Consider the following 72089-nt stretch of genomic DNA (forward strand, 5'->3'; position numbering starts at 1 on the left):
CCATCATTTCAGCCACAAATCAACCCATTTTCAGCCCATGTGTGTGTGTTTTTCCTTTGCATTTGCACACACATATTCTTCATTATTTTAGCCAACAATTCACCCATTTTCTGCCCATGTCAAACTGTCCATGCCATGCCTTTCTCTTTGTGTGTGTGTTGTCCATGTTTCTTCCATGTGCCTTGTTCATCTTCTAGTTGTGCATTTCCACTTGCTCCAAAGCCAAATGAGTGCAATCATAACCCCATTTGCTGCTGAGTTTTGATGACAAAGCAAAACACAAAACAAGTGCCTTTACTTTCTCACTTTATTAGCCAAATCTGCTTAGCCCTTTTCTGAACCTTTCAGTGTTACAATGCCCATAACTTCTTCTAGAAAAATGATATTAACAATCCGTAAATTTCTCCAGAAAATAGACATCCGTAGCTTTCCAAGCATATAAGGTTCATTCTCTCATTCATTCTGAGTTGTTCGTGACATGCTTCCAAAGTCAGCTAATCTGCATAGGCAGTTTTGACGAATTTGTTACTTAATAACTCACTTGTGCTACTTTTCTTTTCTTTGCTTGATAAATCACACAAAACACAAAAACATAGTAAATAGCTCAAAAATATAAGGAACTAACTAAGAAAAGACAAGTGAATTTTATGTAAAATATATATAAATATGAGCTTATCAGGGACGGGTGGGAAGGATTTTTGGGTTTTGGGATTTTAGGGATGCAGGTTGCAGGGAGAGAGAAGAGTGAAAGGCAAGAGAAAGAGAGGAGAGAGAACTCAGATAAGGGGATCTGGGTTTTTGGGGAGGGGGGACACGGGTCGATGGGTTTTTTTTGGTTTTTTGTTTTTTTTGTTTTTTTTTTAATTTTTAATATTTAATTTATTTTTTTTAAATATTTAATCAAATTTTTAATAAAAAATGGGTCCCGTCTCTGGCCACGTCAGCATTTAACAGAAAAAGTAACTGAAAAACTTACGGAGGTCTGACGTTGGCACAAATTCGTAAGATGAGGTATGACATTGTCAATTTTAAAAGATGAGGTATAAAAGTGTCGTAACACCAATAGTTGAGGTAGTTTTTTGTACTTTACCCAAAATTATAATATGCTAGACTGAGTAGTCAAGCCTACTAGTCAACTAAGATAGATTTGTTAGTTAACAAATCAATGATTCAATCACCAATTTCAATTCCCAAAAACTATCCTAGTTAGCTACGCTACAGTTCATTGCAAGTTATTAATATGTCAAGTGAGCATGACTATGAGTACACACCATTTAAATGTTTAAGAGATATATGTATTATGTGCATGTATGTGAAATGTGTGACACAAATAAATGACTTTGAACACAAGATGTTTTCGACCGGAAAAATCCACCTCTAGGTCAAAGGGCTGAGATTTGACCATTAGTAGAAAGTTGTCAGGAAGCCTATGTGGATAACTCTTAATTTGCGTGCCGAGCCAACTGGAAATCAACAATTAATTCTGACTAGACAGCAAGATTAAAATTTAAGTTCTTTTCATAAAATTTTAAGCCCTTTCATTAAACTAAAATATTAAATTAATGTCCTCTTGCCTCCATAAACAATAATAAAAATTTAATGGTAAACATTGATATGCACAAAGCCTCATTAAGGCTAAGGCAGGGTTCCGATGTCCTGCACACAATCACTCTCCCACCAGACCTAGGCAGTGATGCACAGTACCTAAAGTCACAATTCTAGTTTTAAAATTGTTCGAGTAGTTTTACATAGTTTCAGACATATCTTGTTTGTTATAGCTCTGGATTGAGTTTGGTCTATGGTCATGTCTCCGTAAAAGCGAGTACTATTCAAAAATAGTAAAATAAGATGGGAAAAGTGAAAGGAAAATTAAGGTCCACGTGGAAGGCTTGCGTGATATCTCAATGGTATTTTGATAATTTCACTACTACTACAAATAAATTACAACAAATCTTGGGACGGGGATGTCACAATGATGGTAGACAATGGAAGTGCGGTCAACTACCTCAGCTCTCAGTAATTCAGAAGATGGGCCTGGAAAGCACAATCATACGTCGAGCGAAGGTACTCACCGGATTTAACGGACACACCTTGACTGCCATCGGCAACATTACACTTGACGTGAGAACATTGTTTGGGTTAATATTTGAACATTGGGCTGCAAATGTGAAGAAGGCTAGAGATGCCAATTAAAAGAAGACTTGCCCAATGCCCAGCACCAGGCCCAGAAACAAATTGGCGCCTCTCCATTAATGCATAGACCATGTGTCCATGATTTAAATGTCAAGTGATGGAGATTAACTCACAATTAGCCAAAAAACACTTTTTAGTGGCAATACAAGTAAAAAGATGATGAGTCACTACCCTCCAAATGCATTCGGACAAGAGCAAGGTCACATCAGTCGGGCTAATTGGCCTATAAAAGGAGGAAGAGGCCCCAGAGACAAGGACACTCAACCAAACAAACATACATACAAACTTTGCCCTCAAGCTAGATTTGCATCCAAAAGCTAAAATCTACCCAGATTTAGTCATTTTTAGCGACAAGCTATCTTTCTCTCTAGTTTAAAAGCTCTGATATTCCCTCAATGGTGTAGTATCGATTCCCTTATGTTAATTGGTTTACCATCCATCCCTTTGTAGCATATAAACCCCTATAATCACAAAGAGAAGTGATTGCAAGAAGTTCAACCTTGACAGACAAGGTGATATCTTACCCGAAGCTCTTTGTTTGTTTTCTGAATTTGTAGATCTATTACGTAATGTATTTTCCAGTATGTATTCAAGTCATATCCACCTATTTTCCTACTTTAAGAGTCTCATTTACATCTGGATCTAGTTAGTTTAATAGATAGGCTATCATTAAAATCAATCAAGAACCAAGCAAACAGTTAAATGATTGGAAATGTGCCCTAAAACCAATCATATGATGATACTTTACGGACATGTCACATGTTAAACTAATCTAGTTTAATATCAAGGGCAAAGATTATTGTTTTAAGCCGTCTCATATAAATGTTACATGCTTAAACGATTAGTCCAAGGAATATGTAATTAGGAGAATGTAATTTAAACAAGTTAGATTTATGAGACCATTCTCTTTCGTATACATATCCTAAACGTTCCTGATCATAGGATTGCCAATTGGGCATTGACAATCCGTTAAGATCAGTACATGCTATGTCTTCTCTTAGGGAGAGTGACTAGTCTCGAGTCATTGGTGTGATTGACACCAAGACAAGCACGTAGGTGCTCAATAGAGAATGAGTTCACTGAACACGATCAACGAAGAGTTCTCATATTCATGTCACATGAGAACTTATGGTTGGGATAATGCAAAGTAGTCCTTTGACCTGAGGCATCATAGTTATCTTGTGGTTAGGTACTTGATCTTTGATTATGTCAAAGTCACCCCATCCGCGGGTGTCCACGGCATCGTCGGGGTTAAGCCACTTAGCCATGGAGGCAAGTGAATGCGTAACAAGGGATCTCTAACCTTCAAACCGTTTGGGGGAGAATACTCTATGATATGATTAAGAATCTCTGGCCAGAGTATGAATGAGATTTAGGAAGTCGTTCCAAATCACATTCAAGGTAATCATATAAGCACACGAATCACATTGGATAGTAGACATGAATAAACTATCAAACCAAACAATGTGGTCAAGAGTATTGTATTAGAGAAAGACCGTATTGCATTTGTAATCCTAAACTGAATAGGTTCTCCACCTCTTCTGATTAGCTTGGGTAACCATGATATGCTGCTAGGTGTCACTCATGGTTTGTGGAAGCCCTAAACGTGTATAATTACTAAAGGGAGAATTGAAAGTAAGTTTCAATTCACAATCGATTTGAAATGGTTTTAATCGCCCACTGCCTCGCTAAAAGGAACCTAATGGATCGTACACCGTGTAAGGTGGAGATTGAAGAAACAATGGAGATGAGTAAGAATAATTAAATGGTTTAATTATTTATGGCAAGGATTAATTAATATGTTAATTAATCAAACGAATAAGTTCGTTAAAGACCTCGGGATAGTTTTGGGCCTCAAGGCCCAATGGGCTTCGAACGTCAAGCCCATTGACTTAAGTTGTATGACAACTTAATGACAAATAATTCACAAAGGCCTTAAAAGCCCAATGAAACCCTATGGCCGGCCATTTTGTTAAAGGAGTGGGTTTTGGACTTATTTACAAGTTTGCCACTCCAATGAATTAAGGTATAAATATGACTTTATAGCCAAAATTCATTTAGGGTTTTCTTTTGGGGAAAGGATGAGAACATAAGTTCTCCTTTCTCTCTAAAGTGGCCGGCCTCCTTGGAGAGTTTAGCTAGCAATCCTACTACTCCAAGGTCACTCATTTCTTCTCCAATCTGACCTTGGTGAAGAGACTTAGAGGTTCTCAATTTTGGGAACTTGGAAAACCATTTCATCCATCCAAATCCATAGATCTAAGATGGAAGGAATGAAGGCCCTCTCTTTGGGTGATTAGCCTTTGCTTATGCAAAGAGGAATCTACAAAGGTATAATTTCTCAACTAACAAATGTTGTTTTAAGTTGAGTCAAGGTTCACCAATCTACTAGGCTTTGAATTTCATGGTTAACGTTTTGTTTTTGAGTGCATGCAAGCATGATTCCGCCTTTTAATTGTTAATTGCATGCTATAGATGTTGCTCAAATGAACATGTTTTTCACAAAATTTCCTTCATAAATGACTTAGAGAGGATCTGAGCTCCCTTCATACGAACATACAAGACTATGAACTAAAAGTCCTTGGTCATAAGGCAAGAAAAATAATTTAATGTGGACTTCACCCATCCACGACAATCCTTTGATAACAAGAAGTCTGAGTAACTTAGAGCGCATGTAATCGACTAAACACACTCTTGTTCTACATCTACTATACTGAGATAGTAGTGGCACGCCTAGCACTCAGTTAGTTATCAATGACCTGGTGGAGGCGAAGCAATATGAACATGAGTCTACAAAAGACTTTTTGATGAGGTTCAGAAGGACAAAGATGAGGTGCCAATTATGATAGGAACATATTTTCGTATTATTGTAGGTCCAATTGGTAAAGATGACAATAAATGGCTAAATGGAGCAATTTGGAGCAGTTTTGGACTTGGATTGGATAGCATGCGTGTGGAGCAGTGGGGCTAAACGTTTTTGGTGTTTTACATGTGCTAAATATGTGCTAAAATATGGAGGAATCAAATTTGGAAGCTTGGAAGACAAGGAAAGACATAATCTTATCTTACCTTATCCAAACATTATCCCACTTTATCCAACATTATCTCATATTATTTCCAGCTGCAAAAGGAGTCATTATCCTATTCTAAATACTTCCCATGTGATTCTAGGAGTCATAATCCATTCAAACACCCTAATCTTTTTTCTCCTTGGTTACTGCCAAACCCTATCCTATATATATGTATTTCTGCCACAGTAATTGGGGGGAGAAAACTTGGTGCGGCATGTTCTATTCCAAATTGGTGCTACAACCTACAAGAGAAAAAGGAGAAGGATTGTGTCACATCTTGTCATTCAACCATTGGAGATTTCAGAGTTCTTTCTATCCTTGATTAGTTTTCATATTTATTTTAGTTTTCTTTTCAATTATGATGAACATGTGTAACTAAATTTCTTTTTAGCTAGAGGTGAATTCGAAGCCATGATCATATGTTTTATATGAATTGATTACATCCAGTTATTGTTTCGTAAAACATGAAAGCGATTTACTTATCTGTTTTATAGAGAACTTATTCTTGTATGTTTATTAAGGATGCATACTTAGTTTGCATGCTGGGATTTGATGCTAGAATATAAGGGAATTTCACCTAATCATTATGAACTTATATTTATAAGCAGTAAAAGTCACTAGTCATGATTGAGTTAAGTAAATCCATGGCAGGAGTATCATGTTTTTCATAATTACGAATTCCTTGTCAATGTTTATGATTTTCACCTTTGATATGTGTCTCTATCATGCTTTTCATAGTTAGGGAACTTGAGAAGGATAATTTGGTTGCGTCGCTGAGTCCAATTCAATGAACTTAGGAAAGTCTGAGAATTAATTAATGCAGTCACAATTAATTTGTGGCATTGTCATTCATGATTTATAAGAAGAATAACTAGAAATCAATTTGTATGCATATGTTTCATATGTGGGGAAGAATCCTCTAGCCATCCTCTCACCCATATCTCATTCACAATTTAATCTTGCTGCCATTTAATTTTGTTTTAATAAATTCATCCAAAATTCCCCCAATCAATGTTTAGATGTTAGTTTAACTTAGTTCTTAGTTTTACAAGTTTAATTTGTGTTTATTAGAATCCCTTCTAATCCCCGAAAAACGATTCCTACTTACTCATACTAAGATTGCATAATTTATAGGGTTTAAATTGTGTGTGAGTTTCTACCACATCAAATTTTGGCATCGTTGCCGGGGATTAGTAAAATTGCTAATCCCTCTATTTTTTGTTTATTTTTCTTTTGATATTTGATTTAGTTTTATTTCTTTGATTTCAGGTACTAGAGAAGCAAGACATGACAATTTCTAATCTTCAAGCTTAAATGGCGAATCTTACTTCTCTTTTGTCGTAGTATATTGAAAGGACTGCAATGCAAAGCGTGGCTACATTTGGTGTGTCCTCTAGGCAAGGATATCAAACTAATCAACATCCTCAATTAATTGAGAATGGGGGTTGGATAGTGTCAATGCTTGGGGTTATCAAGGCCATAATCAATCAAGGAACGACTTGTTTTCCATCATTTACAACCCAGGTGGGAGAGATCATTCAAATTTTATATGGAGGGAACCTCAACAAGTTCAACAAGAAAGATATTGGTAGCAACCTGAGGAGTTCTATTCAAGACCTATGTAGCCACCACAATCTTCCCCACAACAATCCCAACCAAATTCAGGTTCGTCAATGGATTATGATAAAAAAATTCAAGCACTAACTGCTTTGACCCAAGATTTACAGAATCAAGTCAAAGAGATGGGCGAAGTGAAGAATCAAATTGGGCAGATGGCAGAATTCGTGGGACAATTTAGAGAACAAGGCAAACTTCCCAGTTCAACCATTGTCAATCTAAAGGGAGGTTTTGAAACTGCTACGGCTGTTACCTTGAGAAGTGGTAAAGAGATTGGAACCAATCCAAAAACGTCCAAACAAAGCCAAAAAGAGGACGAACAACTGCTGTTTGAAGAAGAAGAGGTGGACAAGGCCATGCCAAGAGAAGAACAATCCTTGCCGCAGCCTTCTAAGGCTCTTATGCCACCCAATTTAGGTAAGGTTGGTTCAAATTCAATTCCTTCTAACCCTATTCTACCCAATGTGCCTTTCCCTCGTAGGTTTATGCAATCTAAGAAAGAAGAGAATGAAAAAGACATCTTAGAAACCTTCAGGAAGGTACAAGTCAATATCCCGCTTCTGGATGCAAGAAAGCAAGTTTCGAAGTATGCTAAATTTTTTAAGAAGCTTTGTACAATAAAGAAACAGATTCCTGAGAAGGAGGTGGTACATGTAAGTGAAAATGTCTTTGCAGTTTTGCAAAGAAAGCTGTCACCTAAATGCAAAGATTTAGGTAGTTTTACTATCCCTTGTGTTATTCGTAATACAAGGTTTAAACATGCTATGCTAGATTTAGGTGCTTCCATTAATGTCATGCCAAATTCTGTTTATGCATCTATGAATCTAGGAGAGCTTAAAAATGATGGTGTCATTAGTCAATTGGCTAATCGATTTAATGCATATCCAAAAGGAGTTTTGGAAGATGTTTTGGTGCTGGTAGGCCATTTGATTTTTCTAGCAGATTTTTATATGCTTGAGATGGAAGATTCATCCCACTCTACACCATTGCCAATCTTACTTGGAAGACCTTTCATGACAAACCAAGATTGATGTGTCCAAGGGAGCATTAACTATGGAGTTTCATGGTGATGTGATTAATTTTAATGTTTCTGAATCTGTTAAAGTATCCTAATGATGTTCGTTCTTGTTTTTCCATTAAAGTGATTAAGAATATAGGGCTGGAACATTCAACACCTATCAAGAAGGATGTATTTAAAACCACCATTGAAAAGGGAATTGGAGTGGATCACACAAGACAAGTCACTGCTCTCACACCAAATCTGGTTGAGTGCAACATTCCTAAAACTTTCAAAGTAGTCTTTGTCCTTAAGTTCTTGTTGTAGAACATAGGTAAGCCACCTCCTTAAATTTCAATTTCGTTTTCTACTAACATGTTGTTGATTTCAATGATTTAGGCACCCACTCTAGAATTTAAACCATTACCAGATCATTTCAAGTATCACCTTCCATTCGAAGATCAACTCTATGCCACTAGCCCTAGTGAGGATTAATTGGAAGTGTCGTCCGACTAGAAGAAGTTAAAGCAAGCGCTTCTTGGGAGGCAACCCATGTGTTCAAGTAAAGAGACAATGGAATTTCTGGCTCCTGCAACCAGATTTGCTTTTCTTTTACCCTTCTTTTTATTGTTTTTACTTTGCCATGATTGCCTTGTTTGCTAGTTATCTTTTATTGCTTTCTTGTCTAAGTTTATTTCTGAAACATTGAGGACAATGTTTGGTTTAAGTGTTGGGGAGGTAAACATAATGCTTTTCATGACTTATTTTCGAATTTCACCACCTATCATTACTAACGTTGTTATTCACTGTTTTAAAGTGCTTTCTTGTGTGTAATATAAAAAAGTTTGAAAAAAAATCGAAAAAGCTTGAGAAAAGACCAAAAATAGTCGTTTTTGTTGGTTGTTTGTGTCTTAGGGTGCCTTCCAACACAATGATGAGGATTTGGTTTTTAATTGCATGATTGTTAAAGAAAGTTACAAACATGGGTGGAAGTTTGATATGCTCTTTGGTTAATACTTAGTTGTAGTTGTCATTTATGAATTCACATGCAAACACAAAGAAAAAATCAGTTTTTGTGACATGCTTGAAGGAAGAAACTCAAACTAACGCTACAACCCTGTGAGGCTTGAGCCTATTCTTTGTTTGGAGAGTTATTAATCTGTGATATTCTTGCTTTCTAAAGTCGTTGCATGATCTCATTATTTCTTTGCTTGGTTGCTACTTGGAATGTTTTTTCATCATTTTAGTTCCAAATACAATAACTTATGCCCGTTTCATTCAAAGCTTAAAATTGATTGCATAACAAAGAAAAGAAAAAGTGGTTTAGTTACCACCAGAGCCAAAAAGCCTTCTCCCTTGCATATGTATTGTAGGTTTAACCCCTTTGAGCCTTATTTAGCCTATTTTCTTTGTTAGCCTGCATTATCCCTACCTAACATAGGAACATCCATACCCTTGTTCTTAAAGAATAGTGAAGCATGACTTGTTGGGAATTCCTTTTGATCTACGATCTGCAGAGAAAAAAGTATGGGGGAAGGATTTGTTCTTTTGAATCCTAGGAAGTGTAGTGCATTTCAAAAAAAAATAAATAAATAAATAAAGTAAAATAAAATAAAAAAAAGAGAAAAACGTTGAAAAAGAAATAGAAAAGAAGAAGAAGAAAAAAGTTGAGAAAAGAAAAAAAAGAGGTTGAAAAAAAGTGAGAATGAGTTCATAAGTGTTGGTTGTTGAAGAAGGGTCCAAAAATGTAAATCTGACCCTAAAGTTGTACGAATCTTTGCCCTGTGTTTAAAGTTGGGTGCTGCAATCAAAAGTTGAATTCTAAGTGTTGATTTCATTACTTTGCTTACTATCACTTTAAGAATCTTTGTTTATCCTTGATCTTTCTTTGTTAACCAATACCTTAAACCCATTACAACCCTTAGACTTTTATCTTGATTGTTATGTTGTTCAATATGTGGAGTTTGAAATTGGTACGAGTATATGGAATCCCTGGTTCTTGCTTCTAAGTAGTGGCATTCTGTTCATGAGATCATATACATGTTTGTATTAATAATTCCAGAAAGTGCCTTCTTTGTTATAACATATGTGAGTGCTAGTCTATATATTTACATCAATCTTCTCACATATACTTAGTATAAGGAGTTTCGTCAGAAAATATGTGTGAAAATAGAGAGTATATTTGGTGAGGAATTGAGTGAAATCTTTAAGGCATGTTACTACTTTCAAATGTTGTTTTAATTGATTAAATGCGAGCTAGCGAGTGGTTACTATGGTTAAGTATAAGCTTAAGAGTAAGGATGGCTAAAATCTATGTGAGTAGTGATTTTTAATATGTCGTGTTTCATTGGAAATCCTTGAGGCGATTGTTTGAAGGTTTAGGTTTTGTTTTGTTTTCTTTGTTTTGCTTAGGGATTAGCAAAAGCTAAGTGTGGGGGAATTTGATAGGAGCATATTTATGTGACCTTTTTATCTTATTTCTTTGCATTTACTTGGTTAATTTCCATATATTATCATAATTTAAGTTATTTTCCTATTATTGTAGGTCCAATTGGTAAAGATGACAATCAATGGCTAAATGGAGCAATTTGGAGCAGTTTTGGACTTGGATTGGAGAGCATGCATGTGGAGCAGTGGGGATGGACATTTTTGGTGTTTTACACGTGCTAAGTATGTGCTAAAATATGGAGGAATCAAATTTGGAAGCTTGGAAGACAAGGAAAGACATAATCTTATCTTACCTTATCCAAACATTATCCCACTTTATCCAGCATTATCACATATTATTTCCAGCTACAAAAGGAGTCTTTATCCTATTCTAAATACTTCTCATTTGATTCTAGGAGTCATAATCCATTCAAACACCCTAATCTTTTTTCTCCTTGGTTTCTGCCGAACCTGATAAGAGCATATTTATGCGACTGAGTTAGCTTGTTCTCATGCATTTTCATGTGTTTGTAGGTCCATAAGCCTTATAAAGCAATAAGATGCATTTTGGTGCATTTTGGAGCAGTTTTGGGCTTGGAATGGATAGCACATGCATGGAGCAAGGTGGATGGACAAAATTGAAAACTAAAGAGGCTAGGAATGTGTTAAAGAGAAAGAAGAATTAGTGTAAAAAGGACAAAGAGCTCAGCCACAAAGGGGTGTCACTCCACCATTCACCTTTCCATCATTGCCGTGCACCACCATTGCACTCCCTTTGGATTCCTATGCCGTGCATCATCATCCATGTTCCCTCCATTGACTCATTTGTTGCATCATTCCACTTCCTTTCCTTTCTCTACCATGTGCACAATATCCTTTCACCTCCTTGCACTCATTGATTCACCACTTACTCACCTTTCCACCAATGCCATGCATAATAACCCTTGTCCCCTTCATGCACCAGATTTCTTACACTCATTTCATGCACCATTACACTTATTACACTTCATTGCCGTGCACCACCCTTGTCTCCTTCATTATTTCTGATTTCATGCATCAATACATTGAATCATTACACTAAATTGCTGCACACTCCTTGTTCCCTTCACCCATCAGATTTCATACAACTTTTAGCTCCACTACATGCACTCATTGATGCACAATCCACCACCGTTGGAATCCCATGTCATGCATCATGACATTTGCTACACCTTTGACTCATTTCTACATCATTCCACCTCCCTTTCCTTTCTATACCATGTGCACAATTATTCATGTTCCCTAGCTGCAATACCACTCCATTTTACCCCCCATGCTTTGCATCATCACTTCACTTTCACCTTTGAATCATTTCAATACAACTCCTTGCACTCATTGCTGCAACACCACTCCATTTTACCCCCCATGCTTTGCATCAATACTTCATTTTCATCCTTGAATCATTGCACACACCACCAATTCACCTTCTTTGCCGTGCACTTCCTCTATAAAAGGAAGTGTGTATGGCAGCCATATAGTGAGTTTTTGCTTGATCATTCATCCCCATTTCAATACAACCTTCATCAAAACACATCCATTCCTCCATACAAACAAACCTTCAAACACTCACCAACACCTTGTGCCATAGCAAAGGAAGGGAAGGAAAGTGCTTGGACATGCTTGCTGTCCAACTTGGATCGTTGGAGCGTTTAGGTGTTTTCTTTCTTTTCATTTTGTTGTAAATATGAGTGGCTAAACCCCTCTTGGCTAGGGGTGATTTCAAAGCAATGATTATGTGTGCAATATAATTTGATAAATTCCAGTTATGAAATCTTGAATCGTGAATGCAATTGCCTTAACTATTTGATTGATAACTTATGTGTGCAATATAATATGAGTGGCTAAACCCCTCTTGGCTAGGGGTGATTTCAAAACAGTTATGAAATCAAGTTATTTGCATACATATCTGTCTAGTTTTTCATATTTGTTTGTTTGTTTCAACTTCATCCAAATCAAAAACCCCCTTTTAGTTTCTTGTTTCAAAGTGTTTCAAATCTGTTTTAGTTTGTGTTTTTAAGTGTTTTGATTCAAGTAAAAGTCAATTTTCATCCAAAGTCATTCTTAGTGTCTAGTTTAAGTTTATTTGATTGTTTTAAGCTATTTTGAGTATTTTAAGCTTGCTTTGAGTCTTGCGAGTCTTGTTAAGTGTTTTTAAGTTTAGTTTTATGTTTTTAAGTCAGTTTAGAGGTTATTGGCAAGCCCTCCTAATCCCCGGTCCTGAACGATCCCTACTTATACTTGTACTACAATTGTCAAAAGAGGGTTAAATTTGTGTGTTAAGATAATTTTCGCATCAAGTTTTTGGCGCCGTTGCCGAGGATTAGCAACTTTGCTAATCCCTTGTTATTTCTTTTTGTTTATTTTCATGTGTTTTTGTTCCTAGTTGCTGATTTTACTTGTTTTCTTGTTTTAAGTGGTTTATTACTCGAAGTTCTCAACCTGTTCATAAGCATATCTTTGACTTTAACGACGATTTTGAACGAACTTTGAGATGAGCAAGGAATCAACAAGATCCCCAACCATCTCAACCTACACCAGATCTTGAAGAAGACAAAGTAGAAGAGCAAGAGGAGGCCACGACAAGGACTTTTGAAGAAGTCCAAGATATGGCAATAGACAATTGAACAATCAAGGAGCTTTCCGTTTCGGGATTGGACAATGCTCTGCCTTTATGCATCCAATATCCAAGGGCGGCCCAAAACAAGACCGACGTGTTCGAATTAAAGTCCATTTTATTGCATCATATTCCTAAGTTCCATGGGTTGCCATGGAAGATCCTAATAAACATTTGAAGGAGTTCGAGGTTGTTTGTTCGAGCATGACCCCTGTGAATGTTTATGGGAGCATAATGAAAATGAAGGCTTTTCCCTTTTCTCTCTTGGAAAAGGCTAAAGATTGGTTGTATGAGCTAGCCCCCAGAACTGTCACATCATTGAACGCCAAATGCTAGACGCCTCAGCGGGAGGAGCTTTGGTGGACAAAACACCCATGGCTGCCAAGACCTTAATTGCTAATTGAGCATTGAATGCTTAACAATATGTAGGCGTTGGTCAAAGAGACAACCCACGGCAGCAACAAGTTAATGAGGTAAGTGTTATTTTCGAACTTTAAAATCAAATGGCTAATCTTACTACTCTTCTTTCACAGGTGCTTGAAAAACCAAAAGAACAAAGTGTAGCTGCTTGTGGCTTATGCTCAATGAATGGACATCTCATAGATAAGTTCCCTTAATTGATCGAGAACGGAGGGTGGGAATCTGCCAACGCCGTGGGTTTTAGGAGTCAAAACCAACCAAGGAATGATCCGTTCTCGAATACATACAATCCAGGTTGGAGAGATCATCCAAATTTCAAATGGAGGGAGCCCCAACAAACCCAACAACAAAGTGCATTCATACAGCAACCTCTGGGATTCTATCAAAGGTCGTATGCACCCGCACAACCCCAAACACAACCTGCCCAAAATAACTCAGGTTCATCTTTTGATAATGCTCAAGTTATTCAGTTACTAACTACGTTGGCAAAGGGTCAGGAAAATCAAGCCAAAGATATGCATAATGACGCCAAGGAAGTGCAAAATCAAGCTCGAAAGGTGACTGAATTGAAGAGACAAATGGGAAAAATGGCTGAGTTCATAAGGCAATTTAGTAGAGAACAAGGTAAGTTACCTAGTTCGACGGATATGAATCCAAAGGGAGGCTTCGAATCTGCCAAAGCCAGCACCTTGCGAAGTGGAAAAGAAGTTGGATCTGATCCCAGCCCATCTAAATCCAATCAAAAGGAGGACGAAAAGATGCAATCTGAGGAGAAGGAACAAGGTCAACCCTCGGCAAGGATTGAGCAATCTTTGCCGCAACTACCTACACACCCTAATTCTGTTAACCTTTCTAAAGAACAGAGAACAGAGAACGAAGAATAAAAGAGAAAACTATCGAAGATAAGAAGAGAGAAAGAATGAGATTTTTCATATATGTTTTGTTAACCATCAATGGCTGTTTACATTTGGTTTTATAGAGCTAGATTGGTAAGTTCAATTACACTAATACCCTCTAACAACTCTTAACCAATCTTATCCTTATAACAACCTAACAACACATTTCAACTACCTCTAACAACACTATCAAGAGATCAGCCATGTCATCACTAATGACTATGGTTAATACTCCCCCCTCAAGCTAAGCAGCCATAACTGAGATTGCTTGACCGACATCTGCAAACACTTTTAAAGCTTTGAACTAGTTGTAGTAGCTGGAGAGAGAGCACCAAGATTGAGATTATGACAATGTTTGCTGAAAATTGGACTATGGAGGCCTTTAGTGAAAACATCAGCAACCTGTTCTTCAGTAGGAATGTACTGCACTGTGATATCTCCTTTCTGTACCCGTTCCCGTACAAAATGATAATCTGTGTCAAGGTGTTTGATTTTAGAGTGAAACACTGGATTCGAACACAGTGCAAGTGTTGACAGATTATCACAATGTAAATGTGGTGGAACTGGAAGAAATTGAAGAAGGTCTTTGAGTAAAGAACGAATCCAAAACACATCAGCTGCACAATGAGCTAATGCCTTATACTCGGGCTCTGTAGAACTTCTAGATATAGTAGATTGTCGTTTAGACTGCCATGAAATTGGATTAGCACCAATATAAACCACATAACCTGTTATAGACCGACGAGTATTGATGTCAGCCGCCCAATCCGAATCAGAGTAAGCTGAAATGATAAAGTCAGGTGACTTTGTATACTGTAAACCATAATGTATTGTACCCTTCAAATACCGCAGGATTCTTTTGACTAAATGCATATGAAGGTCAGATGGTTGAGTCATATACTGACACACAACATTAACAGCATGAGCTATATCGGGTCGTGTGAAAGTCAGGTACTGAAGAGCCCCCACGATGCTTCTGTAATGTGTGGGATTAGCCATGGGAGTTCCGTCAGATATGAGAACTTGAGAATGAGGTTTGGAAGGAGTTGAAGTAGGTTTGCAAGACTCCATACCCGCTATCTTTAATAAGTCGGTGGTATACTTGGATTGATTGACAAATATAGACCCATCCATTTGATACTGAATCTGAAGACCTAAAAAATATGTCAACTGCCCCCTATCTTTCAAGTCAAATACTTCTGCAAGTTGAGAGATAACAGATTGGACCTTTGTTGTACTTGACCCTGTCAATATTATGTCATCAACGTATAAGAGCATGATAACCACATCACCATCATCTGCTTTTACAAATAAACTTGTGTCAGCCATTGATGTTTTAAATCCCAAAGAAGGTAAGAAGCTAGTAAACTTTGAATTCCAAGCTCGTGGAGCTTGTTTAAGCCCATAAAAAGATTTTACAAGTCGGCAAACATGTGTTGGGTGTTTGGGATCCACAAAACCTTATGGTTGTGTCATATAGACCTCTTCCTCCAATTCTCCATGTAAAAATGCATTTTTCACGTCTAAATGTCTTAAACTCCAATTGTTTTGAACAGCCAGTGCAAGAATCAGCCGCACTGTAGTATGTCGAACTACTGGACTGAAAGTCTCGGAATAATCCAAACCCTGTTCTTGACTATAACCTTGAGCAACCAACCTCGCTTTATACCTTGCAACTGTCCCATCCGGATTTCTTTTAACCTTATAGACCCATTTACTACCAATACTAGCCCGTTGAGCAGGAGGTGGAACTAATCGCCAAGTTCCTTGAACTCGTAATGCATCAAACTCTTCTTGCATGGCATTCTGCCATTGCACCATTGTAGAAGCTGCCCTAAAATTCTTAGGTTCTGTCACTTCAGTTACATCAGCAATAAAAGAGAATCCACCACTTATACAATTGAAGTCTGTAGAATCACACGAATCATTGAAATTTAATGATTGTAACTCTGGGAATGCAACAACAAACGATGAGTAATCCTTTCTTGGAATGACTCATGTCTTCAACCGAGTTTGAATACTATCATGTATATGTGGAGAGGTAATAGGAGAATGAGATGGAGAAATAGGAAGAATTACCTGGAGTTGTGCAGAGTCAAGGACAGGAAGCAAAGAAGGTGTATCATGTGAGGAGGAAAGAGTATAGCCTATGACAGGAGTTGATCCTTGAATCTGATCACTGATATCTTGATGAACTGTAGGTGGAGATTCAGCAGAATTAAGATGTGTGCTAGTAGATTCCTCAGTATGGACAGAAACACTACCAGGTTGACTATATGAAAACACTGAATGAGAATAGTCACTTGGAGTATCGACATTTGTATGATGATCCCTTTGTAGTGGAATCGGAACTGGAATAATAAGTGGCCTAATCGCAGGAGAATGTACATCCATAACAGAAGAAGAAGCATCATGCCTTTTAGAATCTTAACTGTAGGGAAAAACCATTTCATCAAATAAAACATGCCTTGAAATAACACATTTCCTAGTTTTAGGATTAAGGCAAATGACCCCTTTATATCCCAATGAATATCCCAAGAAAACACATCACTCAGACCGGGATTGAAGTTTATTGTTGTTATATGGACGCAACCATGGATATATAGCAGTACCAAAAATCCGCAGAGACTTCAAATCAGGTGGTTTAGTATACAACACTTGATAAGGAGATTCAAAGGACAAAGATTTACAAACCATCCTATTTATCAGAAAGACGGAGTGTGCACATGCATAATGCCAGAATTCAGTAGATAATCCAGCAGCAATGAGCAAAGTAATACCTGTATCCATTACATGCCTGTGTTTCCTTTCAACTAAACCATTTTGCTGTGGTGTGTATGGACAAGCAATCATGTGTTCTATCCCTTTTGAATCAAGAAACCCTTTAAAAGCAAAACTGGTGTATTCACCTCCTCCATCAGTTTGTAAACATTTAATTGCAGTGCCAAACTGAGTATGAACAAAATTATAGAACCTCATAAACACAGCAAGTATATCAGATTTATTACACAAGGGAAAGATCCAAGTATACTTTGTATATTCATCGACAAATAGTACATAGTATCTATGCCCTTCAAGGGATTTTACAGGAGATGGTCCCCAAATATCTGAGTGAACCTTTTGAAATGGCTTAGAACACTTATCATTTCTAATTGAAAATGGAACTCTTGACATTTTTCCTTTTATACACTGAGAACATATACTATGTGTACTATCAGTATCTATACTAATATTTGCCTTTTTCAACATAACAACCAATATGTCATGTGTGGGATGACCCAATCTCTGATGCCACAGATTTGACTTGACCAATTTTCCCAAGAAAGCTGAACACTGCACTGTAGACTGTACTCCTCTCGCTCTTTTCAGAACTGGAATTTGAAACAACTCCTTAGGCTTACTCTTTCTGTGATACAACACCTCCTTTGTCTTCTTGTCCTGCACAAAGAACTCACTTTCATCACAAATAAACCAACTATGATTATCAGCACATAGTTGTTTTACAGACAGAAGACTTCGTGCAATTTTTGGGACATGTAATACATTATTAAGAATCAATGCATGAGATTTATGTGTAAGAGTAGTAGAACCAATATTGTCAATGGTTAAACCTGTTCCATTGCCAATAGTAATTTTATCCGAACCAGCAAAGGGAGTGACATGACTCAGGGCATTCACATCGGCAGTGATATGGTGAGAAGCCCCGGTGTCAACAATCCAGGAATCTTGATGACCATAGGGAGATGTCTGCTGTGCAGCCATAGCAGTCATTGGTGATGGTGGAGAAGCCCCTTGGAAAGCATAATTTGCCCTGTGAAAGCATTCAAGTGCCGAATGCCCTCTTTTCGCACAAATCTGACACTGAATCAAGAACCCTGTGGATGGTGTACTCGAATTTCGATGGAAACAATTGATAGCCGTATGACCCCTTTTATTGCAAATTTGACATTCTATAACCACAGTATGCCTGGTTTCAGTGTTACCAGTCCACCCATTCTGCCTTGAATTCCCAGACTGAAAACCAGAGGAATTACCTGAGTTGAAATTTTTACCTCTATACCCACCATTTTGTTTTCTGGCATTTGAACCATTGAATGACTTCTGACCATAATTCTGTCGTGGTCCTCCAGAATTGAAACCATTCCCCACGAAACCACAACCATAAGACTGTGATTCAAAATTTGGTGGCTGCGGGAACAAAGGTAATTGCTGCTGCTGACAGTGAGACATAGGAAATTGTTATTACTGGTACTGAGACATTGGAACCTGTTGCTGAATGACACCACCAGTTGTCGCAGGAATATGACAATGACCCAATGGATTAGAACCCGATGCATTAGATGAGTTCTGCATCGTAGATGAACCTTGAGTATAAAAGCATTCGTACTTTGAGACAATGCATTGAGCTCTCCTTCAACCTCCTTTTTAGCACCTAACAACTGAGCTCGAAACTCCTTTAAAGTAATAGTAGATTCTCTGGTAAGAATGACTGTGCGGATAATAGCATACTCTTTTGGTAAACCAGCAAGTCCAGCAATTATAACATCACTATTAGACACAAACTCTCCTGCAGCGATTAATTGATCTCTGATGTTCTTCAGTCTTAACATATACTTTTCTATAGAATCTGCTCCCTTTTGAATGGTATGCAACTCCGTTTTCAAATGATTAATTCTGGACTTAGACACAGATTCAAACCGATCAACAAGATTGGACCAAGCTTCAAATGCAGTTTTGCAACCAAGAACATACTCAATGGCATCGTCAGAAAGAGTAGCTAATAGTAGACTAAGCAGTGCCATATCAACCGATTCCCAATCAACATATTCTTTATTAATCTCAGCTGTAACCCCAGTATCAGTAGTTATCACAAATTTTGGTGGACAAGCATTAGTACCATAAAAATGCCCAAACATTTCATATCCCTTTAAAACAGACTTGAACTGAAATGCCCACTTAGCAAAATTATCATCCCTCAGTTTGATTGTGAGCATACCCAAAAGATTCTCAACTTTAACCGTAGGTGTAGACATGATGAAATACACAACAAGAAATCAACCAACACACTGTGTATTAATGTCGCAGGAAAGATTGAAACTTTCTACTCACGACAAGAAAGACTGACACTTTCTGTAAACACAATCTCTAGCGAAGAAAGAATGACACTTCCTTCTAATTCACAAAAGATTGAAAAATTGATACTTTCTACTCACTACAAGAAAGACTAACACTTTCTGTAAACACTATCAGCAACGAAGAAAGAATGACACTTCCTTCTAATTGACGAAAGACTGATACTTTCTTAGAGAATCAAGAATCATATGAATACCCAGATCGCAGGAATAACACCTGATCGAATCAATACATCCAAACATTTAATCATAGAAAGAACAAGAATAACACCTGATTCAAGATGCAGCTGCAACCCAAAATTAGCAACCTCACGAACCCAATCAAAACACCTTTTCAGAAACTAACAATCTTCGGCAGAAGCGCAATCGCCAGCGACAGAAATAACATCAGCGGAAGAATAACCATCAGGATCGGAAATGGCAGCAAGCCGTTTCCAGCGAAGATACCATGTTAACCTTTCTAAAGAACAGAGAACAGAGAACGAAGAATAAAAGAGAAAACTATCGAAGATAAGAAGAGAGAAAGAATGAGATTTTTCATATATGTTTTGTTAACCATCAATGGCTGTTTACATTTGGTTTTATAGAGCTAGATTGGTAAGTTCAATTACACTAATACCCTCTAACAACTCTTAACCAATCTTATCCTTATAACAACCTAACAACACATTTCAACTACCTCTAACAACACTATCAAGAGATCAGCCATGTCATCACTAATGACTATGGTTAATAAATTCAACCACCAAAGGGAAGTTGGCTTCAAATTCCATGACTTCTAATTCCATTCCAACCAATGCACCCTTTCCTCGCAGGTTTATGCAATCGAAGAAGGATGAGAGTGACAAAGACATCCTTGACATGTTCAGAAAGGTGCAAGTCAACATTCCACTTCTAGATGCAATTAAACAAGTCCCCAAGTATGCTAAGTTCTTGAATGAGCTATGCACTACAAGGAAGAGGGCTTTGAACAAAGAGGTGGTAAGGGTAAGTTAGAATGTCTCGGCTGTGTTGCAACGAAAATTACCTCCTAAGTGCAAAGATCCTGGCAGTTTTACAATTCCTTGTGTTATAGGAAATACTTGCTTTGAATCTGCCATGTTAGATCTAGGTGCATCAATAAATGTTATGCCTTATTCAATATATGCATCTATGAACTTGGGAGAATTAAAAAATGATAGAGTGATCATTCAATTGGCTAATAGATCTAATTGTTGGAAATGTGCCCTAAAACAAATCATATGATGATACTTTACGGACATTTCAAATGTTAAACTAATCTAGTTTAATATATAAAGGGCAAAGATTATTGTTTGAGCCGTCTCATATAAATGTTATATGCTTAAACGATAAAGTCCAAGGAATATGTGATTGGGAGAATGCAATCTAATGAAGTTAGATTAATGAGACCATTCTTTCGTAGACACATCCTAAATGTTCCTGATCATAAGATTACCAATTGGGCATTGACAGTCCGTTAAGATCAGTACGTACTGTGTCTTCTCTCAGGGAGAGTGACTAGTCTCGAGTCATTGGTGTGAGTGACATCAAGACAAGTACGTAGGTGCTCAATAAGAGAATGAGTTCACTGAACATGATCAACGAAGAGTTCTTATATTCCATGTCACATGAGAACTCATGGTTGGGATAATGCAAAGTAGTCCTTTGACCTGAGGCATCACAGTTGTCTTGTGGTTAAGTCCTTAATCTTTGATTATGTCTAATTCACCCCCTCGGGGTGTCACGGCATCGTTGGGGTTAAGCCACTTAGCTATGGAGACAAGTGAATGCGCAACAAGGGATCTCTAACCTTCAAACAGTTGAGGGAGAATACTCTATGATATGATTTGGAATCTCTGGCCAGAGTATGAATGAGATTGGGGAATGCGTTCCAAATCACATTCAAGGAAATCATATAAGCAAACGATTCACATTGGATAGTAGACATGAGTAAATAAACTATCATGCCAAACAATGTGGTCAAGAGTATTAGATTAGAGAAGGACCGTATTGCATTTGTAATCCCGAACTGAATAGGTTCTCCACCTCTTCTGATTAGCTTGGGTAACCATGATATGCTGCTAGGTGTCACTCATGGTTTGTGGAAGCCCTAAACGTGTGTAATCACTAAAGGGAGAATTGAAAATAGTTTCAATTCACAATCGATGTAAAATGGTTTTAATCGCCCACTACCTCGCTAAAAGGAACCTAATGGATCGCACACCGTAAAAGGTAGAGATTGGAGATTAAACGGAAATGAGTAAGAATGATTAAATGGTTTAATCATTTAATTATGGCAAGGATTAATTAATATGTTAATTAATCAAACGAATAAGTTCGTTAAAGACTTCGGGATAGTTTTGGACCTTAAGGCCCAATGGGTTTCGAACGTCAAGCCCATTAACTTAAATTGTATGACAATTTAATGAATAAAGATTCATTAAAGCCCAAAAGCCCAAACATCCCTAAATGGCCGGCCATATTAGATGAATTAGGGTTTTGGTTGTTTAGGTTACTTAAAGAAGTGACTATATAAATGACTTTATAGCCAAAATTCATTAAGGAAAAATTAAGGGTTTATTTTGGGGGAAAATTGGTGAGAATTGTCTCTCCATTTTCTCTCTAAAGAGGCCAACACCTTGGAGGGTACATCTAGCAATCCTACTACTCCAAGGTCACTCATTTCTTCTACAATCAAACCTTGGTGAAGAGACTTAGAGGTTCCCTATTTTGGGAACTTGGAGAAACCTATTTTTCCATCCAAATCCATGGATCTAAGAAGCAAGGAATGAAGGCCCTATCTCTTTGGGTGATTAGCCTTTGCTTATGCAAAGAGGAATCTACAAAGGTAATAATTTCAACTCACTATGTTTTGAGTTGATTATTGGTTCACCAATCTACTAGGCTTTGAATTTCATGGTAATGTTTTGTTTTTGAGTGCATGCAAGCATGATTCCGCCTTTAATTGTTAATTGCATGCTATATGATGTTGCTCAAATGAACATGTTTTTCTAAATAAATCCTTCAAGTGGTATCAGAGCCTAGGTCTAGTAGTTGGTGAATCCTTTTGGGTTTTGTAGTTCATAAGTTTATGATTTAAAAGTTGTAATTGTTACAAGCTTTATTCTTGCTTCTTTGAATGTAAATTTTGTTTGAAAATTTGCCATCTCAAATGTTGTAGATGTAGTTCATATGAGGATGAATATTGGAGCTAAAATTTGGTGCCATGATTTTGGGAATTTTCGGCCAAATCCAAAGGGTGATTTTTTGGGTTCATGTTTGTCTTGTTAAAATGGTTTTAAGGTGACTTTTGGAACCCCTAAGTACCCTAGGATGTTAGCCTCATTTTGAATGATGAAAATTTGAGTTTTTTGGCTTGAAAACATTCATGGAGCTCTTATGGGTTTTCATGGATGTTCTTCATATGTTCTTGATGTTCTTGCCAAGAACACAAAGGTTTGTGTGTTGATTCAAAGTTTTGATTTATTTCATAAAGTTTATGATATATGTTTTTCAAATGATTTATCATGTATTTAAAGTGTTAAATATTTGTATAAATGATGATGGAAACATCAATCATCAAAACATATATTATTTTTATGAAAGTATTTAAAGTGTTAAATATTTGTATAAATGATGAAAGAAATATCAATCATCAAAACATATATTATTTTTATGAAAGGTGAAAGCACTACTTGATTGTTTTTGACAAAACTAATAAATCAAAACACCCACCACTCCTTTTTATCCCTAAAAACCGGCCACCCTAATAAAATAGGGTATTTTTGGGGCTTTTAAGCAATTACATAAAGTTTTGATACTTTTGTGTATTTGTACTTTGACCCGAAAGTTTACGTTTTGACGTTAAGGCCTAAAAACGCTAAAGGACAAATTGTTTTGCTCCTTTAATGAAGTTTTGAATTTATTTAAATTTTGGGTTCTAGTTGTATTTACATGAAGTAGTGACTTTTGTGTTTTTACAAAGTGACCCCAAAAGTTTATGTTTTCGCAATATGGCCCAAAAAGTTGTGGCTATTGCATGATGGCCCAAATAGGATGAGAACAAAATTGTTTTGTCTCTTTAAATGAGAATTGGATTTTCATTTTGTTTAGCTCCACTTAAATCAATTTTATGGATACAAAAACCAAATGAAAATGTTGCATTCAATTAATTAGTTAAAGCGTTAATTAATTAAAGGATGATTATGAACCTAAGCCTAATATAATTGAGCTATGTGAAAGGCGTTTCAAATTTGTTTGAACCATGGGAATGTGTAGATTAGATTTTGGTTGTAATTTGATTTGATCAAATGTTGTAAAAGGGCATAAGTCCTTCTTTACTTTAAGGTAATTTGTTTTATGCAAATGTTGTAATGAGCATAAGCTCATCCTTTACTTTGAAGTATTTCTTTCTTGCTTTATATGATATGCATGAAAATGAAGTAATTGGGTCCAACGCCCCTAAGACAACACGCCTTAATGTGATTAAACGCGTAACTAAAATCAATCTCCATCCCTAGACCGAGATTCAACACAAGGCTCGTGGTGAATCTAAACAAAGGTTCATAGTCATCCTAAGGCCCTAAGGCAACTATATAGTCCATCAAATGAATGCAAACCTAATGTTAGTAGTAACATATACTCTTGCTTTAAAAACCGTTTTAAAAGTATAGTGGGAGTATTATGTACAACTAAAACAATCATATGGACCAATAGTTGTAATAGGACCAAAATTGTTTTGATAGAGATTAAAATGTATATTGAAATGTGATGAGACCTAAAAACCCTAAACCAAACCAATATTAAGTTGATAAGCGAGAGATGTTTAGAATATCTCTTCGTGGCCTTCCACCGTGGTGGGATCCAATCGTTTATGACTTGTACACCGGCTTCACCCTATCATGGGGGAGTACAAAGTGCATGCTTATACTCAGGAGGAATCCATATACATATGATGAGGTGAGTGTAGGCAACGAGGATAGCTATATATCGTATCATCGTGAGGCTATTCTTGAACCCCTTCACGCACTAAGCATGGTGGGAAGAACTTAACTAAGTGCAATGGAACCAATATCATATCATTGTGAGGTTACATTCTCTAGAGGCCAAATAAGATGGGTACTTGCATTAGTTGCAAATGAGTAAGCGTACTCTCTCATTATTATTGTTGCTAGCCATATATCGTATCATCGTGAGGTGGGCTTGATAATAGTGAGCCTCCCATAACCTACTAAGAGTTTCATCCAAAACTCTCGAATTCCAATGAGGGATATGGAATTTGCCAAAAATAGTGGGTGATGCTATTTGATTTAAAGACCCGAATCAAATGGCTTAAAATCAATCAATTTATATACGTTATGTATTTGTTTACCAATATATTTGCAAACGCTATCCAACACTTGACAAATAAAAGCCGAACGTTTAGTTTACGGACTTGGTACTACAAAACCATAGATTGTCTTTAATGGCTTGTAAATGTACCTAAGTAGTCTCATCCTCACAATCTTCCTATTGATAATGTATCATTAGAAGAATATGTTAGAAAAGGTCTATCATAGAGAGGACAACACTTTTAATGTCATAATTCTTCAATTACAAATTGTTGTATGAAGAAATAGGAGTTGCTTTGAACAACCCTTAGTCAATGCAAACACTTAGTGCTTGTTTCTTTGTTAAATGAACAAAGAACTTGAGAAGAAAGCACAAAGGCATGGACACTTAATGTGCCATGATTCTTCACTTGCAAATTGTTGTATGAAGAAATGAGAGTTGCCTTGTACAACTCTTGAAAGTTTGTAATTATGTTTAGAACATAATGGTTGGTTGACAAAAATAGTCCATTAACATGGACTTATGATGATTTTGAATCATTGAGTGTTGAAGTGTTAAACCACTTAACGAGACGGAAACTAGGCAAGGACTTCACCTTTGTTTCCCCTATCCTAATGGTTCACTAAGTTTATGGTAAACTATGTAGTGAACAATAACCACATACTCTCCAAATTGTTTGATGTGTATAACACAATTGAAAAAGGTTTCAAGAGAGATAGTGGGAGTTTAGGGACCATGACTAATGTAGTCAAAGGTGAAACTCAAATAAAGAAGATAAATAACTCCAAGGGAACAAACTTTCTTTATGAAAGGATGGACATTGGAAGGGGTATTTGCAAGAAATGTCTTGCAAGTGTCAAGAACACACCTTTCGAAGGTGTTGTAAAATGTTCTTGAAAAGTTCAAAACAGTTGGTTCTTCTACTTGAATGTATGATTCCGTATTAGTAACTATATTTTACAAATGGTTGTAAAAGTGTGACTAATAAGAAGTAGAAGATATATGAGAGAAGAAAAGGTGCTTCACATACGGAACGTGAATAAGATATAGATCTCTGCGAAAGCAGATAGTACTTACTTCCTTATATGAACTACCAAAGAAATTGGATTATAGTAATCTAATTGATTGTCTCTATAGTAGAGATGATATGGTAGTGTTAACTGTTTAGAATATAATGATGCTTAAAACCCAAAAGGTTGCAAGGTAGTGACTAATCCCAGCTAAATTGTGATACCTCTAAAACATAAGTTACGAGTTGGTGAAACAAGGATGCTTTGGATCGTTAGATCCGGATCCAATACCTTCTTGTTAAAATTGTATAGAGGCGAAATGTTCGAATCTTTATTCTTTTTGAAAGAAGAAAGAATCACAAAGTTGTTGAGGTTAATTCACTTAGATGTTAGTGGCACTTGTCCACAACATAATACTACTCATGTTATATGACATTCACCGAAGATCACTCTCGGTTGGACTATAGTTTATTTTGAATAAACACAAGTCCGAATACTTTGCAAAAGGTTTCAAAGAATTCAAGTAATGTTAGTTGATGAGTAAGACGTCTAAAGTATTTACCTCCTTAGATTTGATCCAAGGAAAAGTAACACTTTAGATGAGTTTCCTTGAAAGATATCAAGGAAAGGAGCATCATGAGATAATGAATTTCTCCATTAGGAGAAAAATGAACTCGAATAAGATTTAGTTCGTTAGATGTTATCTATTACCCATATATAGGTTATATACTTCTAAAACAATATGATTGTCAATTAGAAGATCTTCCAAAATTTTCATAACTCCATAAGATGTAGTTGGAAAGAAAGACAAATCTTAAGCATGTTAAGATTTGAGGTTGTGTGCTAATAAGCAATATTTGTTTGATAACAATCTTGTGGGATATCCTTAAATTAACTTTTGGATATCGCTTCTATAATCCAACTAACAAATGTTGTTTTGTTAGGAAGTTCATTGTAATCCTACAATGTGATTTGCCTAAGAGCAAATGAACGAGAGATAGAACTCAAAGAATGGGTTCTTTGAGAGACAAGGAAGTAATCAACAAATATAACAACCTAGTTCCTATACCTCAAGCTCCAAGGTAGTCAATAAGGATTTATAAACCGTCTCAGTTGAATGGTTTTGAACTTTATGACTATGTCATAGAGTTGCACCTCTTAATTCGAAAGAAGTAAGAATGAAAATCCTTATACACTGAGTGCATATACAATATATACTCAAGGAAATGGTAAAGTACCATTTGACTCGAAATAATGAAACCTTCATAGCTAATTGGTAGCTTAAGGTGACTACAATCAAAGAAAATGGTTGACTTTGAAGAAACCATCTTTGAGATAGTCTTAGTTTCAATTAATTCGAAGATTGCTAGCTACAACTAAATGGTGATTCAATGTTTGGACATTATTAAGATAGTCTTGATAATATATGTCTAAAACTAAGATAGTCTTGATAATATATGTCTAAAACTATGAATCACAAGACATGTAAGTTGTAGAGATCCATCCATCATGGATCTTAGCAAGCTAGTGGGAGCTATTTGCATCTTATGAGAAAAAGATCAAATCGTTTGATTGCTTATAAAGATGTAAATGAATCTTTTGTTTACTAGGTTTACAAAAGATTAGTGGGAGTTAATCATGTTCCTAAAATTTAAAATATATATGATATATTAATTTTGGAAATGAAATGAATTCTTCTTCGTTAAAGTTATGACTTTAAGCATTCTATAAAAAGATAGAATGTATATGGGAGATATAGTCTATATACATGGGAATGAAATCTATATTGATATATTTTAGGATATAATTGGATTGTATCAATCCCTAATAATAGACAAGAGATGCTGGGAAGTTTCTCATATGATGATAAACTTCAATCAAATGGACAATTCTAGTAAGACTAGGAAGTTGTTGACTCCCAAAGAAATAATGCGTAAATAGAATCCTTTATGCGTAAGCAGAAAGGTGATTTATGTATTTCATATTGTATGAAAAACATTGATATGAGTTGTACCTAGAACGGTACAAGACGATATCAATACAAGCCCAGGATCAGAACCATGGCAACTGTCAAGTGAGTCCTTAAGTATTTAAGAAATACTAAAGGATAAATTCCTCAAAGATCGAGGAAGAATTAGAGTAACGTAATGGAAGCGTAAATGTATTAGATTATGAATCTAATCCATCATTGGATGTTTCTTCATTACGAATGAAGAAATAAACAGATATCTCTTTATTATGACTAAAGAGATATTTGGATGGAAACATTAAAGTAATGACTTTAGTGTGTTCCATTATGAATGCAAGATATATTGCCATATAGAAGTTTACAACAATGTTGTTTGGATGGGAAAGTTCATTTATGAACTCTCTATACGGTTCCAACCAGAAGGTGTATGACACTAATGGGGCGATAGCTCAAGCCTGGGAATCAAGGTCTCATCAAGATCCGAACTCAAATGAGAGACTGAACCACATGATTGACAATCATGTATAATGGTGACGTCGTTATTCTCAAGGTTGCTTCTATGGATAACACATATAGATATCCATTGTCTAGGCCTACTTTTCAGCCATTTATGAAATGACTACAGAAGAGGTATCATCACTGATGACCAATGCTGATTGGCTCTAGTGCAAGTGGGAGATTGTTGGAAATGTGCCCTAAAACCAATCATATGATGATACTTTACGGACATTTCAAATGTTAAACTAATCTAGTTTAATATATAAAGGGCAAAGATTATTGTTTGAGCCGTCTCATATAAATGTTATATGCTTAAACGATAAAGTCCAAGGAATATGTGATTGGGAGAATGCAATCTAATGAAGTTAGATTAATGAGACCATTCTTTCGTAGACACATCCTAAATGTTCCTGATCATAGGATTACCAATTGGGCATTGACAGTCCGTTAAGATCAGTACGTACTGTGTCTTCTCTCAGGGAGAGTGACTAGTCTCGAGTCATTGGTGTGTGTGACATCAAGACAAGTACGTAGGTGCTCAATAAGAGAATGAGTTCACTGAACGTGATCAACGAAGAGTTCTTATATTCCATGTCACATGAGAACTCATGGTTGGGATAATGCAAAGTAGTCCTTTGACCTGAGGCATCACAGTTGTCTTGTGGTTAAGTCCTTAATCTTTGATTATGTCTAATTCACCCCCTCGGGGTGTCACGGCATCGTTGGGGTTAAGCCACTTAGCTATGGAGACAAGTGAATGCGCAACAAGGGATCTCTAACCTTCAAACAGTTGAGGGAGAATACTCTATGATATGATTTGGAATCTCTGGCCAGAGTATGAATGAGATTGGGGAATGCGTTCCAAATCACATTCAAGGAAATCATATAAGCAAACGATTCACATTGGATAGTAGACATGAGTAAATAAACTATCATGCCAAACAATGTGGTCAAGAGTATTAGATTAGAGAAGGACCGTATTGCATTTGTAATCCCGAACTGAATAGGTTCTCCACCTCTTCTGATTAGCTTGGGTAACCATGATATGCTGCTAGGTGTCACTCATGGTTTGTGGAAGCCCTAAACGTGTGTAATCACTAAAGGGAGAATTGAAAATAGTTTCAATTCACAATCGATGTAAAATGGTTTTAATCGCCCACTACCTCGCTAAAAGGAACCTAATGGATCGCACACCGTAAAAGGTAGAGATTGGAGATTAAACGGAAATGAGTAAGAATGATTAAATGGTTTAATCATTTAATTATGGCAAGGATTAATTAATATGTTAATTAATCAAACGAATAAGTTCGTTAAAGACTTCGGGATAGTTTTGGACCTTAAGGCCCAATGGGCTTCGAACGTCAAGCCCATTAACTTAAATTGTATGACAATTTAATGAATAAAGATTCATTAAAGCCCAAAAGCCCAAACATCCCTAAATGGCCGGCCATATTAGATGAATTAGGGTTTTGGTTGTTTAGGTTACTTAAAGAAGTGACTATATAAATGACTTTATAGCCAAAATTCATTAAGGAAAAATTAAGGGTTTATTTTGGGGGAAAATTGGTGAGAATTGTCTCTCCATTTTCTCTCTAAAGAGGCCAACACCTTGGAGGGTACATCTAGCAATCCTACTACTCCAAGGTCACTCATTTCTTCTACAATCAAACCTTGGTGAAGAGACTTAGAGGTTCCCTATTTTGGGAACTTGGAGAAACCTATTTTTCCATCCAAATCCATGGATCTAAGAAGCAAGGAATGAAGGCCCTATCTCTTTGGGTGATTAGCCTTTGCTTATGCAAAGAGGAATCTACAAAGGTAATAATTTCAACTCACTTTGTTTTGAGTTGATAATTGGTTCATCAATCTACTAGGCTTTGAATTTCATGGTAATGTTTTGTTTTTGAGTGCATGCAAGCATGATTCCGCCTTTAATTGTTAATTGCATGCTATATGATGTTGCTCAAATGAACATGTTTTTCAAAATAAATCCTTCACTAATGCGTATCCAAAAGGTGTTTTGGAGGATGTTTTAGTGCAGGTGAATCACCTAGTCTTTCCGGCGGACTTCTACGTGCTTGAAATGGAAGACTCGAACCATTCCCCTCAATTACCAATCTTACTTGGCCGACCATTCATGAAGACTGCTTGTACAAAGATAGATGTATTCAAGGGAACATTGACCATGGAATTTGATGGGGAAGTTATTGATTTCAATATTTCTGATGCTATGAGATATCCTCATGATGGTCACTCATGTTTCTCTATTGATGTCATTGACTCTTAGGCGCAAGAATTCCTTGATGATTTGAGTGAGGATGCATTTGAAAAGACTCTCACGCAAAGCATTTGACTCAAAAATGAAGGGTTATCACTTAGGCATGCACACAGTAACAACAGGGAACATCTTGTCGTGCCTATTCAAGAAGAATTGGTGGAGACGATTGCTGCCCTAGAGTCAAATCCAAGGCACAACGCCGGCTCAATCCACCCATGATGGACGTTATGAAGAAGGAAATCATCAAGCTACTAGATTATGGAGTGATTTACCCAATTTCTGATAGCCATTGGGTCTCGCCGGTCCAAGTTATTCTTAAGAAGTTCGGAGTCACTGTGGTAAAAAACGAAGATAATGAGCTTTTGCCCACCTAAATCCAAACCGGATGGAGAGTTTGTATTGACTATCGAAAGCTCAACGCTACGACAAGAAAAGATCACTTCCCGCTGCCTTTTTATTGATCAAATGCAGGAAAAGTTAGCCGGTCATTCATTTTATTGTTTTCTTGATGGCTATTTGGGTTATAATCAGATTGTGATAGCTCTCAATGAACAAGAAAAGACTACCTTCACATGTCCCTTTGGTACCTTTGCTTATCGACGCATGCCATTTAGGCTATGCAACCCACCAGCCACATTCCAAAGGTGTATGGTAAGTATTTTCTCAGAATTTGTGGAAAAGATCATTGAAGTGTTTATGGATGACTTTAGTGTCTTTGGTGACTTATTTGATGCATGCTTGAATAATCTTACTTTGATCTTACAACGATGCATCAAAACTAATCTTGTCTTGAATTGGAAAAAGTGCCATTTTATGGTAAAACAAGGTATAGTTTTGGGGCATATCATATCAGAAAAAGGGATTGAGGTTGATAAGTCAAAAATAGATCTTATACATCACTTACCCTCTCCCACTTCAGTGATGAAGGTTCATTCTTTTCTTGGCCATGCAGGATTTTATAGGAGATTCATCAAGGATTTCTCAAAAATCGCCCAACCCCTTTGTCGTTTACTCCAAAAGGAAGTAGCCTTCGAGTTCAACAAGGAGTCTGAGACCGCTTTCAAAACCCTCAAGGAAATGTTGAGCTAATGTGTGATGAATCTGATTATGCCATTGGTGCTGTTTTAAGCCAAAGGAGGAACAAACAGCCCTACGTCATCCACTACGCTTCCCGGACCCTAAACGATGCTCAATTGAATTATTATACCACTGAGAAAGAACTTTTTGCAGTAGTATTTGCTTTAGATAAATTTTGTTCATACTTACTTGGCACTAAAGTGATTGTATATTCTGACCATGCAGCGTTGAAGTATCTTCTCACCAAGTAGGAGGCCAAACCAAGGCTGATTCGTTGAATGCACCTACTTCAAGAGTTCAACATTGAAATAAGAGACAAAAAGGGGAGTGAAAACATGGTGGCTAACCACCTCAGCCGTTTGGTGCACGATGATGACTCCTTACCCATTCTAAAGACATTCCCTGACGAGCAATTGCTGTCCCTAGAGGTCAGTGAGCCTTGGTATGCTGATTTGGTCAATTATTTGGTCACAAAACAAGTTCCTAGCACTCTAGATAAATACAAAAGTGTTAAACTCAGAAATGATGCACGGTTTTATGTGTGGGATGATCCATATTTGTGGAAGTATTGTCTTGACCAGATTATTCGTAGATGTGTGCACAATTCTGAGTTTAATTCAATTCTTGCATTTTGCCATAGTTATGCATGTGGGGGTCATTTTGGCACCCAAAGGATAGCCCTTAAAGTTTTAGAAAGTGGTTTCTATTGGCCTACATTGTTTAAGGATGCTAGAACAATTTGTATGACTTGTGATAGATGCCAAAGAATAGGTACAATAGGTGCTAAGGACCAAATGCCGCAAACCCCCATCTTTAATGTGGAGATCTTTGATGTATGGGGTATGCATTTCATGGGACCCTTTTCACCCTCATATCGTTTTACTTATATTTTGCTAGCCGTTGATTATGTGTCGAAATGGGTGGAAGCCAAAGCCACCCGTACTAACGATTATAGAGTGGTGGCAGATTTTATCAAGGCTAACATCTTTTCCAGATTTGGCATACCAAGGGTGTTCATAAGCGATGAAGGCTCCCACTTTTGCAATCGCACCATTGAGGCGCTGTTTAAAAAGTATAATGTGAAGCATTAGGTTTCCACGCCATATCATCCTCAAACAAGTGGCTAAGCCAAAGTCTCAAATAGAGAAATCAAGTAAATCTTAGAGAAGATTGTTGGGCCAAACCGGATGGATTGGAGTTTCTACAGACGGAAATTCATGTCTTTGAAACGAACTGCGCCCCTCTATAAAAATTAGCACTCGACAAGATTTCAGAGATAGAAGAGGCGAGCTCAGAAATCGAAGAGGCCAATTCAAAAATCGAAGAGGCGCTAGCTTTCTTAAAAGCAAGGCTTGCTCAGAAACCACAGGCCATCATCTTTTCCAAATTTGTCCGCACTTGTCACATGCAACCTCTGCACTAGACGGAGCTCAGAAATTGAAGAGGCAAGCTCAGAAATCGGAGAGGCATTTGCTTTTCCAGACGTGTCAGCATCTGTCACATGCACACTCAGCCTTGCGGAAATTATGGGTAATTTGTCGGAGATTTCTGGTGACGTAGAAAGCACGTGAAGTTTACTATTCAATCATTCAACAGTTGCCGACAAGAGTGAACAAATAGTACCGGTTATTAATTCATATAAATGTCGACCTTCACCCTCCATTGCAAGGCAGACATACATAACCTTTTTTCATCTCTGAGAATGCCTTCCTAACAAAGCCACTCGAGTTACTCAGTGTTCCTTATTACCTGGGATACCTCTACAAACAACCCATCAAAAGCAAAAGTATTTCATATCATGAAGGTTGAACGTAAGAGTATCTCATATCATGCTTTCTCCTTGTCCTTCTCCTTGTCGTTCTTTTTCACCTGCGGGACAAGGAGAAAGAGAGCAATCAGCAGCACTTGGTATCAATCTTCCGATCTGGAACCGATTGCCTGGAACCCCTTCTTAATTGCTTACCTAGCCTTGCTCTCGAGTACTCATTTTCAACATCTTATGTTTCCTCAAGCTACCACATTTGTCGGGAGAACAGATAAGGGAAGTGAAAATGATACCTCAAAGCATGTGGAGACAATGTGCTAATTCATCCTCAGTTAGGGACAAGGAGAAAGAAAGCAAATGGTCAGCACTTGGAAAGATTGAAAAAAAAAAACAAACCATCACCTCTACCTTGTGCCTGTCTGCCGTGCAGAAGAAACAAGCAGAGAAGAATGCAGACTGCACCTTGAACTCTAATATTCCTGGCTCATAATTCCAAACCAGTTCGAGATTAAAGCTGTGGAAAGTCAACAAGATCGTCTATTTCCAAAACCAGATTTGTGTTCTTAAACTCTACTCCGTCTGGTTTTACTTTGCTATACTTGTCATGTTTATTCGTTGTTTGTTTGTTTGCTTGTTTTCGTGTGAGTTTATGCTTGAAACATTAAGGACAATGTTTGATTTAAGTGTTGGGGGGGGGGGGGTAACCAAGTTGTTTTGCATGAAATTCGTAGGAGTTTATCACCCATTACTTCTAGTGTTGTTCCTTGCTATTTTTAAGTGTTTTTAAGCTATTTTGGAGAGTTTTAGTGTGTTTTGACATAAAAATCCGAAAATCTCATAAAAATTTGAAAAATTGTTTTGAAAAACCCAAAAAGAGTTGTTTTTATGTGTTTGTTTGTGTCTTAGGGTACCTTCCAACACAATGATGACGATTTGGTTTTTAATTACATGACTGTTAAAGAGAGTTATAAACATGGATGAAAATTTGATTTACTCTTTAGTGTATGCTTGGTTGTGGTTATAATTTATGAATTCACATGCAATCATAAAGGAAAAATCAGTTTTTGTAACATGCTTGAAGGAAGGAACTCAAATGAATGCTACAACCTTGTGAGACTTGAGCCTAAACGTTTATTTGGAGAGCTAATAATCTGTTCAGCTTTGTTTTCTAAAGTCGTTGCATGATCTCATTATTCTTTGCTTGGTTGCTACTTAGAAGGCGATTCATCATTTAGTTCCAAATGCTAGAACTCATGCCTATTTCATTCAAAGCATGCTATTGATTTGCATAACACATATTCAAGATGAAGTTGTGTAGTGACCATCAAAGCCAAATTGCCGTGCCCCTATTTCTTAAGTTTAACCCCGTTGAGCCTTGTTAAGCCTATGTTCTTTGTTAACCCACACTATCCTTACCTAGCCTAATTTTAGAACCATCCAAACCCTTATTCTTGAAGCATAGTAAAACATGACTTAAAATGAACTCCTTTTTTATCAATGTATTGCAGAAAGCAAGTGTGGGGGAAGTGATTCTTGTGTGTGTGTGTGTGCCAAAGTCCTTAATAAAGCACGGGTAGGAAAAAAAAAAAGAGTGAAAAGAAAAAAGAATTTAAAAGAGTATAAAAAAGAGCTCTAAAGTGTTGTTTGTTAAAAAAGGGTCCAAAATATTGAATTCGACCCTAAGTGTTGCATGAATCTTCCCTTTGTATTTAAAAGTTGATTATGCATTCTAAAGTGAATTTCAAGTGTCTATTTCATTACTTTGCTTGCTATCGCTTTAAGAACGTTTGTTATTCCTATCCTTTCTTTATTAGCCATTACCCTCAAGCCCTGTTACAACCCTTGACTTCAATCTTGAGTGTTGTGTGTTTCAATTTGTGGAGTTCGAAATTGGTATGAGCATATGGTGTCACTGGTTCTCGAATCTAAGTAGTAGCATTCCATTCATGAGATCATATCTAAACATGCTTAATAACTCTAGAAAATTGCTTTCTTTGTTATAACATATGTCAGTCCTAGTCTTTCGTGTTTACATCAATCTTCTCACATATACTAGTGTAGGGTGTGTAGTTGAGCAAATTCTCTAAGACATGTGAAAATAGAGAGTACCTTGTAAGGAATTGAGCAAATTCTCTAAGGCATGTTACTACATTCAAAACATCGTTTTAATTGGTTAATTGTGAACTAGTAAGTGGTGACTGTGATTAAGTATGTGCTCAAGTGTAAAGTTGACCAAAATCTGTGGGAATGAAGATTTTTAACATGTCATGTTTCATTAAAAATCCCTGAGGCAAATGTTGGAAGGTCTAGGTTGTGTTTTGTTTGTTTCGTTTGTTTTGTTTTACTCGAGGACTAGAAAAAGCTAAGTGTGGGGGAATTTGATAGGAGCATATTTATGCGACTGAGTTAGCTTGTTCTCATGAATTTATGTTGTTATTTCTTAGTTTATTCTGTATTTTAAGTTATTTTCATGTGTTTGTAGGTCCATAGGCCTTATAAAGCAATAAGATGCATTTTGGTGCATTTTGGAGCAGTTTTGGGCTTGGAAAGGATAGCACATGCATGGAGCAAGGTGGATGGATGAAATTGAGGACTAAAGAGGCTACGAATGTGTTAAAGAGAAAGAAGAATTAGTGTAAAAAGGACAAAGAGCTCAGCCACAAAAGGGTGTCACTCCACCATTCACCTTTCCATCATTGCCGTGCACCACCATTGCACTCCCTTTGGATTCCTATGTCGTGCATCATCATCCATGTTCCCTCCATTGACTCATTTGTTGCATCATTCCACTTCCTTTCCTTTGTCTACCATGTGCACAATATCCTTTCACCTCCTTGCACTTATTGATTCACTACTTACTCACCTTTCCACCCATGCCATGCATAATCACCCTTGTCCCCTTCATGCACCAGATTTCTTGCACTCATTTCATGCACCATTACACTCATTACACTTCATTGTCGTGCACCACCCATGTCTCCTTCATTATTTCTGATTTCATGCATCAATACATTGAATCATTACACTCAATTGCTGCACACTCCTTGTTCCCTTCACCCATCAGATTTCATACAACTTTTACCTCCACTACATGCACTCATTGATGCACCATCCATCACCTTTGGAATCCCATGCCGTGCATCATGACATTTGCTGCACCTTTGACTCATTTTTGCACCATTCCATCTCCCTTTCCTTTCTATACCATGTGCACAATCATTCATGTTCCCTAGCTGCAACACCACTCCATTTTACCCGCCATGATTTGCATCATCACTTCACTTTCACCTTTGAATCATTTCAACACCACTCCTTGCACTCATTGCTGCAACACCACTCCATTTTACCCCCCATGCTTTGCATCATTACTTCATTTTCACTGATCGGATCATATTTATATATATTTTTACTTCGAATTCACTCGTCTTTTCTTAGTTAGTTCCTTATATTTTTGAGCTATTTACGTTATTTTTGTGTTTATAGAATTTGTTATGCAAAGAAAATAAAAATAGCACAAATGAGTTTTAAATAATAAATTCGTCGAAAATTGCTTTAGTCGTTCTCATTCTGTCATGGATTATTGGTAGAATTATGTCACGGCATAAACAAAAAAAATGGGGAGAGTCGGTCAAAGAGGGAGCAAGAGAGCATCATGATTTATATTTATTTTTACCTCGTTGACTCCCATATTCTTCACTTCTGAAAACAACAGGATGCTGCTTTGCAGCTGGAAAGAAAGGAATCCAAGGTGGAAACGTGAGGAGTGGAAGGCAGAAAATAAAAGGAAATCAGAAGGCAGCGGGAGAAGGGAGCTGCCTTTGGGCAGCTCGCAGAGACGCAAGAGACGTGGGCTTCGCAGGGGCAGAAATAAAGAGAGAGGGAAAGGTCAGAGAAGAAGAAGAGAATAGCTGCTTTGCAGCTGGAGGAAAGGGGGGGGCAGCGCCAGAAAAATAAGAGTGGAGAGAGACTGACAGCGTGAGCATAGAGAGAGTGAGAGGTCAGGAGGGCGTGACTGGAGAGGTAAGGACAGCAGCAGATCTGTCTTTGCAGCTGGTAGGGAGGTCAGCACGCAGGGAGAAAGCTGCCTTTGGGGCAGCGAGGAGAGAGGAGGCGCGGAAGTGGAAGGCAGAGAGCTGCCTTTGGGCAGCGTGAGAAACAGAGAGGAGAGAGGTCAGGGGAGGGTAGACTTGATTTGAGGGAGCTGCCAGCGCAGCTGGGGAAGAAGGCTGCCCTTGCAGCTGGAGCAAAACCGAAAGAAGGGTGCGCTGCTCTTGGCAGCACCGAGGGCAGAAGCAGCAAGCACTCTCCTCTCTCTCGGTTAAATCTTTCTAAATCTATATTTTATTTCTGTTTTTAATAATGTGTAATTAAATTTATGTTGGTTAGAGGTTAATTCGAAACCATGAATATATTTGTAATATGAATTGATTACCTTCGGTTGTGATTTCATAAGTTGTGATTTCAATTTACTTATCCGTTCGTATAAAAACTGATTTGTGTATGTTGGTTGAGAGTGCACGCTTAATTTACATGCATGAATTTGATGCTAGAATATAAGTGAATTTCACCTAATCGTTATGAACTTATTTTCACAAGTAGTAAAGGTTGCTAGTCACAATCACGTTAAGTAAATTCTTGGCAAGAGTATCATGCTTTTCATAGTTACGAATGCCTCGTCAATGCTTATAGTTTTCACAAAGTTTAATGATCTTTGATTGTATCTCTATTGTGCTTTTCACGTAGGGGACTTTTGAAGAATGTTTTGAATTGTTGTATGCGTTTTCCCGTCCAATTCAATAACTTAAGGAAAACTTGAAGATTAAAAAAGTGCTGTTCACGGTTAATCTGGAGTATTGAGATTCACAATTTATTAAATGAACAACTGGAAATCATTTTGTATGCAAGTATAACATGTGTGGAGAAGAACCCTCTAGCTAGTCCGTCATTTATCATTTTACCTTAATTTTATGTTTTTGTCAATTCTGTAATTTAATTAAGTTTAATTTACTTTTCATCAAAACCAAACACCCATCCATTATTAAATTATATTTTTTTTAGTTAGTTTTCTTTATTGTTAGTCTTTTAATTTAATTTCTGTCCATTTCAGTTCCTAGTGTTTAATTTGATTGTTTTCATTATTTTGAGTCATTTTAAGTGTGTTTCGAGTTATTAGAGTTTTTAGCCTAGTTTTGTGTCCTTGAGTCTTATTTAATATTTTTAAATTAATTTAGAATAGATTAGCAATCCCTCCTAATCCCCGGCCTAGAACGATACCCTACTTACATCTATACTACAATTGTCAAAAAGAGGGTTTAATTTTGTGTGTTAAGTTATTTTTCGCATCATTCACCCTTGAATCATTGCACACACCACCAATTCACCTTCCTTGCCATGCACTTCCTTTATAAAAGGAAGTGTGTATGGTAGCCATAGAGTGAGTTTTTGCTTGATCATTCATTCCCATTTCAATACAACCTTCATCCAAACACATCCATTCATATTCACATCCATTCCTCCATACAAACAAACCTTCAAACACTCACCAACACCTTGCGCCGTAGCAAAGGAAGGGAAGGAAAATGCTTGGACGTGCTTGCTGTCCAACTTGGATCGTTGGAGCATTTAGGTGTTTTCTTTCTTTTGTTTCTAATGTTTAAATTCATTTCCTTTCATTTTGTTGTAAATATGAGTGGCTAAACCCCTCTTGGCTAGGGGGTGATTTCAAAGCCATTATTATGTGTGCAATATAATTTGATAAATTCTAGTTATGAACTCTTGAATCGTGAATGCAATTGGCTTAACTATTTGATTGATAACTTATTTGTATTTGTTAATTAAGGGTCGACACTTAATTGGCATGCATAAATCCGTTGCTAGAATATAAGGAAGTTTCACATAATCGTTACAAACTTATATTCACATGCAGTGAAGGTCGCTTATAAACGATCGCATTAAGTTCAATTCCTAGCATAAGTGACATGATGTCATAGTCACAAGCGTCATGTAGGGAACTTTTGAAGAATGTTTTGGGTTGTAGAATGATGTCATCCAATCCAATAAAACAAGGAAAATCTGAGAGTTAACTAGTGATGTCACGGTTAATTTGGAGCATTGTCGTTCATAATTTAATGAAGTAGTAACTGGAAATCAAGTTATTTGCATACATGTCATGTGTGGAGAAAAAGCCTTTAGCTATCCCATCCATCATCTTATTTCTCAAATTTGTTTTACAATCTGTCTAGTTTTTCATACTTGTTTGTTTGTTTCAACTTCATCCAAATCAAAAACCCCCTTTTAGTTTCTTGTTTCAAAGTGTTTCAAATCTGTTTTAGTTTGTGTTTTTAAGTGTTTTGATTCAAGTAAAAGTCAATTATTGTTCAAAGTCATTCCTAGTGTCTATTTTAAGTTTATGTGATTGTTTTAAGCTGTTTTGAGTATTTTAAGTTTGCTTTGAGTCTTGTGAGTCTTGTTAAGTGTTTTTAAGTTTAGTTTTATGTTTTTGAGTCTGTTTAGAGGTTATTAGCAAGCCCTTCTAATCCCCGGTCCAGAACGATCCCTACTTATACTTGTATTACAATTGTCAAAAGAGGGTTAAATTTGTGTGTTAAGATAATTTTCGCATCAGAACCCTACCCTATATATATGTATTTCTGCTGCTGTAATTGAGGGGAGAAAACTTGGTGCTGCATGTTCTATTCCAAATTGGTACCGCAACTTGCAGGAGCAAAAGGAGAAGGATTGTGCTGCATCTTGTCATTCAACCATTGGAGATTTCAGAGTTCTTTCTATCCTTGATTAGTTTTCATGTTTATTTTAAGTTTGCTTTTCAATTATGATGAACATGTGTAACTAAATTTCTTTTTAGCTAGAGGTGAATTCGAAGCCATGATCATATGTTTTATATGAATTGATTACATCCAGTTATTGTTTCGTAAAACATGAATGTGATTTACTTATCTGTTTTATAGAGAACTTATTCTTGTATGTTTATTAAGGATGCATACTCAGTTTGCATGCAGGGATTTGATGCTAGAATATAATGGAATTTCACCTAATTGTTATGAACTTATATTTATAAGTAGTAAAAGTCACTAGTCATGATTGAGTTAAGTAAAAGTCACTAGTTACGAATGCCTTGTCAATGTTTATGATTTTCACAGAACTTAATGACCTTTGATATGTGTCTCTTTCATGCTTTTCATAGTTAGGGAACTTGAGAAGGATAATTTGGTTGCGTCGCTGAGTCCAATTCAATGAACTTAGGAAAGTCTAAGAATTAATTAGTGCATTCACAATTAATATGGGGCATTGTCATTCATGGTTTATAGGAAGAATAACTGGAAATCAATTTGTATGCATATGTTTCATGTGTGGAGAAGAATCCTCTAGCCATCCTCTCACCCATATTTCATTCACAATTTAATCTTGCTGCCATTTAATTTTGCTTTAGTTAAATTCGTCCAAAATTCCCCCAGTCATTGTTTAGATGTTAGTTTAACTTAGTTCTTAGTTTTAAAAGTTTAATTTGGGTTTATTAGCATCCCTTCTAATCTCCGAAATAGAACGATCCCTATTTACTTATACTACGATTGCATAATTTATAGGGTTTAATTTGTTTGTTAGTTTCTACCACATCAAATTCCTTATTAATCATGCCCAACTCATATCCATTGCTCAAAAGGCCTTGAGATTGCCTTTGAGGAAGAAGTTTTATGATGTACAGTTCAATGACTTACAAGAGTTGGTGATTGTTGCCACGAAGTATGAGAAGATGTTGCTCAAGGAACAACAGGTGAAACACTCATCTAAAGCTTATCCTTTCTACAAAAGCAAAGCTACAATTCACCAAGTGAAGTTTGAAGAGGCATAGCTAGAAGATAGTGATGGCCATAGAAGATAAGGGATGGACATATGTGCAGGAGAGATGACTACCCCCTTTAAACCTTTAATAGTGAAGGGGTTAGTCCAGCCAGTCAAGGACCAGAAAGTGGTGATGAATGATGGTGGATTTGTCCCCATGAAGCCCCCCAAATACCAAAGTTATTCCTTTGATTTAACCAAGGCCTTAGAGATCTATGAAAAGTTGGTGCGGGCAAGAGTTATTATGCTCGACAATACCAAAAAGATGCAAAAACTAGAGGAACTAAGGGGAAAAATGTACTGCAGGCTGCATTACACTTTCAATCACTCCATAACCAACTGTGTCCAGTTTAGGGATTAAATACAAGACCTTATAGTGAAATGAAAGTTGCTGTTGGAAAAACCACAAGCCAATATTATGACTGACACAAATCCTTTCCCAGAAGCCCCAATAAACATGATCAACTTGATGTGGGTTGAGAAAGATAAAGGGAAGGCTACCTGGCAAGTCAAAGCAAAAATGAGGCAAGTTGACATGCCGACAGAATAAGCTATCAAGTTGCCTGAGAAGCCCAAAACAACCATAGTCAAAGGAATGGTGTTATGCAGCAAGTGTCAATGTGAATTTGAGTTGGAAGTACGAGCATCATGAGCTATCATTGATCAAGAGTTGATCAAAAGAAGAGAAAAAAAAGAATAAGAAACCCACAGAAGTGTCTTGCGAATAGTTGAGAAAAAGACCTTAAGAAATGTTTTCCAAAAGTTAGGAGGAGATTCTCAACCAAAGGGCTTGTCAGAAGTATTCAGAAATTATGAATCCTCTGAAGAAGTGGAAACCAAAGAAGCCAAAGTCCAAAATGGGTGGACGTAAGGCCACCCTATCCAAGCTATGTCGGTGAAGATGTCAGAAGAAGGGAAAGGGTAGTGAATCCAGTCATGAAGAAGAATCCTTCCCGACTCGAGCGGAAATGGTATGTGGTTGGAAATGATGGGAGACCCGTCAAAGAAATGGGAACCTCCATGATCAGGAGAGTTCAGAGGCAGCACAAAGCCCACAATCCCTGCTGCCTCAAAAACTTTTAAAAATGTGATGTTTGAGAAAGTACCTCATGGGGGAAGAAATCAACTTTAGAGAACCAAAAAGGAGGTAGAAAAGGCTAATAACAAAACAGAAGGGGAAAGAGATCATGTACCACAAAAACCTCATCCATGAAAGTATAAAATCTTGAGGAAAGCTCAAGAAGATATGGTGATGATGCCAACCCCAAGATGGAGCCCATAATCCATATGTTTTGGAATTATCTCACCTGAGAAGGGGATACCATCACCTTTGTTGATTGATACTCTTTGTAAAGTTCCAGGACTAATGACAAACTTTGGCGTAACTCAAGAGGAAGCGTTGCCCGAGCTGATGTTGCCCGAAGAAGCACATGCCTGGTTAGATGAATTCAAGGGCCACATCGAGGGCAAGAAGAATGACTTACCTGAACCCGGCAACTTCCACGTAAACATGACATATGTTTTATCTGCCATGTTTTGTCCTAAGAGGGAGGGTGATTACCTGGCAACAAAACCTATGATGGTACATGTTAGTGTTGAAGAGGCAGGAAAAGAGGAGTCGGGCAGAATAGGTTTGCCTGAGCTCGCGAAGAAAGAGCCCGAGAAGGTGTACACAGACAGATTGGTCTTCAGTCGCCCGAACTTGACTCTAGCTAACCATTTCAATCATATATATGTAACTGCTCATCTGGAAGAATTACCCTTCAAGAGGGTTTTGATTGGTGGAGGAGATGTGGTCAATATGTTGCCATACAAGAAAATGAAGAAGATGTGTAGAAATGAAGAGGATATCATCCCCACTGATCTAACAGTTTCCAGCTTCTCTAGAGCCATCACTAGATCTCATGGGATATTGCCTCTGGAGGTTGACTTGGGCTCCAAGCAAATCATGCTAACCTTCATTGTGGTGGACAACACTTCCACTTATGGAGCTTTACTAGGCCGAGATTGGATTCATCAGAGTCTCTATGTGCCTTCCACCCTACACCAATAAGTAGCAGTTTACCACGAGGTGGGAGCCATGGGACCAGGATTTTGGGAGATGGTGGAGGCCAAGTCACGACCATTCCTCCCTACTACTAATGTTGCAAAAACCAGCTTTTACAATCCCGGTGTTGGAATTCTCCAATGCTTAGGAGCTGATAAGAATGACCGCTCGACTAAGGTGACGACCCAAAAACTTTTAAAACAAGGATTATTCTTTACCAAGGAAGAATGGGATAGGTCTCATATTGTTCCAACTCCTCAACACCAGTAATGACAGAACAAAGAAGAAAGGACCAGGTAGTTGTAGTCAGGTCCTTAATCAAAAGACTGTTGATGTATGGAAGAAAGAATAAGCAGGAAAAGAAGAGCTTGGCCGATGAGCAAGGGGAAGAAGCTTCAAGCAGCCAGAACCGAGGTGAAGAAAAGTTTTTTGGAAGAGAGTTGGAAGCGGCCATACAAATGGCCGAATGTATATATGACCTGGATAGGCCATACAAATGGCCGAATGTATATATGACCTGCATGTGCAGAACCTGACAAGCCACCACTAGAGGTGTAAGACCCTTTGGAGACCATTGATTTGGGGACTAAGGAAGATCCAAGGCCTATATAGGTTAGTGGTCTGTTAGAGGTGGAGGATCGGGCAAAGGTAGTCAACCTTCTACATGAGTTCAAATACTGTTTTGCTTAGCATTACACCGAGATGCCAGGTTTAGATTCAACCTTAGTAGAACACATAATGCTTATTAAGGAAGGATATAAACCTATGAAGCAAGCACCACAGAGGATGTCAAATGAGATCGAGGAGAAAGTCAAAGAAGAAATTGAGAGGTTAGTAAAGGCTAGATTTATTAGGCCTGCCAAATATGTCGAGTGGTTGGCCAACATTGTACCTGTATTAAAGGCTTTAACTAATGCAGTTCGTTGTTATGTTGACTATAGAAACAATAATGGAGCCATGCCTAAAGATGAATATCACATGCCCATGGCTGACTTATCAATAGATGCAGTTGCCAAATACAAAGTCCTATCTTTCATGGATGGGAATGTCAGTTATAATTAGTTAAAAATAGCTAAAGAAGATATACACAAAATAGCTTTTAGGTGCCCAGGTCATGTGGGAGCATTTGAATACTCAGTCATGCCGTTCGGGCTAAAATATGCTGGTGGAACCTATTAAAAAGCGATGAATGCCATTTTTCATGACTTGATCGGCCAAAACGTGGAGGTATACATAGATGACATCGTGGTGAAGTCTAAAACTGAAGAGCAACACTTGGAAGATCTCAAACAAGCCTTAACAAGAATAAGGATACATAAGCTAAAAATGAACCCTAAGAAATGTGCTTTTGGGGTAAGGTCGGGCAACTTTTTGGGTTTCCTTGTTCATCAAAGGGGTGTAGAGGTTGTCAAGAACAAATCTCGAGCAATAATGGAATCACTTCCTCCTACCAACAAAGTACAACTACAAAGGCTATTGCGGAAGATCAACTTCTTGAGGAGATTCATTGCTAACTTGGCCGGCAAGATTCAGCCGCTAACTGCTCTGCTAAGATTGAAAGAGAAAGAAGAGTTTGAGTAGGGCCCACCACACCAAAAGGCTTTTGACAGAATAAAGACTTACTTGACCTTTCCACCAATGCTTATGCCATCTCAAAAGGGGAAGCCTTTAAAACTTTATATTTCTACCTCTGAAAAGTGAATGCGAAGCTTGCTGGCTGAAAACAATGAAGGTGGGAAAGAACAAGCAATATACTACCTCAGTAGAATCCTTACTGAGGTTGAGACAAGATATACACCAGTGGAGAGGTTGTTATTGGTTCTATACTTCACTGCTTGCAAACTAAGGCATTATATGTTACCTCGCCACATCCACATCATCGCCAAGACAGATGTGATCAAGTACATGCTATCAAAACCAATGCTAACTGGGAGAATTGAAAAGTGGATTCTAGCACTATCAGAGTTTAGCTTTCAATATGTGCCTTAAAAAGCGATCAAGGGACAAGTAATTGCAGACTTCTTGGCTGAACACCAAGAGTCTCAAGAGGAAATTATCAACATCCCAGGAACTTTAGAGGTAGCCAGTGTGTGGATCCCACTAAGCATAGTTTTCTCGGGTATAAAATAATGGATCCAGCAAGAGATAAAAAAAATAACTAGCCTTTGGATCACTCATTAGAGACTAAATTTTGATGGTTCTTGCACTCAAAACGCTACTGGAGCCAGGATTGCCATCATTGATCCCAGAGGTACTCACAATTGTTATTCATTCCTCCTCGATTATCAAGAAACTACCAACAATCGGGCAGAGTATAAGGCATTGATAATTGGCTTGTAGATCTTGATAGAGTTGGGGGCAACTAAAGTTGAGGTGATTGGTGATTCAGAATTGGTGATCAATAAGTTAAATGGAGAATACAAGTGCAGACACATCACCATGGCATGTTACTATTTGGCATCTACATAACTATTGAGCTATTGGGGCACTGAGATATCAGTCAGCCATATCCCTAGAGAACCAAACGCAATTGCCAATGAGATGGAATAATTGGCTTCTGGAGCCCAGATCCAAGAAATGAAGTTTGAAGGGGATACAGAAGTTCAAAAAAGACATTTTCCTTCTATCTTCGGAAGGGGATTCAATTTAGATGTGATGACTGAAGAAATAGAGACAGATGATTGGAGGACACCTATTGTTTAGTATTTGAAAGATTCGTCATTCCCCATAAGAAAGACTTTAGATAGACTTCTATTGAAGTGCTTAGGCCAAGAAGAATCAATGAGGGTAATGCCTGAAGTACATGAAGGAATTTGTGGGGCACATCAGACTGGAACTAAGATGAGATGATTACTTAGATGATATGGCTATTTCTACCCCGAAATGGAGAAAGACTGCAAGGCTTATGCCCGAGGGTGTGAAGAATGTCAAAGACATAGACCTCTCCAACATATCCCCTCGATACCCTTGAACCTCGTGGTCAAACCTTGGCCTTTCAGAAGATGGGCAATAGATTTCATCAGGCAAATTCACCCCAGTCTCTAGCGAAGGACACACATTCATAATCATAGCAACGAATTACTTCACCAAGTGGGTGGAAGCTACAGCTGTGAAGACAATCACTTCAACTGCAGTAAAAAAGTTCATTAAAACCAAGATCTTACACATATTTGGGGTACCTAAGACAATTGTCACAGACCGCAAGCTATGTTTTATTTCAAGGGAAGTAGAGGAGTTTGCAAGTAAGTTCAAAATAAAGATGACTCAGTGTAGTCCTTACTACCCCCAATCAAATAGTTAAACAGAAGCTAGCAACAAAGTCTTGGTGAACATTATAAAAAGAATGGTGACCAAGAGTCTAAAGAAGTGGCATGAGAAATTAGAAGAGACTTTGTGGGCTTACAGAACTTCCAAGAGGACAGCAACTGGAACTACTCCTTATGCTCAAACATTCGGGCAAGCGCTGTACTCCCCATGAAGATAAATGTGAGTTTTGTCAGAATTCAAAACCAAATTGGGCTACACAGGAGGAATACATTCAGGCTATATGTCAAGAAATTGAGAACTTGGATTAGCCCGAATTGAAGCTTCAGATAAAATTCAAGAGGGGAAGAGAGTTGTTGCCCGAGCCTACAATAAGAAGGAAAAATTAAAGACTTTCAAGAATGGAGAGTTAGTTTGGAAAACAATTTTGCCTTTTGGAGCTCAAGGTAGAGGCTTTGGGAAGTGGAACCCAACTTGGGAGGGTCCTTTCATTATCAACCAAGTATTGGACAAAAGAGGATATTACTTGGTAGATGTGGAACGAAGCTTACAGAAGCTTACAGAAGCATTCAATCCACGCTAAGCTTTTGAAGAAATGTCACCCAACCTTGTGGGATGTTAGGGATTGCTATATTGAAGATGTATAAGCATCGCAAGAAATCAAAAGTCAGCTTATGTACTCATCATAGCTGAGTTTCAAGAAGGAAATACAAGCCAAAGTGAATTAAAGAAGTCATTTTTATTTCATTGAATGATGAAGTTACATAAGAATCAGCTTAATAGTTTTACATCCTTGACTAGAGTAATTATCCTAAAATTCTGGTTGTCTAAGGTCACTTGATAGTTATTCTTCCAACCTCTCATTTTTAGAAGACATATGTGATCCTTGCCTCCATAGTAGAGCTTTCTTCCACAAGTCTTACCAAAGCCTTTAACATTAATCCTAAAACCAATAAGGTCGTGGTAGTTGATCCCGAAGCATACACATATGATGATGAAATGATCAAGAAAGCAGAAGCTATGGGAAATTCCGGGCTTGTGGATATTAATGCAAGAGAAGATAGCTTTATATCCACAAGTAGAATCTACCGGTGCGATTAAAGCTACTCAACTACTCCTCAATGCCATAGATATCCTGAAACAGAAGCTGGAAGCAGTGCATCTTTCTGAGGATACTGTGGGAACTGATTTCTCCTTGGGCATGTTGCTTTCTACAGCAATTGAGACTTGAGAAGTCTGTGCAGGCCCCAAGGAGTACATTTCTCCCTCATCGAAGAAGAGTTCAGTGTGTAGACCTGCCTGAGGGCGTTGAAGGTTGTTGAGCAAGCGGCACATGGTGGAAATCCCCTTACCAGTCTCACAATAAGATTGAATTCAATCAACTTTGGGTGCCATTGGATGATCTTGAGGATAAGAAAGGAAGAAAATTGGAATTAGGGGGTAAAAACTGAAGAACGAGAGAAGTCTCTGAGAATTCTGGAAAGTTCTAGGAATTCAAGGGCTTGAATTGGCTAAGATACTTTCCCGAGGAGGTTAAGTGAGAAATATATAGTGAGCAGTTACTTAATGGTAGAGTTCATAGGTTCGTACAAGGGTTTTGGTTAACCGACGACCGACTTTAAATGGTGCAAGTCCAGAGTGAAGGCATATGATGTTTATTTAATCATTGTTAGCGTCTTGGGTTGCAAACTTAACAATAATGAAGGGGGCACTGCTTGGGTTAATATTTGAACATTGGGCTGCAAGTGTGAAGAAGCCTTAAAATGCCAATTAAAAGAAGATTTACCCGAAGCCTAGCATTAAGCCTAGAGATAAATTGGCGCATCCCCATTAATGCATAGACCATGTGTCTATGATTTAAGTGTCAAGTGATGGAGACTAACTCACAATTAGCCAAAAAGCACTTTTTAATGGCAATACAAGTAAAAAGAAGATGAGTTGCTACCCTCTAAATGCTTTCAGGTAAGAGCAAGGTCACATCAGTCGGGCTAATTGGCCTATAAAAGGAGAAAGCGGCCTCACAGACAAGGACACTCAACCAATCAAACAAACAAACATACAAACTCTCATCTCAAGCTAGATTTGCATCCAAAAGCTGAAATCTACCCAGATTCAGTCCTTTTTAGAGACAAGTTATCTTTCTCTCTAGTCTATAAGCTCTGTTATCTCCTTCAGTGGCGTAATATCGATTCCTTTATGTAAATTTGTTTACCATCCATCCGTTTGTAGCATATAAACCTTTCTAATCACAAAGGAAAGTGACTGTAAGAAGTTCAACCTTGACAGACAAGGTAAAATCTTGCCCGAAGCTCTTTGTTTGTTTTTTGAATTTATAGATCTATTACGTAATGCATTCGCCAGTATGTATTCAAGTCATATCCACCTATTTTCCTACTTTAAGAGTCTCATTTACACCTCAATCTGGTTAGTTTAATAGATAGGTTATCATTAAAATCTATCAACAACCACACAAACAGCTAAATGGCTTAAAGAGGATCTGAACTCCCTTCATACGAACATACAAGACCATGAACTAAAAGTCCTTGGTCACAAGGCAAGAAAAAGAACTTAATGTAGACTTAACCCATTCACGACAATCCTTTGATAACAAGAAGTCCGAGTAACTTGGGGCACAAGTAATCGACTAAACACACTTTTGTTCTACATGTACTATACTGAGATAATAGTGGCATGCCTAGCATTCAATTAGTTTTGATTGCGAGTCTCAAGGCCTACACCTAAGGCCCCACAAAGGCACATTTCACAACTAACTTTGTCCTCTTCTTGCAGCACATCAGCAGGCAAGAGCCCGACTACACATCCAAAGTGCCAATCCTTTGGGGAGCTATACTGATAGCCAAAGAGCCATTTCTGAAGAAATCTTCACATACCAACAAACACTGCCAGTTGTCTTAAAGCAAATGTTCATGATAGTAAGCGACCCATCTCCCTACAATTGGATTCTAGAGCGACCTTGGCTAATAAAGTTGGATGCTGTAACCTCCATCAAGTATAAAAAAATCTGATTTCGCATCCTGGGATGAGGAGTTGGAGAAATCAAGTCTGACCAGGCCACATCTTGACGATGCATTATGCAAGTACTAAATGAGTAAAAAAAGAAGACCTTTATCCCTGTAAAGGATACCAAGGTCCAAAGGGATGACAAAGCTACCTAATAGCAACTACAACAAACATTTTATGAAGATGGTGTCCAAATCAACGCGTCAGCATGCAAGATATGATGGAAACCCAAAGAGGACACTGAGCACATTATTCTTGATCCCTAGCAGTCTGAGAAGACAGCTATAATCGACTCATGTCGGAGCACGAAAGAAAATGAGGAACTCACTGCTTTCTTTAGGGAAAATCGTGGTGTCTTCGCATGATTGCCTTCCGACATGCTCAGCATTGACCTCAAAATAGCTTGCCATAGGCTGCATATCAACCCCGCTGCTAAACCAGTGATCCAAAAGATAAGACATTTTGCACTCGAACGAGTGGCGATCATTGAAGATGAAATCGATAAGTTATTGAAGGCCGGATTCATAGAAGAGGTAGCACACTCAGCATGGTTTGCCAACGTCGTGCTAGTAATGAAAAAAAATAAGGGCAAATTGAGGGTTTGCGTAGACTACACTGACCTCAACAAAGCATGCCCGAAAGATCCTTATCTAGTTCCCCGAATTGATCTACTATTAGATTCAACTTCCGAGAACCAGCTGTTCAGTTTCTTGGACACATACTCCGGCTAGAAGCAAATAGCCATGCATAAGCCCGACAAGGAAAAAATTGCGTTCATGATCGAGCGAGGCACCTACTGCTACAAGGTCATGGGTTTTGGCCTCAAGAACGCGGGAGCCACTTACTAATAACTGGTAAACATGATGCTCAATAAGCAAATCGGAGTAATCATGGAGGTCTACCTTAATGATATCATGGTGGAGGGTAAGCAGCGATGAGACCACATCGATAACTTGGTGAAAACTTTCAACATCCTTAGAAAGTACAAGATGAAGCTCAATCCCGCAAAATTCACATTCGGAGTATCTTTAGGCAGAATCTTAGGGTACCGAGTAGCCCAACAAGGAATCGAAGCACATCCCAAGAAGATCTGAGCAATCCTAGAGATGAAGTCTCAAACTTCCTTGAAGAAGATTCGAAGCTTGACTAGATAAGCAGCCGCGCCCAACTGCTTCCTTTCACGGTCCACCGATCGATGCAAGCTTTTGTTCAAAGCAATCAAGAGGGCACAACGAGACATATAGGATAATGAGTGCGAAAAAGCTTTCCAAGACCTGAAAAAGTATCTCACATCAGCACCCTTACTATCATAGCTGGAACCAGTGCAAGACTTATACATCTACTTGCCAATCTCAGAAGTAGTAGTGAGCTCTGCCCTCATGCAAGAAGAGCTGAATACCCAACTGCTGGTATTCTACAGTTCTAAAGCTCTTCTCGATGCTAAAACAAGATATTAGAAGATCAAGAAATTAATTTTGGCGCTAGTTTTTGCGTCTTGGAAGCTTATATCATATTTTCAAGCTCATACAGCCATCGTCATGACTCAATATCCTCTACGATCAATCCTACATGGTCTAGATGCTTCTCAGTGAGTAAAATGGGTGTTCGAACTTGGTTAATACGGTTTAGTTTTCTAACCCAACATGGTGATAAAGGCCTAAGCCTTAGCGGACTTCATAGCAGAATTCATGCCTAACCTAGACGACGTAACAGAGTGGCCTAAGGACACCCTGGAGGCAATCAAGCATGCCCTAGCCATACCTACTTCACCCAATAGAGACTACTGGTCTTTGCACGTCAATGGTGCATCGAAAACAGTTCGATGCTTGAGCAAACAATCACTCTAGGCTTCAAAGCATCCAACAACGAAGCAGAGTTCAAAGCCCTACTAGTAGGCCTTCAAATGGCAAAAGAATTGGAGGTGAAAATGCTTGTAATTCATTCTGATTCCCAGCTAATCACTACCCATACTATTGAGGGTACACGACAAAACAACCGAAGATGGCGCAATACCTAGAGAATGTACGAAAGCAACTTGAGGCGTTTCAGACTTACACCCTCACTCAAGTTCCGCGAGCTGACAACGCTCACGCAGACGCACTAACCGGCCTAGGCTCCGCCCTCGACCACTAACTCAAGCGTGCTCTATTTCGATGGAATATCTAGACAAGTCAAGCATAGAGGCGGAGCTAGCAACTGAGGTGTCACAGGTTAGTACAACTCCAAAATGACAAGACTCCATTATAGACTACCTGGTCAATGGCACACTCCCCATGGAAATATTGGAGTACAGAAAGCTCTAAACAAAGACAACATGCTACTACATGTGGAACGACATTCTCGTCTGAAGATCCTACACTAGATCATATCTCTGCTGCCTAATACCTCTTGAGGACCTACAGGTTCTAAACTCAATCCACGAAGACGTTCATGGAAATCACTCTGAAGGTTGATCCTTAGCACATAAGACTTTTAACGTAGGCTACTATTAGCCTATGATAAATCAAGACGCTAAGGACTTAGTACAAAAGTTTGATTGCTGCCAACGTTACAAGCTGGTACCAGCACTGTTTGCTAGTGAACTACACCCGCAGACGAGTCCTTGGCCGCAATCGACTTGGTAGGGTCAATGTTGCCTGCTACTGGAAGCAGAGGCATGATGATTGTGGCAATTGACTATTTCACCAAATTGGTGGAAGTCAAGCCCATGACAACCACAACTCAGACATACATAGAGCGCTTCATATGGAGGATCATCATTTGCCGATTTGGCATCCCTCAATCCATCGTCATAGACAATGGCCAGTAATTTATAGGTAAAGATTTGGCGAAGTTCTTCCAGAAATATGGCATCAAGCAGCACATATCCACGCCAAGGTATCCCTAAGGCAATGGGCAGGTCGAAGCATCCACCAAGATGATTCTCGATTGCCTCAATAAATATATCTCCGATAAAAAGGGAAAATGGCTAGACAAACTTCCCAAATGTCTATGGATATATCACACAACCAAACGACCATCAACTGGTGAAACTCTTTTCTCTTTGGCATTTGGTCCAAAAGCAATCATTCCTCCTAATGTCATTGTGCCAAGTATCAACAGTATATTGTCAAGCATCGAGCATAATAGAAAAGAGATGGCCACAAACTTAGATCTAGCAGAGGACAAACACGAGAAGGTCATCACCTGCATCACAACCTACTAGTCGCAGCTCTTCTCCAGCTACAACAAAAGGGCCATCTAGGAAGGTCCAAAAAGATATAGTCTTCGAGATCTAATCCTAAGAAAAGCCTTCATCACTACCTGCAGAGAAGGCTCCAAAAAGATGGATCCCATCTGGGTAGTTACACCCTCACCACTATGAACGACAAAGAGAATAAAAAACAGTAGAATGCCTACAATCTGAGGAAGTACCATGCGCGACCTCCTCCTACATCAAAGGCCAAAGACTCAAGCAGCTCGATGAGGAATTCAAAACTAATTTACAACTTGGCTCGATTACATGCTTACAACAATTGATCACTCTTGCACTTCAAAAGAAGAAGGGGCCCTTCTTAGTGACTTATCACAGGAATTGCACCCCTTATAGACCAACCATGCTCTCTAGACGAGAGGGTAAACCAATTCCCTGACACCCACATGGGTTTGCTCTCCGATGCAAGAGGATAAACTATACACTCCGAATATCTAAACATGGATGAGTCGAGCTGCCATGGTGTAACTAGTGTTGCCCTATAGCCAATCATATGATGAAACTTTACGGACATTTCACATGTTAAACTAATCTAGTTTAATATAAAGGGCAAAAATTATTGTTTAAAGCCACCTCATATAAATGTTATATGTTTAAACGATAAGTCCAAGGAATATGTAATTGGGAGAATGTGATCTAAAAAAGTTAGATTCATGAGACCATTCTCTTTTGTATACATATCCCAAACGTTCATGATCATAGGATTGCCAATTGGGCATTAACAGTCCATTAGGATCAGTACGTGTTATGTCTTCTCTTAGAGAGAGTGACTAGTCTCTAGTTATTGGTTAGAGTTCTCATACTCATGTCACATGAAAACTCATGGTTGGGATAATGCAAAGTAGTCCTTTGACCTGAGGCATCATACTTGTCTTACGGTTAGGTCATTGATCTTTGACCATGTCAAAGGGTGTCCACGACATTGTTGGGGTTAAGCCACTTCGCCATGGAGGCAAATGAATGCACAACAAGGGATCTCTAACCTTCAAACCGTTTAAGGGAGAGAATACTCTATGATATGATTAAGAATCTCTGGCTAGAGTATGAATGAGATTTAGGAAGTCGTTCCAAATCACATTCAAGGTAATCATATAAGTCAGAGAATCACATTGGATAGTAGACATGAATAAACTATCAAATTAAACAATGTGGTCAAGAGTATTGTATTAGAGAAAGACCATATTGCATTGTAATCCCAAACTGAATAGGTTATCCACCTCTTCTTATTAGCTTAGGTAGCCATGACATACTGCTAGGTGTCACTCATGGTTTGTGGAAGCCCTAAAGGTGTATAATCATTGAAGGGAGAATTGAAAAGTAAGTTTCAATTCACAATCGATTTGAAGAGTTCTAATCGCCCATTGCCTTGCTAAAAGGAACCTAATGGATCGGACACTATGTAAGGTAGAGATTGAAGAAACAACGAAGATGAGTAAGGATAATTAAATGGTTTAATTATGTATGGCTATGATTAATTAATATGTTAATTAATCAAACGAATAAGTTCGTTTTAAAACCCAGGTTAGTTTTGGGCCTCAAGGCCCAATGGGCTTCGAATGTCAAGTCCAATAAATCAAGTTGTATGACAACTTGAAAACACAAAGGGCATGAAAGCTAAATGAACCCACATGGCCGGCCATAGTGAGTGTGAGGGAGAATTGGTTTTAATTTCAATTATGCCACTCAATGTAAGTGGCTATAGAAAGGAAATTATAACCCATTCCCTTATAAGGGTTTTCTAGAGAGACAATAGAAAAACACAAAAACTCTCTCTTCTTAGGAGGCCAGCCACCCTATGAAGAATGGACTAGCATCCATCTCTTTTTAGATCACTCATCTCTTCCTCAATGCTCTCCTTGGTGTGGAAACTTAGAGGTTCCCTTTCTTGGGAACTTGGAGAATCCATTCCTTCATCCATATCCAAGAAGTCATGGAGCCAAGAAGCAAAGTTCCTCCATCCACATCCATGGAGCCAAGGAGCAAGGAGACTAAGGAAAGAAGGCCCTCACATGGGTGAATGTCCTTTGCTAAGCAAAGAGGTGCTTCAAAGGTATAAAAGTTTCTCAACTCTTTTCTTTAAGATGTGAGTGAGTCTTGGTTCATCACAACTACTAGGCCTTGAATTTCATGGGTAAAGTTTTGTTTTTGAGTGCATACAAGCATGATTTCACCTTTAATTGTTAATTGCATGCAAGATGTTTCTCAAATGAACTTGTTTTCACAAATTGCTTCGTTCAAGTGGTATCAGAGCCTAGGTATAGTAGTTGGTGAATTGTTTTGGGTTTTGTATTTTTATAGTTTATGATTTGAATATTGTAATTGTTACAAGCTTTATTCTTGCTTCTTTGAATGTAATTTTTTTTAGAAAATTTGCCATCTCAAAAGTTGTAGATCTAGTTCATTTAAGCATGAATTTTAGAGCTAAAATTTGGTTCCATGTTTATGGGGAAATTCGGCCAAATCCAAGGGGTGGATTTTTGGGTTCTTGTTTGTCTTGTTAAAAGTGTTTTAAAATGACATTAGGAACCCCTAAGTACCCCAGGATGTTAACCCTCTTTTGAGTAGTGAAAATTTGAGTTTTATTTAGTGAAAACATTCATGGAGCTCTTATGGGTTTTCATGGATGTTCTTCAATGTTCTTGCTTTGTTCTTGTTGTTCATACCAAGAACAAAAAGTTTGTTGTTTTGATTCAAAAACGGTGTTTGGTTGTTTATTTGTTTTTGTTAGCGATGGATGGTATGTTTTTCTAACAACACTCATACCTTTTTTACTCTTCACACCATACCAATCACTTACAACTTTCAATCACCTTTCATACACACAAATCAACTCACACACACCATCACTACTCACCATGACCATCCACCCCTATAATGGGGGTACTATTGGGGAGTTTATGTAATTACATAAAGCTTTGATACTTTTGTCTATTTGCACTTTGACCCTAAAGTTTACGTTTTTACTTAAAGGCCCAAAATCACTAAAGGACAAATTGTTTTGCTCCTTTAATGAAGTTTTTGTATTTGTTGAATTTTTTTTTGGGTTCTAGTTAGGCCTGGCAAACGGGCCGTGTCTGTCGTGTTCGTGTTATTTTCGTGTAACACCTGTTATCTTAACGGGTCGTGTCGTGTCACACCCATTATCTTAACGGGTCCTTAACAGGTCGGGTCACTTTACCCAACAGGTAAAGTGACCCGACCAGTTATGACCAGTTAAGAAAAATATATTTTTTTTCTTAAATTTGCACATACCACACATTGCCACGTTTACTTCAAAGCATTAAAACACATTTGTCGTTTAAGTACTACATCTACACTTGAAAATAAAAGCCTAATAAACAAACATCCATACACTACTAGTCTATAACAAAATATTAAATGTGCAAGGATATGCAAAATGAAAGAGTTTTTGTTTTCAAGGTTGTGAAGCCTTTCTCAAAAGTTTAAACCTTGCCAATGGAACTCAAAGTTTGCATATTATTCCTTTTACAAAATCCTCAATTTTCATCAATCATCATGACATAACATTTTGTGGTATTCCTTGGTGTAAATATTTTAAATTGAAGATTGAATTCATTCATTGTATTCATATAGGGTCAAAGAGTGTAGCTATAAAAAATCATCAAAATCGGAGTTAAAATAACCGTTAAATCGTTATTTTTCGTTGAGAACCGTAAAATACTTTTGTCCCGTTACTTGATCTCTGAATGTTTGTTTTTTGCGATTTTTGGTGTATGCGATCTTGAAGAATATACAAACAAGTTTGACGGTTGGATCGTTGAAATTAGTTTTGTAGAATGCGTATCCTGTCAAAACGATAGATTTACTAACACTTAGAGTTTATTTATACTTTCATGAAGTATAACATAAGATTTTGTGGTATCCACTAGTGTAAAAATTTTAAATTGAACATCGAATTTGTTTGTACCATACTTGTGTTGGAAATGTGCCCTAAAACCAATCATATGATGATACTTTACGGACATTTCACAAAGTTAAACTAATGTAGTTTAAATATAAAGGGCAAAGATTATTGTTTGAGCCATCTCATATAAATGTTATATGCTTAAACGATAAGTCCAAGGAATATGTGATTGGGAGAATGCAATCTAAAGAAGTTAGATTCATGAGATCATTCTTTCGTAGACACATCCTAAACGTTCCTGATCATAGGATTGCCAATTGGGCATTGACAGTCCGTTAAGATCAGTACGTGTTGTGTCTTCTCTCAGGGAGAGTGACTAGTCTCGAGTCATTGGTGTGTGTGACATCAATACAAGTACGTAGGTGCTTAATAGAGAATGAGTTCACTGAACACGATCAACAAAGAGTTCTCATATTCATGTCACATGAGAACTCATGGTTGGGATAATGCAAAGTAGTCCTTTGACTTGAGGCATCACAGTTGTCTTGTGGTTAAGTCCTTGATCTTTGATTATGTCAAAGTCACCCCATCCGCGGGTGTCCACGACATCGTTGGGGTTAAGCCACTTAGCCATGGAGGCAATTGAATGCGCAACAAGGGATCTCTAACCTTCAAACCGTTTGGGGGAGAATACTCTATGATATGATTGAAAATCTCTGATCAGAGTATGAATGAGATTTAGGAAGGTGTTCCAAATCACATTCAAGGTAATCATATAAGTAAACGAATCACATTGGATAGTAGACATGAATAAACTATCAAACCAAACAATGTGGTCAAGAGTATTGTATTAGAGAAAGACCGTATTGCATTTGTAATCCTAAACTGAATAGGTTCTCCACCTCTTCTGATTAGCTTGGGTAACCATGATATGCTGCTAGGTGTCACTCATGGTTTGTGGAAGCCCTAAACGTGTATAATCACTAAAGGGAGAATTGAAAGTAAGTTTCAATTCACAATCGGTTTGAAAGAGTTCTAATCGCCCACTGCCTTGCTAAAAGTAACCTAATGGATCGTACACCGTGTAAGGTAAAGATTGAAGAAACAACGGAGATGAGTAAGAATAATTAAATGGTTTAATTATTTATGGCAAGGATTAATTAATATGTTAATTAATCAAACGAATAAGTTCGTTAAAAGACCACGGGTTAGTTTTGGGCCTCAAGGCCCAATGGGCTTCGAACGTCAAGCCCATTGACTTAAGTTGTATGACAACTTAATGACTACTATTTCACAAAGGCCCTAAAAGCCCAATGAAACCCAATGGCCGGCCATTTAGAGATGGAGTGGGTTTTGGACTTATTTACAAGTTTTCCACTCCAATGAATTAAGGTATAAATGTGACTTTATAGCCAAAATTAATTTAGGGTTTTCTTTTAGGAAATTGGAGAGAACACAAAGCTCTCCTTTCTCTCTAAAGAGGCAGGCCCCCTTGGAGGGATTAGCTAGCAATCCTACTACTCCAAGGTCACTCATTTCTACTTAAATCTAACCTTGGTGTGGAGACTTAGAGGTTCTCTATTTTGAGAACTTGGAGAACCATTTCATCCATCCAAATCCATAGATCTAAGATGCAAGGAATGAAGGTCCTCTCTTTGGGTGATTAGCCTTTGCTTATGCAAAGAGGAATCTACAAAGGTATAATTTCTCAACTCACTTTGATTTGAGTTGAGTCTTGGTTCACCAATCTACTAGGCTTTGAATTTCATGGTTAATGTTTTGTTTTTAAGTGCATGCAAGCATGATTCCGCCTTTTAATTGTTAATAGCATGCTATAGATGTTGCTTAAATGAACATGCTTTTACAAATATTTCGTTCAATTGGTATCAGAGCCTAGGTCTAGTAATTGGTGAATCTTTTGGGTTTTGTATTTCATAGTTTTGATTTAAAAGTTGTAATATGTTACAAGCTTTATTCTTGTTTCTTTGAATGTAAATTTTGTTAGAAAATTTGCCATCTCAAATGTTGTAGATGTAGTTCATATGAGGATGAATATTAGAGCTAAAATTTGGTGCCAAGTTTTTGGGGATTTTCGGCCAAATCCAAAGGGTGATTTTTTAGGTTCTTGTTTGACTTGTTAAAAGTGTTTTAAAGTGACTTTTGGAACCCCTAAGTACCCTAGGATGTTAGCCCCATTTTGAATGGTGAAAATTTGAGTTTTATTGCTTGAAAACATTCATGGAGCTCTTAGGGGTTTTTATGGATGTTCTTCATTGTTCTTGATGTTCTTGCCAAGAACAAAAAGGTTTGATGTTTTGATTCAAAGTTTTGATTTATTTCATAAAGTCTTTGTTTTGTGTTGGTGGGTGTGACTTATCTATCATCAAAACATTTATTATTTTTGAAAGGTGATAGAAATGGTGATGGGTGTGTAAGAAGGACTTCTCTTACACACACACCACTTGCATGGCTTTATTCACATCAACCTATTTCCACTTGCATGGCTTTATGATTTAGTTGAAAAATTTCCAAATTTTTGTGGACTTATCTCTACTCCTTTTTCTCCCTACAACCGGCCACCCTATTAAAATAGGGTATTTTTGGGGCTTTTATGCAATTACATAAAGTTTTGATACTTTTGTGTATTTGTATTTTGACCCAAAAGTTTACGTTTGACGTTAAGGCCTAAAAACGCTAAAGGACAAATTGTTTTGCTCCTTTAATGAAGTTTTGAATTTATTGAAATTTTTGGGTTCTAGTTGTAATTACATGAAGTAGTGAACTTTTGTGTTTTTTACAAAGTGACCCCAAAAGTTTGTGGTTTTGCAATATAGCCCAAAAGTTGTGGTAATTGCATTTTGGCCCAAATTAGGTTGAGAACAAAATTGTTTTGTCTCTTTAAATGAGAATTGGATTTCATTTTATTTAGCTCCATTTAAATCAATTTTATGGATACAAAAACCAAATGAAAATGTTGCATTCAATTTAATTAGTTAAAGTGTTAATTAATTAAAGGGTGATTATGAACCTAAGCCTACGATAATTGAGCTATGTGAAAGGCCGTTTCAAATTTGTTTGAACCATGGGAATGTGTAGATTAGATTTTGGTTGTAATTTGATTTGATCAAATGTTGTAAAAGAGCTTAAGCTCTTCTTTACTTTAAAGTAATTTGAATTGTTCAAATGTTGTAATGAGCATAAACTCACCTTTACTTTGAAGTACTTCTTTCTTGCTTTATTTGATATGCATGAAAATGAAGTAGTTGGGTCCAACGCCCCTAAGACATCACGCCTTAATGTGATTAAACGTGTAACTAAAATCAATCACCATCCCTAGACCGAGATTCAACACTAGGCTCGTGTTGAATCTAAACAAAGGTTCATAGTCATCCTAAGGCCCTAAGGCAACTATATAGTACATCAAATGAATGCAAAGTTTATGTTAGTAGTATCATATACTCTTGCTTTAAAAACCGTTTTATAAGCATAGTGGGAGTATTATATACAACTAAAACAATCATATGGACCAATAGTTGTAATAGGACCAAAATTGTGTTTGCTTCCCTGTCTCTATCTATTTACATACTTATCCACACTAGTGACTAGAGCAATCTAGCAAAGGTCACAAACTTAACATTTTCTGTTGTACCAAAATCCTCACTAACTTTGTGCATCAACATTTGGCGTCGTCTGTGGGAATCGACACGAAAAGCTATGTCGGTCATTTCTCAATTTTTGACCTTCGTCGTGGATCTGTAAAACCCACACAGAGACACAGGCACAGAGCTGTTTTTTCCCCGTCTCTTCCTTTGCCCTTACTCTTACCTGTAGGACAAGGAGAAAAAACACAATCAGTCGGAACCTGAAATCAAACTTCCAATCTTGAACTGATTGCCCAAAATCTTTGCATGGTTGTTTGCCTAACATTGCTCTCGAGTACTCATCCTCAACTGTTGTCAAGGTCACGAAGTCCTTTGGCAAATACCTCAGAACAGTTGATATGATATTGACGTTTTACACTGAAGCTACTACGCATGGATGAGTCGCTGAAAAGTAGTGCTTTGAAGGACCATTTAAATGCAAAGCATGCATTCCACTATTGCATCGAGGACAAATGTTGTAAGAGATTGAAGTAGAAGGATTAATGATGAGCTATAACAAATCACTACAGCACGATGCCCTTCCTGCAGAACCACACAACCCAGACAGAGGAGTCTAAATCAAATCCAAACCTAGCATCGCTGCCTTACTCTAAGAACTCAATAAGCTTCAACAACCTTTTGCTAACACCATCGCCAAAGAGCAAAGCCTTGCCATACCACACCCACTACTTTATCGACAGCAAAAGTATCCCATATCATTAAGGTTGAACGTACTCTAGATTTGATGGACTTGTTTTGACCCTCAAATTCTTGAGTCGGCCTTATACTCTGGAGGAAACCAGAAAACCATCCAGCCCAGTTCAATGATAAGCTTGTGGAAAGTTACTTCTTCAAAAGCAAAAGTATATTATATCATATCTTCTCTATTTGCTTCTCCTTATCCTGGTTGCTTTTTACGACACAAGGAGAAAGAGAACAATCAACCGGAAGTCGAAGTTGAACCTCCGATCCAGGTTGCTTGCTTGGAAGTCTGATTGCTTACCTTGTTTGTTACCTCATTTGGCAAATCTCCTAGCTCGGCAACTTGGGGCAAATCTCCTAGCTCGGCAACTTGGGGCACTACTACTATAGGGTTTGTATCGCACTTGACCAAGCCTAAAACTACAGGTAAGCTTCAAGTGAAATTGATACATTACCTTGTGCATCTTCATCAGTTAAAGATACCACATCTACATATGAGGCAGATAAGGCAAGTGAAAATGATACCACACTTCAGTACTTAAAAGTTTCGTGATTACTCAATGGCTTGGATCTTGCAAGTCCCCAACCGAGGAGCTTCCCTCACTTGGGAACTTAGGGGAGCATTGTTTGTACCATACTTGACCAATCCCAAAACTACCGAGCACCGGTCAACGTTATACCGTCAAGGACCCAGAAGAGTTTCCCTCTAACCAGGAGGCCAATCACAGCACAACATGTGTCAACATTAGAAGCCAATCATAGCGCGACACGTGTCAACATCAGAAGCCAATCGCAACACGACACATGTCAATTGCAATGTGGGCTATGCGTTCATCAATATGACTGATCCTCAAATGATCGTTCCATTTTATTAGTCATTCAACGGGAAGAAATGGTAGAAGTTCAACAGTGAGAAGGTGGCATCACTCGCATATGCTTGAATTCAAGGAAAATATGCTCTGATTGCACATTTCCAGAATTCAAGCTTGATGAATGAGGATAAGCGATGCCATCCCATTCTCTTCAACACTGATGACGCCAGCGTCAGGAAGGAAAACCCTTTTCCTGGGACCGCCGCTTTCCGGGCTTCGACCCATAAGTCCACGATTCGGCCATGGTAGGAGGCTACTCAAAGCTGGAGCCATCCTGCAGCTCCATATGCAGCTTCAGAGATGGTCGTTCGAGAGTAGCGCGCTGGACAACACGTCGCTCAGGAGTAGTGATAGGAGCATTTTTATGCGACTTAATTGTCTTGTTCTCATGCATTTATGTTGTTTTTCCTTGGTTAGTTTAGTGTTTAAAGTCATTTTTGTGCAATTTCAGGTTTTATTGTCAAAGTATGCAAAAAGGAGCATTTTGGAGCTTTTAGGAGCAAAATTGGGCTTGGAATGAAGTGCATATGCATGGAGCAAGGAGTTTGGACGAAATTGAAGATCAAATGAGGCTAGGAAGGTGCTAGAAGACATAAGAAATCAGCTTGGAAGCTTGGAAGACAAAGAAAAACACAAAGTGAAGCATTCCTACAAAGGTGGCGCCATGTCTCCTTCATGTTCCCTTCTTGTCCCCTCCTTGTCTCCCTTGTTGCAACAATTCTCCTTGTTATGTGTCCTTATCCTTAAACCTTGTAAACACATTTCCTTTTCCCTCTAGGACAACCTAAAATCCATTCCCCTTAGGATTAGGACCTTGCCGCACCTTTCCCACACTCTATCTTTCCTTGCCGCACAAGGATACCCTTTCCCTTTAGTTTTAGGACATCTACCCTTTCCTAAACCCTTTTTTTGTGACTTTATGTTGGTTCCTTGACCCTTATTCTTCCTTGCCGTGCAAGGAAGAGGATTGTTTCCCAATTTCTGAACCTAATCTCCTTTTCCCTTGTTCTTTTACCCTTTGCCGCACCCCTTAAACCTTTTCCCTTAGGTTTTTGGTTTTAATTTCCTATTTCCTTTAAGTTTTAGATTAATTCCTGATTCCTAAATTATTTTGGAGCCTTGTTCTATAAATACCAAGCCTTTCCATAGCTTTAGGAGGATTCACCAATTCACACAACCTTACACACTTTCACAAACTTTCAGCCAAACACCACACCTTGCCGTGCCCATCATTCACCAAATTCCATAATCCCACAACCTAAAACACATCCCAAACACTCACCCACCTTTGTGCCGTAGCAAGGAGAAAGAAGGAAGGACTCTTGGATGCTCAAGCTTCGTCGTTGGTGCATTCTAGGTGTAATTCGTTTTATGATTTCAATGTTTAATTTCTTTTCCTTTCGTTTTGCTATGAACATGAGTGGCTAAACCCCTATTGGTTAGGGGTGATTTTGAAGCCATGACTATGTGTGCAAGTTGATTTGATAAATCCCAGTTATGAGTTCTTGAATTGTGAATGCAATTGGCTTAACTGTGCGAGTAATAACTTATTTACGTTTGTTAATTAGGGGTCGACACTTAATTGGCTTGCATGAATATGATGCTAGAATATAAGGTTGTTTCACATAATCGTCACACACTTATATTCACAAGTAGTGAAGGTTGCTAGTCACAATCGCGTTAAGTTCAATTCCTAGCATAAGTGTCATGATGTCATAGTCACGAGTGCTTTGTCAATGCTTATAGTTTTCATTGAACGTAATGATCTTTGATTGTATCTTTATTATGATGTCATGTAGGGAATTTTTGAAGAATGCTTTGGGTTGTAGAATGATGTCATCCAATCCAATAACACAAGGAAAACTTGAGAATTAACTAGTGATGTCACGGTTAATTTGGGGCATTGTCATTCATAATTCTATGAAGGAATAACTGGAAATCGAGTCGTTTGCATACTTGTCATGTGTGGAGAAAGAGCCCCTAACTAGTCCATCATCCATTTAAAACCCCAAAAACGTTTTAAAAATCAGTTTTACTTTGCAATCTGTTCTCTCAACTTTAATTTCGTCCAAATCAAATCCCCCTTTACTTTGAAGTCTCAAAATTAGTTAGAAAGTCTTTTGGTTTATGTTTTTAAGTGTTTTGAGTCAAGTTTTCAACCAATTTCGTCCAAATTAGTGTAGGTGCTCAAAACTGCCCAGAAAGTGGTTTTTAGGCAGTTTTGAGTCTTCTAGTTGCTGTTTTGAGTTTTTGGTTTGTTTTAGTGTTTTAAACTTTAGTTTTTCATTCTTTGAGTCCAAATTAGTGTTTTAAACTTTGTTTTTAAGTTTTTAAATCAGTTTTCAAGTGTTTAGCAATCCCTCCTAATCCCCGGTCTAGAACGATCCCTACTTACATACTTTGCTACAATTGTCAAAAGAGGGTTTAATTTGTGTGCTTAATATATTTCGCATCAAATTTTTGGCGCCGTTGCCGGGGATTAGCAACTTTGCTAATCCCTTGGATTGTTTTTTTTTTGTTTCTTTTATTTCACTTTGTTTCTGATTTTGTTTACGTTTCTGACCTAATTTTGTTTCTTGTTTCTTAGGTACTAGTTTATGACTAGAAGTTCTCAAACGGTTCGTGCGAACATCTTGGACTTTGACGACGACTTTGAGAGGAATTTGAGAAGAGCTAGAAACCAGCAAGAACACATTCCACCCAATTCCGAATCTGACTTTGAAGAAAACGTACAAGAAGAGGAGGAGGCCACGGCAGGGATATTTGAAGAAGTTCAAGGCATGGCGGTGGACAACCGTACACTCAAAGAGCTCTCGGCCTCGGGATTGGATAATGCCGCACCCTTGTGCATCCATACCCCACGGCTGCCCAAGGTAAGACGGAAGAGTTTGAATTAAAGTCAAGTTTGCTTCATCATATTCCTAAATACCATGGCTTGTCCATGGGAGATCCTAACAAACATTTGAAAGAATTTGAAGTAGTTTGTTCTAGTATGACTCCCGTTAACGTTGACGGAAGTATTTTGAAGATGAAGGCTTTTCCATTCTCTTTGATGGATAAAGCCAAGGATTGGTTATTTGAGTTAGCTCCCGGCACTGTCACAAAGTATGAATAGAGCGTTCTTGGAGAAGTTCTTTCCAACTTCTCGCATCATCCTCCTACGCAAAAAGATAAGCGGAATCCAGCAAGAAGAAGGTGAGTCTTTTCCTACATATTATGAACGATTTAAATCACTTGTTGCTTCTTGTCCACATCATCAGATGAAGGAGGAGTTGCTTTTGCAATACTTCTACGAGGGTCTCCTACCTTTAGAACGTCAAATGCTTGATGCTTCGGCGGGGGGAGCATTGGTGGACAAAACACCCATGGCTGCCAAGATCTTGATCTCTAATCGAGCGTTGAACGCTCAACAATACGAGGGAGTAGGCCAAAGGGGACCCCCACGGCACCAAGTACATGAGGTAAGTTCAACTTCCGATCTTCATTCACAATTGGCTAATCTTACTTCTCTTGTGTCTCAGATGGCCGAGGGCATGAAGATGCAAGGACCAATTGTATGTGGCGTATGTTCCATCCAAGGACATGTCTCTGAAAAGTGTCCACAGTTGATTGAAAATGGTGGATGGGAAAGCGCCCATGCAATTGGGTTTCAAGGTCAAAACCAACCAAGGAACGATCCATATTCAAACACATATAATCCCGGTTGGAGAGACCACTTTTTACGACACAAGGAGAAAGAGAACAATCAACCGGAAGTCGAAGTTGAACCTTCGATCCAGGTTGCTTGCTTAGAAGTCTGATTGCTTACCTTGTTTGTTACCTCATTTGGCAAATCTCCTAGCTCGGCAACTTGGGGCACTCCTACTATAGGGTTTGTATCGCACTTGACCAAGCCTAAAACTACAGGTAAGCTTCAAGTGAAATTGATACATTACCTTGTGCATCTTCATCAGTTAAAGATACCACATCTACATATGAGGAAGATAAGGCAAGTGAAAATGATACCACACTTCAGTACTTAAAAGTTTCGTGATTACTCAATGGCTTGGATCTTGCAAGTCCCCAACCGAAGAGCTTCCCTCACTTGGGAACTTAGGGGAGCATTGTTTGTACCATACTTGACCAATCCCAAAACTACCGAGCACCGGTCAACGTTATACCGTCAAGGACCCAGAAGAGTTTCCCTCTAACCAGGAGGCCAATCACAGCACAACATGTGTCAACATTAGAAGCCAATCATAGCACGACACGTGTCAACATCAGAAGCCAATCGCAACACGACACATGTCAATTGCAATGTGGGCTATGCGTTCATCAATATGACTGATCCTCGAATGATCTTTCCATTTTATCAGTCATTCAACGGGAAGAAATGGTAGAAGTTCAACAGTGAGAAGGTGGCATCACTCGCATATGCTTGAATTCAAGGAAAATATGCTCTGATTGCACATTTCCAGAATTCAAGCTTGGTGAATGAGGATAAGCGATGCCATCCCATTCTCTTCAACACTGATGACGCCAGCGTCAGGAAGGAAAACCCTTTTCTTGGGACCGCCGCTTTCCGGGCGTCGACCCATAAGTCCACGATTCGGCCATGGTAGGAGGCTACTCAAAGCTGGAGCCATCCTGCAGCTCCATATGCAGCTTCAGAGATGGTCGTTCGAGAGTAGCGCGCTGGACAGCACGTCGCTCAAGAGTAGCACGCTGGACAGCACGTCGATCACAGAGATGACAGCACGTTGGGTCAATCAGATTGAACGGTGTCATCCAGAGAAACACTGAAGGCCGCGAGAAAAGCTCTCATTGTAAGCAACTTTATTTCGGAGCTCCCGAGGTTTCTGTCAATATAAAAAAATATATAATAAAAAAAGACAGCCATTGATGATAAGTGAAGTGACGGAACAACAGCCATCCACCATTCACTGAAAAACCCACGTTCTGATATCATCCCACTGACCTGACAAAAAGATAAGATGCTCTCCTTTAATATCTCATCATTAAGTTTTCTCATTATCATTGTTTATTTAATATCTTATTATTTTATTTGCATCATGATAACTAATTATAAAATAATAATTTTATTATTTTTATGTCATGATGACTTATGATTAAATAATATAATTATTATATCTAATATCACATGATTACTACCACGTTATTGACTTATACAACATGTCATTTATCACACGACAGAATATATCATTTATTCACAGAAGGCACACAGTACAATATTTTGTCTTGACAAACTTTGTCAATTAGATTTATTCATCATACGGTCATACTTATTCTGTCATTTATTGTCAGGAATTATTGAGCAACTAAATCCACTGATCAACATTGTTGCTGATTAAAGAAGTCTACCAACTTATAAACTGATGAGCCACGTGCTCATGGTGATAAAGATTCAGTCTGAACGGTGATCTCTTGTCTGACCGGACACCCACTTGCTCGGATATTCGCTTATTGGGACCCCTATTTGCCTGGACCCAACTCGATGGCCCTACGTATGGCCCCGACTCAAAGACCCAACTTGCAGACCCGATCCGCGGATCCGACACATAGACCCAATATGCGAACCCGACAAGCAGACCCGAATCATGTTAACAATCAACGCATACTGATTGCATGTCGACATAAAGTAGATACTTGCAATGAGGAATACCATGAGCCGAGCCGCCTCGCAACGAGCATAGCCTCTAGCCGAGCCGCCTCGCAACGAACATCGCCTTCAGCCGAACAAACGCCTCACCGCGAGTATAGCCTCTAGCCGAGCAGCCTCGCAACGAGCATCACCTTCAGCCGAGCAATCTCGTAACGTGTGATACCTCTAGCCGAGTATTGCTTTATGTTGAGCATTGCCTTAGGTTGAGTATTGGTTCAGGACATCTAGCCATTTCGGCCCGTACATGGATTGGATTTGAAGTCTCCAACCAAAAGACTCTCTTGACTGAAGACTTGGGGGACTACTATTTAGACCATACTTAGGGCCTCCGTATTTAGATCTCATACAAATACTCGGGGGACTTAAATGTAATTATGTAATAAAGGAAGGGGCAAATATGTAATAAGTGAAGAGCCCTTATTCTATAAAAGGACTCCTCACCCTCATAATTAGAGGAGTCCAATTCTTAGGCCTGAGATCCTCACACTCTCTCCCTCACAATCCTCTCAGAAATACAATATCAGTGTGGACGTAGCCCAAACCTTGGGGTAAACCACGATAAATCTTGTGTTATTTACATTTCTTGCATATTCACGGTCGAATTTACGTTGTTCCAAGACCTCTGGTTTTGTGCATCAACAGAATTCATTCACCATATTCATATAGGGTCAAGGAGTGTAGCTATAAAAAATCATCAAAATCGGAGTTAAAATAACCATTAAATCGTGATTTTTCGTTGATAACCGCCAAAAGGTTTTGTCTCGTTACTTGATCTCTGAATGCTTTTTTTTTTTTTTTTGCAATTTTTGGCGTATACAATCTCGAATTATATACAAACATGTTTGACGGTTGGATCATTGAAACTAGTTTCGTAGAATGCGTATCCCATCAAAACAATAGATTCACTAACACTGAAGAGTTTATTCATACTTTCATTAAGTATAACATAAGATTTTGTGGTATCCACTAGTGTAAATATTTTAAATGGAAGATATAGTTCACTCACTATATTTATATAAGGTCAAGGAGCGTAGTTGTAAAAAATCATCAACATCGGAGATAAAATAATTGTTAAATCATGATTTTTTGTTGATAGCCGTCGAAAAGTTTGGTCCCGTTACTTGATCTCTGAATGTTTGTTTTTTACTATTTTTAGCGTATGCGATCTCGAAGCACATACAAATAAGTTTGACGATTACATCGTTGAAATTAGTTTCATAGAATGAGTATCCCATCAAAACGATAGATTCACTAACATTTAAGAATTTATTCATACTTTCATTAAGTATAACATAAGATTTTGTGGTATCCACTAGTGTAAATATTTTAAATTGAATATCGAGTTCATTCATTGTATGGGTCAAGGAGTGTAGCTGTAAAAAATCATCAAAATCGGAGTTAAAATAACCGTTAAATCGTGATTTTTCGTTTATAACCGTCAAAAAATTTTGTCCCGTTATTTGATCTTTGAATGTTTGTTTTTTACAATTTTTGGCGTATGCAATCTCGAAGTATATAGAAACATGTTTGATGGTTGGATCGTTGAAACTAGTTTCGTAGAATGCGTATCCCATCAAAACAATAGATTCACTAATGCTTAAGAGTTTATTGATACTTTCATTAAGTACAATATAAGATGTTGTGGTATCCACTAGTGTAAATATTTTAAATTGAACGAGTTCATTCATTGTATTCGTATCAAGAAGTGTAGTTGTAAAAAATTATCAAAATCGAAGTTAAAATAATCGTTAAATCGTGATTTTTCGTTGATAACCATCGAAAAATTTTGTCCCGTTACTTGATCTTTGAATGTTTGTTGACACACCCTGACCTGGGAAGGTCGAAGCATGCTGGCCATCACCGTGAGGTCACGTAACCATAAGGGTAAGTGATGTAAAAAGTGAATAATTTCAAGACAAATTGAAACTAATTATACTAAATAGCGGAAGAGTGCGCAATCGTGGGAAGAACCCATCACAATTATTCAGAGCGTAATAGACAGTAAGACTACCGAAGAGTAGTCAAAGTAACTAAAGTACACTTATTACATAACAGTGATAAGTTCGTACATCTAAACAGAAGAGAATGTCAGAACTGCCGAGATTCCTCGAGTGCCATAAAGAGGACAACTATCTAGGTCATGGAAGGGCGAAAAACAAAGTTGAGTTGGTGAGCAAAACAATGTTTATACGAAATCCTTTATTTTCGAAATATACTAACCCCTCGTCATAAAACAAGTATAGTTTTCTTAAAACATACTACGTAGGTATGTAAACAATAAATCAACAGCATTATAAAATTATTATAACCAAAAATATGCCAAGTCATGATGTATCAAATGCCACAATAATTTAATCATGTGATAATCAAGTATAGCTAAGTGCTCATCCATCTAGGATGACACACAAGTTCGAACAGATAATTTCTGACACAAACAAGACTGAGTGTAATCAATATGCTCTGGTACTACGATCACGTGAAGGCTGGTGCAGAAGCACGGTCACATTTGCCTAATGCAATCTACCCGACAAGACTGGCACCTAACTTGGATCCAAGGCGAGCGAACGGTGCGATATGAACATACACGTGAAGGACTGGCCCTGACCCTGGCCCTGGGGTGAGTACTAACACCGGTGTAGCAAGATGAGCATGTACAAATATGTATGAATGACATTACAGTAATATCTCAACCATATAGCGGCATTTATCACAATTATATCGTAGTTATCAATTATTTGGCAATATATACGTAAAGTGATGTGTTTATGCAATTCTGGAAACTATAAATACGTATAGATATAAAAATAAACTGCCCACTCACAAGTACGTCGCTGGGTCATAGGCCCCGAGCCTAGCTTGGCCTCGAATGTCCTCGGGATACGTTTCCCCTATATGTGAAATAACTAATTTTGAATTAATTAAAGGACATATACATAAACCTAAATAAAACCCCCATAATTTGCTCAAACCTAGGGTTCAAATATACCATCGTGACCTACTCGACGTCACGAACATCCCTAAATTTTTAAAATAATTTTTTGACAGCTCACGCATCCCCACGCGCCGGTAATGGCAAGGCCAGACGCGCACCCACGCTCAAGCACGTGCCGTCAGTGTGACTAACGCCGTTAGGAATATTCTATGGAATATTCCATTAAATGCTAATAGAGATTAACAGAGTTACATGATGCCGTTAGCAATATTCCGTCAACTCTAACGAAATATTCCGTCACCTTCTCCGATTGGCCTCGCCGTCGCTGTCGTCTGCAACTAAAATTTCGTCGGATTTCTGGGAAAATTTCAAATTAACATAACTTATTCATTTCTCATCCATTTTAAACCCACTTTATATGGATTTGAAGCTAATGAAGTGTAGAATGGCGTTATACATGTTTGGAGTCCAAAAAGTGGAAGGATGTCACCGGAAAACTCCTCGAAAGTTCCGACCAAAAGTGAACTCCTTGAAACTCGATCGTTTCATGTCGACCTTCTTCCAAAACATGCCTAGGACCCTTAGAATGTTGTGTAGAAGCCTTCCCAAGCTTCAAAACATCCTAACTCGTTCGAAAACACGTCGAACTCAGTTTTCCCGAGTTCGGACCTTCCGAGTTAACGAGTCAAAACTCGTCTAAACCAGGTTTCAAGGACATGGTTGTGATCATGGGACTGAGATGAGTACAATGGGGTAGTTTTTAGGTTCGATCTGAGAAGTTAAGGGTTCGCTCAAGGGGGTTTGCAGAGAGAGAGAAGGAAGAGAGAAAGAAAGTCATTTTTTCTCTTTTTCTAATTGGTGGACAGAAATGAGGGAGAGATGGGATTGGTTGGTTTGAGAGTGAATTGAGGAGATTGATTGGTGAGTATAATAAAGGTGGATGGGGTGCACGGGTAGGCTTACGGAATCCAAGGATAGGGTTTTGGATTTTCTCCAGTAAAAGGAAATCGAAGTATATCTAAAACAGGTATTTCTACACTCGTAAACTCTAAGCAGTCTCGTAATAACGTGCACAATTTATTTACTAAGACGATAAAATAAATAAGGAGGAAATAAGCAAGTCCACGTCTTTCACCACTAAGGGCATAACCATCAATACATATACTCGGCGAGAAATTACATAGGAAAATTAGGGATGGGTCATCACATTTGTTTTTTGCGATTTTTGGCGTATGGGATCTTGAAACATATACAAACAAGTTTGACGGTTGGATCATTGAAATTAGTTTCGTAGAATGCGTATCCCATCAAAACGATAGATTTACTAACACTTAAGAGTTTATTCATACTTTCATTAAGTATAACATAACATTTTTTGGTATCTACTAGTGTAAATAATTTAAATTGAAGATCAAATTCATTCATTGTATTCATATAGTGTCAAGGAGTGTAGCTGTAAAAAATCATCAAAATTAGAGTTAAAATAACCGTTAAATCGTGATTTTTCGTTCATAACCGTCGAAAAGTTTTATCTCGTTACTTGATCTCTGAATGTTTGTTTTTTTCAATTTTTGGCGTATGTAATCTTAAAGCATATACAAACAAGTGTGGTGGTTGGATCGTTGAAATTAGTTTC

At 38.0% G+C, this 72089-nt stretch overlaps 1 protein-coding gene across 1 annotated transcript; it reads right to left on the minus strand.

Annotated features, from left to right (window-relative positions):
* Positions 1-14565: 14565 nt before the first annotated feature.
* Positions 14566-15603, minus strand: LOC126595412 (uncharacterized mitochondrial protein AtMg00810-like). The gene has a single exon (XM_050261718.1). It carries the CDS (start codon positions 15601-15603, stop codon positions 14566-14568), a length of 1038 nt encoding a protein of 345 aa, XP_050117675.1.
* Positions 15604-72089: the final 56486 nt, after the last annotated feature.

Source organism: Malus sylvestris, chromosome 13 (assembly GCF_916048215.2).
Source record: "Malus sylvestris chromosome 13, drMalSylv7.2, whole genome shotgun sequence".
In the NCBI taxonomy this organism is placed as follows: domain Eukaryota; kingdom Viridiplantae; phylum Streptophyta; class Magnoliopsida; order Rosales; family Rosaceae; genus Malus; species Malus sylvestris.

Excerpts from the sequence above, each read along its gene's own strand:
- LOC126595412 (XM_050261718.1), bottom strand. The coding sequence starts at position 15,603 with ATGGCTGACACAAGTTTATTTGTAAAAGCAGATGATGGTGATGTGGTT.